The sequence below is a fragment of the Citrus sinensis genome, chromosome 6, assembly GCF_022201045.2.
Source record: "Citrus sinensis cultivar Valencia sweet orange chromosome 6, DVS_A1.0, whole genome shotgun sequence".
Classification (NCBI taxonomy): domain Eukaryota; kingdom Viridiplantae; phylum Streptophyta; class Magnoliopsida; order Sapindales; family Rutaceae; genus Citrus; species Citrus sinensis.
In genome coordinates, this window is record NC_068561.1 from 9,604,180 (window position 1) to 9,666,983 (window position 62,804).

General features: G+C 33.0%; 1 protein-coding gene, 1 long non-coding RNA gene and 1 other non-coding gene across 4 annotated transcripts; 2 read left to right on the forward strand and 1 right to left on the reverse strand.

Moving 5' to 3' along the window:
• Nucleotides 1-312: 312 nt before the first annotated feature.
• Nucleotides 313-419, forward strand: LOC112496159 (small nucleolar RNA R71). The gene has a single exon (XR_003062641.1). It is a non-coding gene; the product is annotated as a small nucleolar RNA R71 (small nucleolar RNA).
• Nucleotides 420-15,597: 15,178 nt separating this feature from the next.
• Nucleotides 15,598-20,552, reverse strand: LOC112496150 (uncharacterized). Of its 2 annotated transcripts, XR_008055605.1 has the most exons (3): nucleotides 20,185-20,536; nucleotides 18,927-19,020; nucleotides 15,598-15,803 (listed from the first exon to the last, which is right to left on the reverse strand). It is a non-coding gene; the product is annotated as an uncharacterized LOC112496150 (long non-coding RNA). The 2 variants fall into 2 exon arrangements; XR_008055604.1 differs by lacking the exon at nucleotides 18,927-19,020 and having other exon boundaries at nucleotides 20,185-20,552.
• A 6,801-nt stretch (nucleotides 20,553-27,353) lies between these two features.
• LOC102629546 (UDP-glycosyltransferase 86A1) lies at nucleotides 27,354-29,684 on the forward strand. Its single transcript, XM_006492963.4, has 2 exons — nucleotides 27,354-27,940; nucleotides 28,657-29,684. The coding sequence occupies exons 1-2, from the start codon at nucleotides 27,415-27,417 to the stop codon at nucleotides 29,607-29,609; spliced, it is 1,479 nt and encodes a 492-aa protein (XP_006493026.1). The 5' UTR covers nucleotides 27,354-27,414; the 3' UTR covers nucleotides 29,610-29,684.
• Nucleotides 29,685-62,804: the final 33,120 nt, after the last annotated feature.

Consider the following 62,804-nt stretch of genomic DNA (forward strand, 5'->3'; position numbering starts at 1 on the left):
ACACAAGAAAGTTCAGTAACTTGCTTTACTGTTGCTAGAGCAGCTGTCATGGCTTTTACCATGTTAGTCAATGAAGTTACTTGAGCTGATAAGTCTGTAATTGCATCAATGCTATATACTCCTGCTGATCCTCTTGCTACTGGTTGCCTAGCTGAAGGCCACTGGTAGTTATTATTGGCAATTCTATCCAAAATCTCATAAGCTTTAGTGTAGGATTTGGATAGCAGAGATCCATTTGTTGAAGCATCCACCATTAACCTTGTACTCGGATTCAACCCATTGTACAAAGTTTCCAATTGAATGCAACAAGGAATACCATGATGAGGACACCTTATAAGTAATTCCTTGAACCTTTCCCAAGCCTCGTACAAACTTTCATCATCAATTTGATGAAAGGAGGTAATCCCATTCCGTAATTTCGCATTCTTTGTAGGTGGGAAATATTTCATTAGGAATTTATCAGCCAATTTATTCCATGTAGTGATGGAACCAGATGGTAATGAATTTAACCATGCTCTTGCTCGATCCTTTAAGGAATAAGGAAAAAGCCTCAGCCTTAAGGCATCTTACATTGCTCCAGCAATTTTGAAAGCATCACTTACTTGCAAGCACAATTTAAGATGGAGATGAGGATCTTCATTTGGCAGTCCATTGAATTGCCCAACTGTTTGCAATATTTGAAACATCACTGGTTTTAACTCAAAGTTGGCAGCGTCTACTTCGGGTCTGATGATGCCAGGATGGACAACTTGAGGAGTTAGCACAGCATAATCTCGTATAGCTCGGTCCCTGTCATCTGCCATGTAAATAATATTGTTATTTCCTGGCTGTCTCCCGTTAGCATATTCATTATGCTCTTCTTGAATGTTTGCTGGTTGCAAAGGTCCATGAGGGTTCAAATTTCCCTCATCTTGCAAGTTATTCATGCCTGAAGCAGTCTTTGAATTTCTTTGTTCTCTCCGCAATCTCCTGATAGTCCTTTCAATCTCAGGATTGAATTGGAATACCTCAGATTTATTTTTGTGCATGCACGTACTGATCTGCCAATCAATAGAATGAATTGAGTTAAGTTTGGTGCTATCGCAATTTACTTCACACTCCAAAAATAAACAATCAATCCCCGGCAACGGCGCCAAAAACTTGTTGGTTGATTTATATAATCAATTATTATCAATGCCAATGTGCAAGTATATACAAAAAGTAATAAAGTGATGAGTGTTTAAGATCGTCTCCACAAGGATTGATGTTACTCAAAATGCTAAAGCAATCACAATAATGCATGTTAACTAAAGACCGAAACAAACAATTGTCGAATAATTCTATCGTAAATAATAATTGTGAGAAATGGGAATTAAAGCAATATCGAAATAAAATAAACTTAATTAAATGTGTCCAAGGTTCAATTGAGAATATAGTAGTTGAATGATCAAACTCTCCTAATGGGGTGACTGTTGATTACCGAATTAGCACTGGTTGTTATGATAAGTGCTGCAGCACTGGGTAGAACAAATCTGCATCTGCAGCTATCGCATGTTGGAAATCTCATACCTTTAAATCTACTAACAATGACCAGTTGCTCATAAATTTAATGTATGGCTTTATGATCTTTAATCTCTCTACCCTACAAGGTGAACACCTATGTCTAGGATATCACAAATCTTAATTTCAAGCATTGCCCTTATGGGATTTAAGATAACCTAATCCACGAAACTTAATTTAAGAACAAGTAATGCTAACACATGCCTTTTTGCTGCTCTATCTTAACTGAAACTATTAAATGGGTGGTCAACCGAAATAACAATTATATCATAAAAACTATTAGAGTATAATGCTACAGCATTATCATAACATCATATAAGAACAGTCAAGAACCCATTGGATTATTTGTCACTCAACTACAACTAAATTCAGTTCATATTCTGAATGAGAAAAATAAACATAAATATATTGATCGCAGAATACATCCAATCAATCAAAGGAAGAAAGATAATATGAGTTGAGCACGATGAAAGTCTAAGGATCCTCATCGGTGCTTCAATGATACCGAATAGCCCTCCTTAACCTTGATCTTCTTCTTGCCTTTTTAATTGTTTTTTAATATTAATTCCATCGTCGCTTCTATGTGGTACATGTCTTCTTTATATATTTGCAAATTAGGTTTTCCAACCCAACGCCCATGTGCGTGCCTGTGTTTTAATTAGGAAACATGCAGATTGTAATTTAATTGCTGACCTGCACCTATATTTTCTCCCGCATTTCTCCCAGATTGCTGTAGCATTGGTTGCTCTAACATCCGCAACAGCACTTGTGTCATTTCCGATTGTGCTTTCCTTCTTTTGTGATCATCTTCTTTCCTCCTCTTTCTCATCTAATGTCTCCGCATCCTTTTATGAATTTAAAACCTACAAATTAAAACCTGTTTTTAGCACAAATTACTATGCTTCAAGCAAAACTTATTAAGACTCAACTAAATTGAATGTTTATGCAAAAGTTCACCAAAATGTAATCAAAATAAATTATTTGCTTTCTAAATGGCTTTTATTCAAGTCTAGAATAGATGTAATAACTCTCATTTCCTAGAGTTATCAACTACATCCCTAATAAAACTAATGAGCAACGTGTCGTACGGAGTGATCCGTGATGATTCAATCAACAACTAATCCAAGGTGCTTTAAAGATGATGTCTGCGGAGTTGTCTATTTTTACAAGCATTATTGCCATTTTACCAATAACAAATTTCCAATGTGAGTACCAGGGATCGGTGACCTACCATAACGCTTGATGGCTTTCCTAAAGTCTCCAGCGAGGGTAAGTTCATCATCTATCATTCAAATGAAAATTCCTTTCTTAGATCCTTGAGATGCTTCCTAGTCAGAACTTGCGTCAACGATCTGCTCACCCTTGTCCTTCTTCAGAGACTTCCTGACTAGTAGTATATTGGTCACAAACTCCTTAAGGTACCCACTCAGAATTAAAAACTCAATTTCCTCCTACAAACTGAAGAATTCGGTAGTGCTATAGTTGAAATCCTTATGGAACTTGCAGCATTTTAAACTACGTTTCATATTAGGGTACTTTCGTATTAGCTTGGATGGGCAGAGAATGCCACTTCTCTAATTTAGTAGAAGATCTATTCTGGAGACTGATTTAAAAGAAGAAAAGATTATATCAGAGTTTCTGTAGCGGTTCCCTTTGTTCTAGTGGCAGTGGCTTGACAAATGGTGGTGCCCAAGGTATACCAAATACGTTGAATCCTCGCCTGCGAGTAAAAAGAGGTGGTGTGCTGCTTGCCTAGGAAACCTTATATTTCTTTAGTTTCAAAGCTTATGAGTAGGCTTCCCTATATGAGAGAGAGAGGTACTTTTGGAACGATCGCCACAACTTTCCTAAATGTAAATTCTTCTCAAAATGAATGAGTGTTTGTTGGTGGCTAAATGCACTGATATATTACATCTCTTGGTAGAAACAGTTTACATAATTAGCTAATGATTCTGGTTATCTTTGCTTAATAAAAGTAAGCTTGAAAGTTACCTTATCTTAGGACAAAGCGTAACAAAGCTCATGAACAAAATTTGTCAATAACTGGTCTAGGGAGGATATGCTACATGTCTTCAATTATCAGAACCACGATTTGGCAGGATGAGTGAAGGTGTGCGGGAGCATTCGACACATAGTGTTGTCATGTGCACCTTTAATCAGCATCTAATAACACATAGCTTGGCATGCTCTGCAGGATCTTACGTACCCCAGTATTGAGGTATTTGGGGCATGGTGAATGTTTTTGGGAGAGCTATTGTTTAAATCTCCAAAGTGAATGGCAAGTTATACGCTACTAGCACTGGAGTACTAGTGCCATTATTCTTTTTAGAAAAGAGCTTCACTTGAGCTTCAAGATACTCTATTTTGCCAAGAACTCCTAGGTTACCCTAGGTGCACCTGAAGATGCCACTGTCATTTAGGAAGCTCTTTCGGCATTCAACTTATGCTGAAGATCTTCCTGAGCTCTTTATTTGGGCTTACTATGGCTACTGCAGGAGTAATAAGACATAGTGGAGCATTCCTCTCAAGAGCCCTCAGTTTAGAACTTTGAATCGGTACCCGATGGCCTGTGCTTTAGTTTACTGCCCTTAGGTATCTTCATTGTGGTATGATCTGCTACTACTTTGCAATAGTGGAGTATTCTAAATCATAGGGGAAACAATTGGTTTAAGTAACTGAGATCCTACTACACTAAGGATCGCGGGGCTAAATTCTCAAAGTGCTTATAATAAATGAGTTTTTCGTCCAGATGAGTACCAGTTGACTGCTTGACAGGTTTGCCTTTGTCGAGATAGGTACTCTCCTTGTTGAGTCACCTCTCTCATCACTATTGCGGTCTCCCAGTTTATCATGATCTAGCATTATATCGTCGGGTCCCATGGTTGTGTGAGCAGACATATCGACAAGCTCAGTAATGGTGAGGCTTTTTATGTGCTCCCTACCTAGATGACACTAATTGTTTTTAGTAGATTTTGGGTGTGTAAGTGGAAAGTGCAAAATTGAATTAAGAATAATGAATTTATTTTTGATGGGATATAGGTTGTCTCGCTTTATTAGGATGCACGGGTTGTTTTGGTCTTTATGGAGATGAAAGAAAAGTGAGAGGATGGTGGAAATCGTAGGAGGTTCTAATCTAGACTCAGAGAGCTCAAAACGGCACCTTCAACTTATAAAACAACGAAAAAAAGGTCAGAGATGGAGCTTAGGGTGGTCAGCGACCACATTCCAATGCTTCAATAAGAGTTGGGTTATTTTATGTTCGAGAGCTAGCAAGCTCTCGGTAATGGTGACTGGAGGTTGAAGAAAATTTCAGGCTTTGTGGTGTGTGTAGGTTGTATTCATAAAAATAAAACATGAGTATCTTTATAAGGAGCACCTTAGTTGTCCTACCACCTGGGTTATTTTATTAGCATTCTTTGTTATCGTGGCAAAGATATTTTTTTCCTTCATTCATGAGACCGATTAGGTATTTTAAAATTTGCATGGAGAACAAGTTTGGGGCGCATACATGTGTTGGGCATGGGGGATGGTCTCACGTACTTCTACTAAGCTTGTTGGGGATTTACAAGCTTGGTAAGTAAAGACAAGTGGTGCCAACTATCTTAGTAACTATGTTTGCAGGTGTGACAGGCCGTTATCCTCTCTTTTTCATCACTATTTCATGATTTTTTATTAGAGAATCAACCAATTTTTTGGGATAATGCCTCGTTTGTCACCCGATACCCTTTTGAATATTTTCCTGACCTTCCTACCTTTGTGCAGCGTACCCCATGTACCATTTGGAGACCTGGGGTACCCGACATGAGTTAATATCCTTTTGATGACTTTTATTCCGTTATCAAAATTTATATTAACACGTAACACTTTATTACTTGGTTTTCCACTTCTTTCCCAAACACTTTTAAATAAAGGGTAATTATCCACCGACCACTTATTTTTTCTAGTTTTTTAAAAAATACACAAGATTTTTTTTGGGCAGCGCTCCATCTGAAGTTAATATTTTTTTCACTAGTCCACTCCCATTATAACTTTGCTGACATCGTAAGGGTAAATTTGTCATTTCACAACGACATTGTTTGAAGACGGAGGTGAACAGGTGCAGAACAATATAAGTTTAAGTGGAGTTCAGCAAAAAAAAAAATAATTAAGAATTGTGTATTTTTCAAAAAATGTGAAAAAAGGTGGTTGGTGGATAATTGCTCTTTTACATGTGGGGATAAAAAAGTCATTTACACATATTCCATTAGTTCTCTTAACAGTTTGAAGACAAAAGTGGACAAGTACAAAATAATATAACTTCGAGTGGAGTTCAGCAAAAAAAATTAAGAATTGTGTATTTTTGAAAAAGTGCGAAAAATAGGTGGTCGGTGGATAATTATCCTTAAATAAAAATAGGAGTAAGTTAAGGTTTACAATAATTTTAGAGTTATTTTGAAGATCGTTATTTCAAGAAAGGAGCAATATGAGATTTGCCCAAAAACACTTGTATGTATGATTTTGAATAATGCTAATTTGACACCAGAAAAAAAAAATTGGGCTACAAAATTTTGAAAAAAAATGAAAAGACTAAAATATCTTGATAAAAAGTAGTTTGTTACAAACTACCTTGATATTTTAGATTTATGCCTTTTGTCAAAATTTTGTAATATATTTTTCAAAAATAGAACATAAGACTTGTAAATAGAAAATAAAACAAATAAATTAATACAAAATTGATAAATTTCTGTATTATTAGAAAACAAAATAAAAACTTACAAATATTAAATACAACGAGTAAATCGACGTTAACTATAAAATAGAACACAAATTATGGAAATGGAACAACTGACTTATAAATGGAAGGTAAAACAAAATCAATATAAAACTAGCAAACTGATGTGTTATTGGCAAATAAAATAAAAACTTATAGATATAACATAAAACTACCAAATCAATATTAACTATAAAATAAAAGATGAATTTTAGAAATAGAACATAAAATTCGTAAATGAAATATGTAACAAGTAAATTAATATAAGCTGGCAAATTTATGTATTACTGGTAAACAGAATAAAAATTTACAAATATAACATAAAACTAATAGATTGACATTAATTGTAAAATAAAATATAAATTTTAAAAATGGAACATAAGACTTATAAATGAAAGGGAAATAAGTAAATTGATATAAAATTAACAAATTAATGTATAATTGGTAAACAAAATAAAAACTTACAAATATAAGAGCATCACCAAAAGACTCTTCAAATAAGATTTTATTACTTATTTGAAGAGTCACATCAGTATTTAAGGCTCCAAAAGGCATTCCAATTAAAATTCTTCAAATAAGAAATGATCATCTATCTTTAAATTTAAAGAGTTAATTTCTCCCTCTTCAATTTATATTTTATTACTTTTTGTTGGAGAAAGAGAGAGGTGCTTTAATTACTATTGACTTTCCCTTTAAAAAAATAGTTATTTAATTAAGGGAAAATATCCACCGTCCACCTGATTTTATCAACTTTTTTAAAAATACACAAATCTTAATTTTTTTTGCTACGCTACACTTAAACTTATATTTTTTTTCACATTTCCACCTCCGTTTGCAAACCGTCAAGACGTCGCTGACGTCATAAGGATAAAATAATAATTTCACTTGGGCTTCAAAAACAACGTCGTTTAAGATCTGTAATTTAACCTTTTCGTTTGATTCTGGAGTAAGTTTGGCCCTACAAACCGGGCATGTCATGTGAGAGGCTAACCGGACATCGATGCAATGAGGATGGAACACGTGATCACATTTTGGAAGTAAACGCAGCGTTTCGTCATCCTCAAACTCGCTTAACCACATGGCACATTCCAAAGCACCTTTCCCGATTTTCAGATCCTTCACCGCAGAGTAGACGAGATAGGGAACGACTCGATGACGGAAGGATCGAGGCCGCGGTTTTTGGAGACAATTTAACGGCGGTTTAACATTGAGAGAGATGTCAACGTTAACGTACTGTGTTCGCTGAAGTAGGGAGAGCTTTGCGAGTTACGGACGTCTTGAGAGATGCAGGTGCGGCAAACTGAATGAGCGTTTGCTGCTGTACTGAAGGCACAAGCAATGGAAGGCGGCAGTTCGAGGACGCGACACATGCGTTCACAAGTGGGGTTCGTTAAAGTTGGTGGTGAGGGTATGGGATTGGGCGATGGTTGGAATTCGAACGGAAGGAACCTGCTGACAGCAGTTAAATCGCCGTTAAATTGTTTTGATTTCACCGTCTAGTTCGCGACCCACCTCGATATCTCCGCTTTAGTTTGTGGGTGGTGGACAATCTTGCCGTTTGTTTATTTGCGCTAACTGTTCATCTTGCCGTTTGTTTTCTTTCTCATTTTAAAATTTCATTTTCTCTGTTGTTATTGAGACAAAAATGTAGGAGGATTTGGAGAACATATGCATAATTCAGGGAGGGGCAGTGTCGTAGTTACAGAACAAATTCGAGGCCAATTAATGCCGGAGGAATTGGATGTGCCGCGCACTGCGAATCAATGCCGGAGGAAATGGGATTCATTGCTTGATGAGTACAAAAAGATAATTGTGCTCTCAAGGACTTTTCCTAATTCCCAAACTCAAACTCATACTGATTTCTTTCCACCCAATTTTGACCGTGAGCACTTTAAAGCCATTCATGATTTCGTTCTGTCTAAGGATAACCGATTTGATGATACTGACCCAGATTCAGATACCGATCCTGAAGCTGACTTCTCTGAAGCAATTTCTCAAGCACAACTAGGTAACTTTTAACTTCTCTCTCTTGTCTTGGATTGGGAGGACTTCTCATCCACCTCTATAACAAGAACATACACACATACTCTTTATTTTTATCTCCACCCACAAACGGCAACGGCTACAATACTCATAAAGTTAATATTTTGGCGTTTATTTAGGGTAAATATGTAATTTTTTATTTTCGGGGTTAAAAAGTAATTTAGATAAAATTCTGTTAGTTTTATTGACGGTTTGCAGACGGAGGTGGAAATGTGAAAAAAATTATAAGTTCAGGTGGAGCACAGCTAAAAAAATTAAGATTTGTGTATTTTTGAAAAAGTGGACAAAATCAGGTGGACGGTGGATATTTTTTCTTTAATTAAAATAATATTAGCTCATTTCTATTTGAAGAGTCTTTTGGAGAATAATATATTTTTTCACTCTTCTATTTGCTATATAAGTAAGTAAATATTTGAAGAGTAAAATTATAAAGTCTTTTGGAGATGCTCTAATATAAAACTAATAAATCAACATTAAGTGTTAAAAAGAAAACATAAACTTTAAAAATGAAACACAAGACTTGTAAGTGGAAGTTATAATAAGTAAATTAATATAAGAGTGGTAAATTAGTGTCGTATAAGTGAACAAAATAAAAACTTATAAATGTCATATAAAACTTATAAATCAAAATGAAGTATAAAATTAAAAATATTTTTTGTAGATTTTGCCTAAAACGAATGAATAAAAGGTAAAATAAATAAACTAACATAAAAATTACAAAAAAAAACTTACAAATATAAAATAAAAAACTCATTATAATGTTGATTTTGTATTTAAATTGAATAATGCTAGTTTTAAATTTATGTAAAATATGTAATGTTTTATTGAGGATGAAATTTATTTTCAAAATCAGATTTTGAAAAACTTTTTAGTTTAATGTTTTCCAAGGCTATGGTCAGATGCAACTATTTTGCATCCTTCTACACTTTCTCAACAATGACCCCAAATGATTTCTAAGTACAAGTAAGGAGCAAGTTTAAAACTACAATAAGACTCAAAATTAAAAATAATTTTATTAATATATCATATATGTATCTAGTAATATAAGAATATTTTTTTATCTTATTTTGGGAAAAGGACAACTACACTTTCATAATTTATGGAAGTGGTCATTGAGAACCTCAATTTTTTCATAAGGGACACCAAAACCCTCTTCCATTAACTTTTACTGTTAGTTTGAATGTAAAATATTAAATTTACTATTATACCCTTATGATGCACTTACTTTTTTTCACATGGAATTCTAAATTGAATAAAGAAATATTTGACAAATGTGGCTCAATACAATAACATTGATTTACAATTTTGTCCTTGTATAGATTACAAAATTAAAAAAAAATGTCTTATAGAATCATTGTCAATGAAATTTTAAATGGCATTTATCCCCTTGCAAATAATTTTAATCACACAAATATCGTTAAATTATAATCAATTTTTACAAATTTGATGCCAACTGTAATATTTTAAAATATAGTCCATTTGTACTAGTTATGTGATTGTAATTTCTCATGAAAAATCAATTTTAATTCAATCAAGTTCCATTGTTCATTAATCCATCCAGTTTATTTCATGGAAATAAAATTCGTCAGGCTCACTCATGCAAAAGTGAATGGAGGCATGATATTCAAGAACAAGTCATGGTGTTCCAATAGTTGAGTTGTGACAAGCAAAATGACTTTGATATATATATGCTATCAGCTCAATTCAAATGCACCACAAAGTCTGATTAAAAACTATGTCTATGATCCAAATGCGTCATATCTAAATCTATTATAAAATTAATATGATTTCCTACTCTTTGCCACTTTGGCTGTTATTGTCTTTCAGATTGAATTGCATTTAGTTAAGTTGCTACCAACAAATTACCATACAATAGGAAGATAATAAAGTAACTTATTGCTGCTAATACAATAAATAATTTGAAATTTCAAGTTAACAGCACGCAAAGTAGAGAATGTAGCTTTGATGAACTTTTGTAGGAGTCTTACAAGACTTTTTGTTGTACCCTATATCGTTGTAGTTAGCGCACTTGATAGTTTGCTTATCTTTCTTTTCCTAAGCAGTTCATTTGGTTCCTTCTTTGTTGCATGTTTTTTAGGCTTGCTAACTTGCACTAGCATTTTAGGTGGCTCAATTTCAGGTCCTTGAACACTAGGCCATATTGCTTGATCTGGCAAAAGCTTTATTTACTCTGACTAAGTAATAATATAAGCTTGAACTGTTAGATGTGGATCTACATAATTAGCAACACGTTCACGCCTTATTGTAATACATGGCATTGCATGCTTACAAGGATGCCACTAATTTGATATGCCTTATAACCACATGTTCTTTTATCTAGATCAACTATAAAATATTCATGTGTGACGTTGCACTAGTAGAAAAATGGCCTTCTTTGATGTTATTTTGGTATCAGTAACGGTTTTTACTGACACCGAGTTTAGTGTCACTGATCACAGTGCAAGAAATTTACTGACACATTTTTTGTATCGGCGATTCTGTGACAGCTTAGTATCAGAGAAATGCTAATAATTAAAACATCACATAGGTTTTGATGTTACGGTGTTAGACAATTTGTGATCCCATAATATCAAAATAATTGTGATTTTATACAGTCATGCAAATAATGATTATATGGTAATAAAGCATGTTTTGGTGCGCTAGTATCATATATGTTGTGATTGAAGAATATTAATATTTATAGATACTAAATTGATGTCAATAGATTTTTGAAGATTTAAAAAAAAATCATTATTACAATTACCAGTAGTTTAAAATTAAAACCTAGTAAACAACAATTTTCAACAATGATTATAGAACAAATGTTGGAAGCAAAATCCAATAATCTGCATTTAATAAATACCATCAAGCTGCATTCAATATTTAACACCCAACATTCAATAACCAAATTTTGTTCAACAACCAAATTCATCAACTACAGGTTCAATAGCACAATATTGCCAAAAACCACAACTAATTTCCAAAGTTTATCATAACAACAACTTGAGTATGAATCCAGAAAAGAACCAATGTAACACAAGAACTGAGAGAGCAGAAAAGAAAAGAAGCAAACACAGACAACACAAGAATCAATTATGTGGTTCAGTTGCACCAAGTGGCACAACCTACATCCACGGGAGAAGCTTTCTTCAGAGCTTTTATTACTCAACAATGAAGGATCCCAATTTACAGAGATTGTTTACAAGATATCAGAGAACTCTTATCACACATCCCCTGATCTCTCTCTCTCTCTCAATACGGATACACACGCTGACTAACAACTGTTACACTAGCCTGTTCTTAAAGCTAACAGAGCAACCACCCAGGTAAACCCAGATCGAACAGCCTGTTTACACGTAGCATAACAAACTTAATGAACTGAATAAAGTTGCTTCACATGGCTATCACGTGCATCACTTAAAAGCCTTCTCTTAAACGACACAATTGAACTGCCGTTTCAAGCTCCAAACATAAGTGACCACACACGTGCTTTTCCCGTGAGTTTTAAGTGCTCTTCTATTTGCCAAAACGCCACCATTTAGAGCTGATGAGTTTGATTCACCAGCAAACCTCACAGTTCAATAGCACAATATTGCCAAAAACCATAACTAATTTCCAAAGTCTATCAGAACAACAACTTGAGTAGTTGTTAATAAGGCAAATGGTCTAGAATAAAAAGCAACCCCAGCATTGTTCAATCACCTCATTTCTCAAACAACAAAAATCAATGATCACTTGACAGACAGCCTTGTTCAACAATGATTTTTATGTGTAACCAAAAATTGATTCATCATGTTCGATCAATAACTCTTATCAAGAAAACTATCCACTATTAAAGAAAATATATTAATGCTTTGACTGGTGTTCTTTTTCTAATGTGCAACTAACCTAATGTTTTTCCTCAATATCATTCATTGGAGGAAAATGCTTAAGTCCAATATGGATAATACAAGGGTCTACCTATAGTCTCTTTCAGTCTAGGAGACCATCTTGGAGACTTTATTGGAGTCTTCTTTGAAGACTTTTTCACTTGTTCTACCTCAGTTTCAATTGGAACTGGAGGAGTTGGCATGCTGCCACCATCATTCTCCATGATCACCTTGCTCAATGATGTCAATAACTCTTATCAAGAAAACTGTCCACTATTAAAGAAAATATATTAATGCTTTGACTGGTGTTCTTTCTCTAATCTGCAGCTAACCTAATGTTTTTCCTCAATATCATTCATTGGAGGAAAATACTTAAGCCCAACATGGATAATACAAGGGTCTACCTGTAGTCTCTTTCAGTCTAGGAGACCATCTTAGAGACTTTATTGGAGTCTTCTTTGAAGACTTTTTCACTTGTTCTACCTCAGTTTCAATTGGAATTGGAGGAGTTGGTATGCTGCCACCATCATTCTCCATGATCACCTTGCTCAATGATGTCAATTTTGGAGATAGTTTATTCATAAAATCCATAACTCATTCGACAAGTAAACATGACACATCAATTAGTTAAATAAATTAAATATAAATGAAAAAATTGACAAAGATAATAACGTTTGTCTTTAGCTTTGATTGAGCTTTCAAGTCAGCATTGCGACTAATGGGCGATTTTGTATTGACTGCACTACAACTACCAACCTCTATTTGACTATAAACATTTAGTTTTGCATTCATCATATCCAATCAAGTCATCATCATCCGATACCTTTCCTCAAAAACCCTTGTTTCAATGACCATTCTTTCCATATCCAAGTTTAAAGCAGTTAGCACATGAAAATACATAGTTGGGGTTATTAACTACCCTAGACCTTGGACTCTACAACTGTTTTTCAAGAGTTGTAGTTAGAATGTCATTAACCCCATGATAGTGAAAGGAGTCTTGCTTTACTTGACTCTTTAAATCCTCCTATAATGACATGGATAAAAAATATAACCTCAATGACATATAAGGACTTGAATTAAAAAAAAAAATCAAACCATTGCAAACCAAGTAATAGAAAAGTAACACTTACGATCTTTTTTACCACTTACTGTACATCAGCTTCATATCCACCACTGCTATCTTTCGAGCCATTAGCCACAATTAACTATAGTCGATCTCTTTAATAGAAACTCCAAGCTCATCTTTCCATTTTATGTTAACAATAACAAAATATATCTAAAGTTTCCTTAAGTATGCAAAACCAAAAATAGAAGTTTCTACACATTTGAAGTGCATATATTTAAATTAAAAGATGTTGTAATAACATACCTTTCGATATAGTAGGCCACAGTATCCTGAACTACCTAAACGATGGTTTTATTTAATCTTTGCACGTAATTGCTTCTCTTTCTGGCTTTTTTCCTTAGAGCAAACATTTGAAATTAATTAATCATTTTCATTCACAAAATAAGTGTAACAAAATAACTAATTACTGTTGCAATATGACCTACTTGAAATTCAACCCCAAGCATCCTATTAACAAACTTTACACTCCGACTTTGTAATTCTAGGATACTCTCTAGGTGGCAACTTTAACTTATTACGGTGATCCTTGTTTAGTTGGATAAATTCAATGTTTAAAGCCAATCTAAATTTCCTCAAAGAAGTTTCCATTGACATCAACACATAATTTGTGCTCCTCATGTCCAATACAAACTTAGTCTGCTCCACCATATGAATAAGAAATAAAATAAATTTATTTTCAAAAACCAAACTATAAAATTACTAAAATAAATAAGAAATTATATATTACCAATATATGGACCAAAAATTTTTTTTAATCTCCAGGGGAGAATGCATATTTATAAAGGATAAAATTGTCATTTTGTAAGTCTCACTAACATTTCTACTTTTTTGTGTTTAAATCCTCTAAACTTTAATTGTGTATGTTTTATTATAATTTAAGTAGTATTTTATGTATTTTAGGAATATTTTGGCCATTTCAGGATTTAGAAAGAGTCGGACAGCTAAACAGATGGCATTTTCTAACTCGAAACGGTTGAAAACCTTGGGAGAAGCATAAAGGGGTATGCGGTACTATTCACATATATGAAACTATTCATATATACAGTATTGTTTACATATACGGCATTGTTCACATGTACGGTATGATGACTTGGCATCGACTGATGATGTGGCATTAACTGATGACATGGCAACATCCTATTAGACCAATGATGTGGCGTCGACTGATTATGTGACGTTGATTGATGTTATGGCGTTGACCAATGATGTGGCAGAATTCTATTGGACCAAACTAATGATGTGGCATTAACCAATGATATAGCAGTATATGATTGGACCAAAATATTGATGTGGTGTTGAGTGATGATGGGTTTTAACCAATTAAAGCTTGCCACGTGGCACAATGCTAAACGTCCGAATTGTTTTATCTGATGGACATGATTTACTTATTGTATCTATAAATAGGGGGCTCTCCCCTAATTTGACACCCCTAAATCTATTTTTTAGGTTTATTTTATTTTACATAAAATTACTATTTTACCCCCAGTTCAATTATAAATTGCTAGCTTAGTTTTTAAGCTTGGGTTGAAAGTAAAGCCTCAATATGAACAATGGGCTTAATTTGGTAAATTTTTTTTCTTCTCTGATTTATGTGGTTGTTTTAACTCATTGTCGACATACAGTGTATCTTAACTAGATTTTACACGGTATACCAGTTTCTTAGTGAAAGATCATTACTATTTGGCACAATGAGCACTTCACATCATATTTATTAGAGAGACAATTACGCTCTAGTATTTTGTGGGTCGTCTTGACCCAGTGTCGACAGAGAGTGCATCTAAGCTATTTAGTGGACGGTCTTGCCATGTTATTGACAAAATGATTATTATTGTCTGGCAGAATGTGTTCTTGACACCAAAATTAGTGGAAGATCATTACCCTTTGGCATACTGAACGTTTGATACCACATTTATTAGAGTGAGGATTATGAGAAGTAAAAATACTCCTTATGAATCAATTGGAAATAAAAGGAAATATTGAGCCCATGGTGAAATATTGAGAGTGAATTCAGAGACTCAAGCACCTCATTGGCATATTTTAATATTTAATTCATTCCCGCCATTTTATTTTAAATCTTAAGATAAAGAAATCACTTGCAACTAACTCATATACACACTTAGAAAATTAACCCCACATATAATTAAATCTACCTCTTAATGGGATCGACACTAATCATTATAAATCTATTCTACAATATATTTGTGTGCCTTCGAGTACAATAAAATTTTCACAACAGAGCACGTCACTAATCATCATACAAGATTGAAACATTTTCTCTTACCACAACACCAATATAAGATCTCAATTCAATTGCTCGTTCTTCAATAGGAATTCCATAATCATTATATTCGACTATGATTTTGTTGTTAGGTGTTAATTTCATCAAATGCTTATTCTTTGTTTTTTTTTTCTTGTCGGTCTCCCATCACATTCAAGAACACTTATTTCTTCATTTTCTTCTTCATCAGACATGTTACTGAAATTTCAAAGCAATGCACAAATTATTAATCAAAATAAATTACAATAAACAAAACAAGTGATAGCAAATATTTATGTAATAAGCAAAACAAAGCCAAGAAACTTGAAAAATAAACTACCTTTCATTCCTCTACTGAGTCATTATCTCCAGGGACATCATCACAATCAGGTCTATCATAAATTCCAACATCATCTTTATCCATATCCATGTTTGGAGATGGATATTTTTTAGATAAAGGTTCATGTATCACCATGTCAATACTCCCATCATAACCTACTGATTTATTGACTCTTTGACCTACTGAACAAACAATTGAATTTTTTAGATCTACTTGATCTTTCACATAAAATACTTGCTCTGCATGTGAAGCTAAAATGAAACAATCAGACTTATGACCAACCTGATTAAGATCAATTACAATGAACTCTAAATCATTAATCTTAACCCACCTACTTTCTACCCAGTCACACTTAAAAATAACTCTCTTATTCATGAGATATTGAAGCTCCTAAATCTCAACAAGGACCCTATAATACTCCATCACGCCAGTGTGCATATTTTTATCCTTTGAGCTTGAAACTTGTAATGTTGTTGGTGAAACATTAACTCCACTATTTTTTGTAACACGATTATTATCGTGATCTTTAGTTGCAAATTTGAAACCATTGATAAAGTACCTTGTATATGCTATGACAGTAGATCTACGTTTGCTTGTTGTAACAGTAAAGCATCAACCATCGTAGTCTCTCTACCTCTTAAAGGTTTTTCAATTGTATATCTACCATGTAACTTGGTGTCAGTCTAATAAAATCATGATTAGACAAATATTTAGCATAAAATTCAAGTGCTTCCTTTGCCATATATCATTTATCAATGCATCCTTCAGGGCAACAATGGTTATGAACATAACCTTTTTGCAATTTCATATTTCTCTCAAATAGATACATCCAGCAAAGTTGAACAGGTCCACATAATTGGACTTGGTCGACAAGACGCACCATCAAGTGGACCATTATGTCAAAAAAAAAAAGATTGGAAGAATTGCTCAAACAAGCGCATAGTGACGTAATGTTGTTTTTCCAATTTGTCAAGAGATTCTGTTTCTAGCACATTACTACACAATGCATTGAAGTAAAAGCACATCCTTATGATGGCTTTTCTAATATTTTCTGGCAAATAACCATGAATTACTAAGGGTAGTAACTGTTGCATCGAAGTATGGCAGTCATGAGACTTAAAACCTTGAAGCCGACAATCATCCAAGTTTTCAAGATTCCTGAAGTTAAAAGAATAATCTTCCAGAACTTTGATTTCAAATAAAGTTTGACATAACATCTTTTTTCTCTTTTTTTCTTAAGGTGTAAGGTGCTGCAGGTATAAAATTTTTATCATTTTCATTAGGAATTAATTTGCCTCTAATTTGTAATTCAATGAGATCTTTTCTATCCTTGACCTCATCCTTCGTCTTTCCAGGTTGATGAAGTAGTGTGCCATAGATGCTCTCATACACATTTTTCTCAATGTTCATCACATCTAACACATGGCTAACTAACAAATGTTCCCACTACTTCAAAATATCTTGACCAGAAAAAGTTTTTGGAGGCTCATCCCATTCTGCCTTATTATTTAGAACTTTCTTAAATGATCTAAATGAGTAGTCATGTGGCAAAAATCGACGGTGCCCTGAAAATATGCATTTTTTACTGTGTAAACCACTGTGACTTTTTGTCTAAGCCACAAACTGGACAAACATAGTAGCCTTTAACAGTACACCCTGAAAGATTCCCATATGTGGAAAAATCACTAATAGTCCACATCAAGACAGCACGCAAATTGAAGGTTTGCTTTTTAAAAGCATCATATTTCTACACCAATATTCCAAAAGGTTTTTAAATCACCAATTAAGAGTGCTAAATGTACATCTGGATCATTCATAGGTTGTTTAGGCCCATATATCAATAAAGGCAACATAATGAATTTTCTCTTCATGCATATCCATGGAGGAAGATTATAAATAACCAACATAAGTAGCCAGCAACTGTAGGTAGAAACAAAGAGTGTTGTGTGGATTAACCCCATCAATTAAGAGAGTTAGACAAAGATTTCTAGGTTCTTGGCCAAAGTCATTTTACTTAGAGTCAACTAAATGCCATGCTAGTAAATATGCTAGATGGCGAAGTTTGTCATCTTTAATTCAATGATTAGCATGCCAAGTCAAGTTCTCGACAGCTTAGGGCTATTGAAACATACGTTTGACCTAGGAATAGGAGGAAACTACCACAATACCTTTGCAAGCACCTGGTTACTACTTGTTTTAACTCTCTTTTTTTCCCTTAAACTCTCCACATGTAGGACATTATTCATATTTTCATACTCTTTTCGGAAGAGAATGCAATCATTCTTGCATGCATGTATTTTCTCATAATCAAATCCTAATACTTTCATTATTTTTTTGGCCTCATACATTGACTTCGGAACGTTCTTATTTTCTAGAAACACATGAAAAAGAACTTCTAATAAAGCAGTAAACCTTCCTTTTCATAGTCTACAATTTCATTAACGCTGACAATTTAGAATACTTTGAACCTAAATACCAAGGCTTCTAAGCATCCTCAATTATATCCCTAAAACACATAGGATTTTGATCACATTGTTCATACACATCATGGATCATGTCCTCGACATTACTATGATCTTAGAACCTAAATTCGTGATATTCAAAATACTTTGGCCAAATCACAAAGGCTGCATTTGAATTAACCTTTCCATGTTTATGCCAACTTGTTGGTAGAAACCAATTTGAAACAAATGATTCTTTTATTCGTTCAGGAGTATGGAACTCTAGGTTGCAACACTCAGAACAAGGACATCTAACTGATCTACGATTTCAGAATTAAGCGTAGCAAAATTCACAAACTCCTCAGCTTTATCTTCATATTCTTTGGACACTCTTGTAGACCATATCCAAGATTTATCCATTTCAACAATGATGCTTGTTAATGTAAAATTTTATTTAAATAAAACAATAATGAAAAGCAGCTATGCATGCATTCCTCACAAATAAAGTAACAAAGGTATAGCTAAAGTGAAAATGTATTTATGTTAAACATTTATTCGTACCTTCAATAATCAAACACCTTCTCATTATTTTGTAAAAGATTTTAGCACAACAGCAGAACAACAATTTGTAAAATTGAATCAGCCAAAGAACAATCTACAAACCACATGTAAATTATAACAATATTAATACTTTTATCAATAAATATATCGAGCATGGTCAAAAAGGTAAATAAAACTTCTGAATCTTACAGCCAATATTAAAGAATCATTAAAAATTCAAAGCAGATTGTATTCTTATAATACCAATTGCAAATGAAATGTTGATAAGTATATAACATAAATTTGAAAGAAACAATTGAAACACCTTAGCTAATAGATACAATTTTAATAGTATATCCGGGATGATTAGGAAAATGAACTAAAATTCTGCATATTATAGTCAAATTCAAGAAATCATCAAAAATTCAATACCAATGCTATCCATATGATTCCAATTGCAAATGAAAGATTGATAAGTACATAATGTGATGTGTAAAGAAAGTACAAAAAAATCACAGCCAATAGATACAGTTTTAGAAATTCATCCAGCATGGTGAGAAAGGGAAATTAAATTTCTACCTCTTACAACTAATTTCAAAAAATCATTACAAATTCAATACAAATGATATACATATGGTACCAGTTACAAAAGAAAGCTTAATTAATGTATAATTTGAAATTAAGAGAAAATAAACAAATACCTTATCTTTCAAACAATTATCATTCACTCATATATTTTCCTAAATACCTGTGGGCACAATTTTGTATCATCTTCTTTTGACAAATCTTATTTCAAATTCTACCAACACAAATACAGTACCCAACAACAGAAAAACATGCAAATGTAAGAATTAATTAAAGATTATAACCAACAATAAACAAAAGTTATAATATACTAGTTCACTCCATTCATGCAATTCCAGTAGAAAACTTTATCATTTCAACTACACAAGCACAACAAATGTTATCCAAAAATGAAAAACGAACTCATCATCAAGTTGCTGCATCTAACTCTTTAGACAACCGGCCACAAATAAAGAAACTAATATCAGAGCCAGCCCAAATTGGATAAAATAAAAGACAGAACTAGCCCCAATTGTTTCAAATTGGCATTTTCCATTATTGGGCATTGTTAGTTTGATGAAAGATTGAAGAATAAAGTAGCAGATAATATGAGATTTAAAAAATTAAATGAAATTAGCCCCGAATTGTTTTAAAAATGGGGATTTCTACTATTTCTCTTATTATAGTCAAAATTGAAGAAACTATGATGGCTTACTTCTTTTTACAAGTTCAATGATTCTTAAATCCTCTTCTGAATCTTCTTCTTCAGAATCACTAGGTGCTATTGCTCAACAACTTCTACTTGCATCTTCAAATAAAAGCATACTTGTTAATTAGTACATATCTGGCCGCGAAGATTGATTGAAGGGAAAAAAAACTAACGAGAGGGGTTTAGGGAAATTGAAAGGGATTTCGATTTAAGTGGGTGAAAAAAGGGGTTTGAAATTTGAGTTAGAAGACTTTCATTGATTTTGTTTTAAGGTTCTTGTAGAAAGTGAGGAGGGAATCGATTTTAAAGGGAAAGGGAAATGAAGAGCCAAAAAATTCTAACTGTTCAATTTATATCGATAACATTTTAGCAATAAGAACGATGCCGGTTAGATTTAGGGAAAATGAAAAATTAAAATTACTTCACCAATTAGTATCAATAGTTGGTTATGATACTATAGTATCAATGATCACTGACACTTATATGTAAAAGGTGCTAAAAACCACTTAGGTTAGCAAATGCTGATACTTTTTTTATTTCATATCTGAAACTTAATATCAGTATTTCTCATTTTTCTAGAAGTGTTGTCAATGATTTCAAAATCATAATCATCGGGGTCTAAGACCTTGCATGGCCTTCTTTCTTCCCTATTCACATCTAGTTTCTTTCCACCCTACCATGTCCTAGCCTCTTTCATTCTCTTGCACAATCTCTTTATTACTTTCCTTTCAATGTAATCCATGAGAGTTAGCACTAGACCACCCTTATGTTTCTTTAACCAACCATTCCATGACTCTGTTTTGCAAGATGATTAAAAGCACGGCTGGCCCATTGAGTTTCTTCAATCTTGGTCAAATATGTGTATGCTTCCACTTTTTCCTTTTTAATCTTTTCCATGTAATTATTAAAATCATTTTCATATGTTGTTCTTGCTGCTGACTAAAACAAAGTTCTAAACACTTGTTCAGGCCATTTACTCCTCATATAGGCCAAAACTCTGCCAAACTAGCTAATAAGCCCTTCTACTTATTAGTCATAAAGGTAATAAGATTTTCATCTTCAATTTTAAGCCATTCCCTCAAAATGCTAAGGAACCACTTCCAAGTCTCTGAACTTTCTGTCTCATAAATGCACAAAGCAATATGGAAAATGCCATTATTTGCATATAAGGAAATTGTTGTCAACATGATTCCACCATAAGGCACCTTCAAATAACACCCATCAAAACCAACAAACCACCTACAATTCTTGATAAACCCATTCTTCAAAACTGGAAAACTAAGCATGAACCTTTGGACCTTAACTTTGTTACATCTACTTTCAACCATACATTGTAGCCTGACAAGTACTCCTGGGTTTGTTTGTTTCAAGATTGCTTCATATTTCCTTAACAACTAATAAGACTCTGAATGATTTCCACTATTTCTAATCTTACAATCTTTTATCTCTGTAAATCTTCTTGATAATACAATGTAATCCATACTTCTATCTCGTCTCTTTATCATTGCATTTGGGGGCATTGTAGGGTTATTCTTCAATGAGGTCTAAAAATAATTGGCAATCCAGTACATAGAAGCATTTTTTGTCTTAGTGTTTCTGTCATGTGTGTACTTCTTGTTGAATTGTTGAATTTGAAAAACAGTTTCAAACTTTATCCTAGCTGCAAAAATGCACCATGTACATGAAACTCCTTTTTCAGTCTCGCCTATACATCTAGCATTAAATCTCCTCTTTTCATTCTTAAGTTTAACAATATCAAATCCTTTTTCAATTAGATAAGTTTTTAATACTCCTTTAAACTCAACCACAATATCAGCTTACCATCTAGACCAACCTTACTTTTTGTGTTTCTAGAGATTTCATAACTAAATAAATGGCATATCTTCATCTGATTCAAATGTAAAGCCTTGATCTCTATCATCAGACTTACAATTAGACAAAATTACATCTTTCTCACTAACTTTAGTTTCATTTTCACCTCGATCATCTATATTTTCTCTACCTTTTTTAACATTATGCCTATCCTCTTCAATGAATATATCATCAACATTGTCATCATTTTCCCAAAATGCTTCATCTCCTCTAAATTCAACATCATCTTCTTCAGCATACAATTGTGTTTGATACGCTGATCCTTCGTTTTGAATTTCTGCTGGCTCATCTACTTGCATTAGCTCACGGTTGATGGTTCAAAAGGGTTGTTGTTGTTGGTTGACATGTTCATTTGGTGGAATTGAGTTCGTTGGTGGGCTTTGAAATCTTAGGTCAGTTGGTGGGCTTACAAACCTTGGATTGTTGGTGGGTTGTTGCTGTTGTGTAGTTTCAGTGGATTTCATATGCGTAGGACAACATTTGCAATCAATATTTCATACACACATCAAACGATTATCTTAAGCAACAATGCACCAAGGAAATAACATGACATTAATTAATTCCATACATTTTTAAACCCAAAAAATAAAGAATACTTACAACCCACTCAATATATAATTCAAACCTCCTTCAAAATTAACAAGCAATACAACTGTAACAACCAGCAAACAAAATAAATGATTGGCTTTATGCACATTAATATTTAAAATTATTTCATATAAAAAATATATTTAAAGGAAAGTGAAATTTTTCTACTTCAGAATATTTTTAATTTCCTTTAATTTGATTCATTGTTGCCACTGAATCCTAACATCAAACCATAATACATTTTTCAATATAGGCACAAATCAATCGAAGCATGCAAAGTCAATGGACAAAATTGATCATGAACAATGAAAAAAAAAACACAAAACAAAACCCACAAACATTTGCCAAAGCCCCTGAAAACTTGCAACCAATTGATCATGAATTTTTAAGCCATGTGCTTGCAAATTAGTGTGCTATCATTTACTTGGTTCAAATAAACCAAATAAGCAAAAGCAAATAAAGAGAAAGTTCATTACTAGACAAGTATTTTGTAAACTTCAATAGTACACTGGTGACTATGAAATCCTCCTCCAAAACCACGGATTATTCATATTCCATATATACAAGTTTGGCAAGGATAAAAAAATAATCTAATAAAATGGGTTAGGTTTTTTTTGTTTTGTAGAAGTGTGTTACAGAAGATGATGAATTGTGAAATACGTTTTAATTGGCATAAGAGCATATAAATGTTTGTCCAATTAAGTTATGACATGTACCATTGATTGGATGCTTACATGTATCTCAAGTCGGCATTTTTAAAATTATAAGTTAATTCAAAGTCAAAGTATCGAAATATCCTTTTTTTTTCCATCCAAACTAACAATAAAACTTAACAAAAGGGGGTTTTGGTGCCCCTTATTGAAAACTTGTGGGTCTCCATGACTATTTCCACAAATTAGGGGGGTCCACCTGTCCTTTTCCCTTTAATTTTGGCTTGATCCACATCAAGATAAATAATTTTACTTAATTAACATGTGTAGTAAATAAATACTATTATAGAAAATTAGAAAAAAAATTATAAATGTCATAGATTGAATATAGAATTTATGGTTAAATCAATTCAATAAAACTTGTTCCACTAGTTTTCAGTACAATTGTTTTTTTAGTTGATGAGCAATTTTTTTCTTTGTTCTATTAAATTAAGTGAATAAAATATCTTTCACTAAAATCCTATAGAAACCATGTTGATTTTTTTTATCATTAATAGTTGTGTATAAATTTACTTATTTTATCTTTCATTTACTAGTTTTATATGTAATTTACAAAATTTATGCCTATTACAGTATTGATATTATAATTTTAATCACGATATTATAGAATTTTTTTGAATTAGTAGAAGATCTTAGCCATACTTTAAATTAAATTCATTCACTTTCTAAATTAATAAGTCAGCTCTTCTAAATTCAACATTTCATTTATTTTTATTTCTCTATTTTCTTCATATATTTTCAAAATATGGGAACTTTTATAAAGTATGTAACTCAGTTTTAGAAGGAAAACGAGATATAACATATAATTCTTGTCAATGAAAATCTTTGTGGCCATGGAAGAGCATTGATATATGCATAGAAGAATTTTAGTAAACAACAGCAGAATCAATGCTAAATTTGGGGTGAGATTATCGTTATTTAAAAGAATAATAAAAAAATAGTACATTAATTTTGACTAAGTGTACCATTATTTTTGTAACTTTTCTGTAACCCTTCGGAATGTTTATTATTTTTTCTTATATGAAAGGGCACAATTGTAAGTTTAATGGATAAAAGCTTGTTTAGTTCTTATATTTTGAGATTAATACTCATTTAATTCCTATATTTTTAAAAATATCTCAAGACATCCCTGCTTTTAAACTATTGACACCCTGTCATTAGTTTTTGTTTCTTTTGGCTTATTCTACAATATTACCCTCTTACAATAATATTTTTTTTTACATTAATAGAAAGGAAAAACTAAATTACCAATGTAATCTTAAAATAAAATAAAAATATAAAGAATATATTTTTATTTTTGTAGAGGCTCACATATGTCAAAAAAATTAAATTACTAATTTTTTAGACATTAATAAAAAAGCTAATATATTAACTCTTCAGCAGAATGTTCCATAAAAATTTATATATATATTGGGGTTAAATTAGTAACTTAATGTCAAAAAAAAATATTATTGTAAAAGAGTAATATTATAAGACAAGTCCAAAGAAATAAAAAGTAACAACAGTGGTGTCAATAGTTTAACGATAAATATATTTTAAAGTATTTTAAAAAATAAAAAACTAAAAGAGCACTAACCTCAAAATATAGAGATTAAACAGACTTATGTCTTCCACCCTAGGTTTAATACAACTTTAGATAAACCACGACTAAATTCATCAATTCGGCATCGATTATTGAAGCTAATAATATCTAAATTAATAATTCCCCTCAAATGCTAAGTGGAAGACAATTTTCTTTTCATCACAAGTGGCCCAAGTTTCCTTAAAACTAGAGGTGGCCAATGGGCCGGATGGCATGAGACACGGCACGGCACGTGTCCGTGCAACACAGCACATCACGATCACATTTCGGTAGAGCACGTGGCACAGCATGACACGCACGTGGGCTGGGCCAGGCTTAGATTTTAGGCACGTGGGCCTTAAAAGTACGGCACGATTAGAGATAGGCCAAAACACGGCACGCGAAAAAATACGCAATAAGCACGTTTCATTTTTTAATGAAAAAGTTTATAATTTTATAAATAATTTGAAATTGAATCTTTTAATATATTTTATTGGCTCAAGTTTTTTAAATTTATTTAATTCTTAGTTTTAAAAAATTGATTTATGTTTATAATTTATTAAATAAATAATTGATATCATGATTTTATAAATGTGTATTAATATCATTATAAACTATAATATATGACTCTATGTAATTCCACGTTAACAATTAAGTTAACCCTTAAAAAAATTATTATTATTGTTGTTGTTAAGTACTAAAAAAGAATTCTAATATATAGTCAAACTTAGTAATTAATATTACATTCTCTTATTATTATTAATTTATTATTATTGAATATGAACTTGAGTTTTGAATTTTTTATTCTATTAAATTTGAATAAAGGCACATGGATCAAAAAAGTACAAAGACTTAAAAAAATAAAACAATAACTTGGCATGCGCTCTTTAAAAAAATAAAAAAGGAAAAAAAAACTTGGTAGGCTTTTTTTTATACGCACGATATGACCCACGGCACGACACATGTGGTGGGCCAGACCTAAGTAAAAAAAATTAAGTACAGTACAGCATGATACGAAATACATAATAGACACAGCACGAACACGAGCACGCTTAAATTTTCTTTCATAGGTCTGGACCGACACGGCACCGCCGGTTGGCCACCTCCACTTAAAACTCTGTGTGTATTAATTATGGCCTGTAAAAGTCGTGCCGGCATACAAATACAAACATCTAATGTAGTGTCGGAATCTTCTTCTTGGCAATAAATACATGTACAAAAACCAACTTCTTTGCGTATGCAATTTGTCCTATTGATTTGACGGTAACTCATGGGCCATGATTTGTTTCTCAATGATTAATTATCTGTTGTCTCTAGATGTTCCCCACCTTCTTCATCATCTTATTTTTCAAAGTAAAGGTGATGGCCGCCAATTTATTGACTGAACACGTACATTATTGTCAAGCTAACAATAATGATGGAGTAATAAAAAATTTTATATAAATTAATATGAGTAAATTAACATGACATAAAGAGATTGATTAGAATAACAATTATTTTTTTATGTGATTCATCATAATTTTACATAATTAATCTCTTCATTCCATGATAATTTATACACATTTATTTATCAATTTCTTTACATATTTAATTGTCCTCTTGCTCTGATGATAACTCGTGGGCCATGATTTGTTTCTCAATGATTAATTATTTGTTGTCTCTACATCTTCTCTACCTTCTTCATCCTCTTATTGTTTATGTGAAGATGGTGGCCGCCAATTTACTGATTGAACACCATCCTTTTACATATCTGTAGCTTACAATATTATAAAGCTAAACATACAAGAACGTCAAGTATTTTCGACTGGTATCTAATTAATTAATTACGGAAATTAATTTGAGATCATATGAATTGACTATCTCATTATAGCAAACACTTGTAAGTGACCTTTAGGTCTGATTTTTCTACCGGTTAAAAATAGTTTTTTTTTTAATTTTATTTTGACGTAAAAAATTCATTAAAAGGTTTTTTTTTAACCGCTTTTGAGAGTAACAAGTAGTTTGTCTCTATTGAAAAGAGATTCAAATCTTAAACTTTTGGAAGCGGAAATTAATTTTTAAATTTTTTTAAAGAATTAAATTATCTATTAAAATAATTTTATTATTTTTAATTAAAAATCTCATTAGCAACCAAAACACTGAAGATATATTTGTTAAAATAAGTTTTATTAATAAAAAAATCTACTTGTTTAAGTTCTATTCGAAAATTGATAAGAAATAGATTCTAACTCTCTCATTTTAATCTTGAGTTACAAACTCTTACACAAACTTAATTTATAAAAATTGATGTGGCCTAAATTTATTGGTTAGATACCTAGAGCTATTTATTCCAATTAATTCAATTATACTATATCAATTTGTACATAGAGTTTATAACTTTATCTTAATTACAAAATGTTAATTTACATATAGCTGTAAAGTTTCTGCATAAATATATTGAAAAAGCACATTTGCACTACAAAATAGCCCACCAAAATTTGTCATTCCCATCATAAAAAGCTAGAGATGGAGAACAATCACAAAAAACCTAAGCCTCATGCAATTGCGATCTGCTACCCTCTCCAAGGTCACGTTATTCCTTTTGTGAATCTAGCCCTGAAGCTCGCCTCCAGTGGCTTTACTATCACCTTTGTCAACACTCATTCAATCCATCACCAAATAACCAAGGCTCAATCCAACGGTGACGAGGACGACATCTTTGCCGGCGCACGTAAAGCCGGTCTAGATATACGTTACGCAACGGTCAGTGATGGGCTTCCTTTAAATTTTGACCGATCACTCAACCATGACCAGTTCATGGAATGTCTTTTACATGTGTTCTCTGCACATGTTGATGAACTTGTTGGAAATTTAATCCAATTGAACCCCGAAATGAATTGCTTAGTTACCGACACTTTTTTTGTTTGGTCCTCAATGATTGCCAAGAAATATAACCTTGTTAATATCTCGTTTTGGACTGAACCAGCTCTGGTTATAACTCTTTATTATCACATGGATCTCCTAAGAAGTCATGGCCACTTTGCTTCTACTGGTATGTAATATCTTCTTTGTCTTTAAGGTTGCTTGCTTGGTACTACTACTATATGTTCGGCGAAGAAATTTTTCTAGTTGCCCCAATTTTTGCAATAATATCCGAAAAGTGTTTTAAGATAAATATTAGGTGCTTCAGTAGTTTCAGGGATCCTAATAGTTAGGTTTTAACTGAAGTGGGCTTATTAGTAACTGTGGCATCATGTTAGTTATTAACTATGTCAGGTTAGTTATTAATTTTTAACATGATATAACAGTTATATACAGGTTGCAATATTAGTTGAGACTATATATAGGAATACCTCTAATATTATAAAATATTCAGATATCTTTTTTAATCAGAATATGCTTTCTAATCAATCATGTCTTGTGGATATGTACTCTCACTATATATTATATAATCAAATCTGATAGAATCTTACCATATCTACCTCTTAAAATATATGCATGCTCAGTAAGAATCCAATTAACAAAATATATAGTATACATCAGAAGCACATAAGACTATACATTAGATGCCTTGACTAATCATGTAAGTACGCATGTATTAAGAATCCAATAAACTAGATATTATATACTAGGAGCACAACAAGATATTATATACTAGGAGCACCTTTTTTTTATTGTTTACTATAGTAAATTATTACCAGATGCAAATGGATAATTTTTTTTTTAAATATAAGTAATTATGCCTTTTTTTTGGGATACGGTTATTAGATAATCGTGAGGACACCATTGACTATATACCGGGAGTTCGGGCAATAGAACGAAAGGACTTGATGTCATATCTTCAAGCTACAGACACATCAACTGTGGTTCACCGTATAATACAAAAGGCCTTTGAGGACGTAAAGAGAGTTGATTTTATCCTCTGCAACACAGTGCATGAGCTTGAATCAGAAACAATCTCAGCCCTACACCAAAAGCAGCCAACATATGCCATTGGTCCCATTTTCCCAGCAGGGTTCACCAAAAGTTTAGTTCCTACGAGCCTGTGGTCCGAGTCTGAGTGCACCCAATGGCTCAACACAAAGCCTCGTGGGTCAGTTTTGTATGTGTCATTCGGTAGCTATGCTCACGCAAGTAAGAATGATATTGTGGAGATTGCACTAGGGCTTTTGCTTAGTGAAGTGAGCTTTGTTTGGGTGCTTCGCCCTGATATTGTTAGTTCTGATGAAACCGACTTTTTACCCGTTGGATTTGAAGAAAAGATAAAGATCAGCGGTAGAGGATTGATTGTTCCGTGGTGCAGCCAGATTGATGTGATCTCACATTCGGCTATCGGAGGTTTCTTAACTCATTGTGGGTGGAATTCAATACAGGAAAGTATATGGTGTAGTGTCCCATTGTTGTGTTTCCCTCTGTTGACTGATCAATTCACTAATAGAAAATTAGTGGTTGATGATTGGAAGATTGGGCTCAATCTTTGTGATCAAAAGAAATCATCAATCACAAAGGAGGAAGTCTCTGAGAAAATCAACAGTTTGATGAGTGGAAAATCAAGTGCTGAATTAAGGAAGAATATCAAGGAGGTAAGAAAGAAACTAGAGAATGCATTATCCGCCGATGGATCATCACAAAAGAACTTTAATCAATTCATCAATGATGTGCAGTTTTTGACTCCTAAGAAATGTGGGTCAGCCACTTCAAGTCATGCTTTACTTCCTTGAGTGTTCTTTTTGATTTTATCAAATGTACACGCTTTTTGCAAGTTGCTAAATGCTATTATCTTTGGGACCCGTAAACAGTTTTATTTGATTAGTCAATAAATTTAAATTCCAAATCAGATAAAACTGATTAAAAATAAATTGATTCAAACCTTCTATCTTAGTAAATTAATAAACAAAATAAACTAACTAGTTGCTACCAAATATGTGTAATCAAGGAAAAAAAAATTGCATGCACTCCTTTTCATTGTTTTTAATTACTTTTAGGATTGGATGTTGTGTCCCATGTAATTATTGCCTAATTTCATGCTGTGAGAACACTTTGCATAAGACGTTTTGTCCTTTCACGTCAACAACAAGATAAAGAAGAATAATGAAAAAGAAGACAAAAAAAAAAGTAGAAGATGATGAGGAGAGATAAAAGGAAAAGAAAAACGAAAAAAAAAATTGAATGAGAAAAAAAAATAATAATATCTTCTATTTTATTAGATACTTATTTCAAACTGAACTTAACAACAAAGTGAACAGAAGTGGGGCCGCAATGATCGTTGTCGAAAGTAATGGGTGCATAGTGATATATGTCGAATCATTTGGGCGTCCGGCAAAATTAACCCTTGATTGCTAGAATTTACGCCAGCAATAGCAATTGGGTGGGGATATTCCCCCATCCCGTTAATTTTTTTTTTCATAATTACTATTTTATCCTCAAAATCTGAATGAAGTGCTGCCCTCTAGTTTGTATCTACAGAATCAAGTTCAACGAATGAAAATGAACTGTGAAACTACATGCTTCTCTTCTTGTTTCCCAAAAGCTTTTAGAGGATGTCTCTCTACTCTATTAAAAAAAGAAAAAAAAAAGAGCTTGAGGTGTTTGCTGAAACTTTTTAATCTTCCTTTTTTCCTTTTTTAATAGAGCTTCTTAATCTTCTTTGCTTATCTTTACAAATCAGATATTACAACATAACAAAACTCAAGTTCAGGAAGATTTAACTGTTGGGAAAATATGCTCTTTAAAAGCATATGTGTTTATTTAATTGTAATAAATAATTTTTCTGATTAATAAAATAAATGAGGTATTTTAGTCAAATATCTTAATTGGATTAATATTTTGATTAAAGTCTATTTAATCATATTATATGTATTTATGTGATCAACATGTGGATTCACAGAAGATATAAATACAAATTATCTTATGATTAAATAAATTTAGTTCGCAATTGATAAATAAAGTTGGACACTTTATTTAGGTATAGACTGTAATGAATTCATTGAATGGTTTGTCTTAATCATATATGAATTTATTGATGTAGTACGACTACATTGAACATGATCACATATGAGATTTAATTAACCTTGAAATGACTGTCAGACTTATTAAATCTCATAGGTATTGATTTTATTGTAATCTTAATCTTGAGTTAATTATAATTTCATGATTGTAATTGTTATTCCATTTGAGTTACCAATGGACACGACACATACTTGTAGTCAAGATTACCCGGTATCTTGGTGGAAGCAATTATAAGTATTGGAGTTATAGATTAATAATATAGAATTTGTACAACATATCTCTTGATGAGTTTTCGGCACTTGATCATAAAATTCTATGACCAGAGTGTGTCAACATATTTAGCATGTTGAAAATGATCATTAGAGAAAATCAGTAAGTATCAAGGAACAAGATGTTACTAAATTAATTGGACAGTTGATATATCAATTTAATTAACGATGTGGTACAAATGATTATGCAGTAAAGAAATCAATGTTACTTGAGACGAATTATTATTCGAGCATACAATTATGGAGGTCAATTCCAATTTTTTAATGGAGTAGATTTGGAATTAAATAAGGGTAATTTTGACATTCAAAGGGTTTACTTACAAAAGCATTTGAAACTGGGGTGGTATTACACTATTACGTAAACAAATATGATTGGGGGTGGGGGAACATCACCCCCAACTTGAGTACTAACATCTAACATTTAGTAGTGTTGTTATCTTGGCAATAAATACGAAACTAACACTACAGAAAAATTATACTCACCCCACCAATAAATCTCAATAAAGTAAATTTTTGAGACAATTTTATTATTAATTTAAACTTTAAGTGGGTGTTAGGGAAAAACAAAAACTTCCCAAAAATTGCACCAGCCTGAATACTAGCATCTTATGGAGTAGTTATCTTGACAATAAATACAGAACCAACCTTGTAAAAGAATGATATGATTCCACTAATAAACACCTTAATCCCATTAAAGTAAAATTTTGGAACAACTTCATCATTGATTCAAACTTTAAGTGCATCTATTATAATATATTTTTATTTTATTTTCTCTTATGTGAAATTAAGGTTGGGTTGAAATTGACTCACTATCATGACTCAACCCCGCATAATAATTAAATTATTTATTCATGACCATATGATTAGTTTCTCAATTATTAATTTAAAAAAATGATATGCACTCATCAATGAACTCCACCTTAACTCTATAAAAGTAAATTTTCGGAGTAAATTCTATTGAAATTCTAAACAAATCCATTTATAGTATGATATAAAAACCAACCAAACATTAGCTCGGAAATTTATTCTTATATATAATATAATCGGAGAGAAATCAATCTTAATTTATATTTTAAGAATAGGCCCATAAGAGGAAATTAAAATTATTGAGGCTAGAACGGCCCTCAAGTATTTTGAGGGCATGAGTCACTAGAGGCGGATGTAATGTAGGACTAGTGGGGGCTTGAGCCCCCACTGAAAAAAAAAAATACCCCTTTTTATTTAAAAGAAAAATTAATAAATTTTTAAATAATCTCTGTTAAATTATCAAATAGTTATGTTTTTTTTCAGTTTTTACAGTCACAGTAGAAAGAACATTTTCAGTAATGAAATTTGTAAAAAATGAACTTTGGAATAAGATAGTAGATGAATGGATAAATGATAATTTGATCGTTTATGTAGAAAAAAAATATATTTAATAGTGTTGATAATGAGTCAGAATATGAAATCGTGTAGAGAACAATTATAAATGTGTTATCAAAAAATTTATATACTCAAGTTTCAATTTTTATATTTTATTTTTACTTAATTTAGTCTCCAGTAAATTATTTTTTTAGATTCGCCACTATGAATCACCACTTGGAAAATTGGCCCAATGGCCGCGGCCATCAATTTATTGAACAGTGAACACGCATGCTCATCCTCATATATATCTCTAGCTTTCTAGTAAAGCCAAATTGACTAGTCTGCGAAGTATAAGAGTTATTAAAATTCCTTACCTGTGTAACGGAGATTCGTTTGAGATAATTTGAATTGACGCAAAGGACAAGTCCATCCATAAGCAGCTCCCACAATCCACATGGAGGATCATCAATGGACCGGTTATTTAGACTTGAGAGATCATGCATGGACCACCTGTTTAGTCAAGGAGTCATGCTTCAAGTAATTATCTCCAATTTGTCATCTTTTGACATAAGAAGCTTTTGAAAGTTTTGCTGAAATGAATTTGAGGTTTATGCCCTTATCTTATATTTTTAAGTAAACACGTGTATTGGGTAAAAATTTGAGATTTATCTTGATTAACCATGAATTTGAGTTTGTGTGCTTGTTATGGAACTTCTGCAGGTTGCCACAAACTGAATCCAAGCACTGCAACTTGTTGCATTTCCTTAACTTAGATTTGTACAATCACAGCACGCACGCACACAAGCACAATCGATGGAGAAGGAGAGAGTGTCTAAGTTGTATGAATAATAAAGTCCCAATTACTTAAATACTGCAGCTGAGTATAGGAACCTCTCATGTATTAGTACAAAATTATTTATCTTATTATAAGTTAAAATAACACAACTAAATGTTATACTTGTCCATAATATACTACTATGTAAAATGTGACAAAATCAGACTCATTAACATAATATTTGATCGCTTAATGAATGAGTCTATCAAAATTGCTTCTTAATATTTAACATTAGTCATATATTAGTTTGGTAAAATATAAACCAATTAGAATGATTTATGTTAGTTCACAATATGTGAAAAATAAATTCAATATGTGTAATTTCTTGAAATACTTCTAGATTTTATTTTATGTATGCTCTCTCAATTACTAGGTACTATTCTTGTTACGGGTAGTCGATCAAATAATTTTTAAGCAATTTTATTCGGTTAATTACCCAAATTCAAATCATATAAATAATTAAAAATAATTGTCTAATTCTCTACCTTGTAATAAATAAATAAAGGGAGTTGCTAGTTGCCATAGAAATTGCGCAATCAAGTGCATGGTGAACCATTGAGTATATTTTGCCATTTCCATGTGATTGGCATAATTGCAAGTCAACATTGAATTTTTTTTTTAATTTATATTTTTAATTCGATGTTATGTCCCATGTTCATAATTGCATGCTATAAGGACACTTTCATTGGGTTTTAATTTGTCACCACAATTACAATGTAAAAACACCTCGAGTAATCGAGTTCTTTCATATACAGTCAACGGAATCGCCGCCACCGTTAAGTAATTCGCCTCAATGATTATCCTAACTCATAATAAATAGGAAAACTAATAAAAGATAGCGATACTTAGGTTTGTGTGTGGACTGTGGAGTGTAGTATTGTTCGTCAAATGAGTGTTTTTGTAACTATCTTAAAATATGAAATAATTAGTTTTTGATAGATTTATAAACTTATTTTGTTCACAAAATATAATAATAAAAATAATAAAATTATATTTAACAAATTGTTATGAAAAATGATCAATGATATTTGAACAACAAGAAATACCGCCACGACAAAAATACTACTACAACAAAAGTGAACTTACTATTATATATAATATTATTGTAGAGCTTAAAAGAATGATACTGTCATGCTACACTATCTTTTTATACATCCTTCTTACCATTTGTCCACATGGCAGCATCAAGCTAATTTTATTAGAAGGATGATATTTAAAGCTAATTTTATTAGAAAGATGTTATTTAGACTCCTAAGTTTCAAATTTCAAAGGTTGCTTTTTTGTCCCTTTATAGAGTGCCACATCAATTAGTGGGGACTATAAAGGGGATCAAAGCTAGATATTATAACAGTGTGTTTGGATCATAGGATAATAGGATATTAAAATACGGCTCATAATGACTTAATACCAAGAGTGTTTAATAAAATTAATGAGCTCATTGTGGTGCATTGTTTAGGCGCATTACACAAGGCCGAGGTTCTCTCGGGTTTGTTTAATGAGGTGGCTTTTGCCACAGTTGAGGCAAAAGTTAATGGCTCAATTGAGGCAAATGTATTTTATTATAATATTATAAGAATAAATTATTTCATTTAAATAAATTATTTTATTATTAAATATTAAAGCTAATAAATAAAATATAAAGATAAATTATATGACAATATTATTTTGTTTAATAATACTATATTTTATTATATTATTATATAGTATTTTACTTATATATTAATAATTAATATAAAAATAATTATTCAATATTTATGTAACACCAAGTACTGTACAATATTATTGTAATACAATATTAATATAATACAACATAATAGAATATTAGTAATACAATACAGTATACCAAACGCACCCTAAAGATATGTTTGACACTCTTCAATGTACGGTGTTAGAACCCCTTATAATATTAAAATATTAAAATATTATGTTTGATAATTACTTTTCATTGTATTTTAATGTGGTTAGAACATGTCCTTAATGCAGTCAAACCCGCATAAACTAAACCTGTGTGAGAGTCGGTGTTATGCGGGTTTGCAATTATTTTGAGAGGGGGGAAAAATCACTCTTGTTCTCTTGTTCTCAGATCAAGTCTCCCTGCCATCTCCACACCATCGCTTCATACTGCCATTGATGTGCCTCAACAAACGATACCAACTCCACACCGCCACAATTGTGCCTTAACTCCACAATGCCACTATCGCGAGACACCAACTCCACCACCCTGCAATTTGCCTTCGCCATGTGATCTATGTTGGCCCCACGACACCTCTGTACGACAGCAACTCTACTGCCACCCTGTACCACGCAACACCAACACTACCCCACCATGTGATCTCGTTTGATATTGTTCTTTATGCATATATTATGGTGAGATTTTCATCCAGAATTCCAATAATTCTGTTATTTACTTTTTCATAAATTGTTTTTCAACAAAAACTACTTGTGTATTTTCTGGAGCTACTAAGAAAAGTTTAAACTTTTTTTCTGTGGTTAAGGATGATTAAAGGGTGAAAAACCAAGAAAAGAAAGGAATTGTATCCAGCTGCTAGATTATTGGAATTGACCATATGATGTCACTTTGATTGTGAAGTTGAAGATTCCTGGTGTTTTTTGCACCTACTACATAACTGTTTAAGAAAAATCCTAACTGGAGAATTGTCCTTGAATCTACATGATTTTTTTAATGAAATTGGTGCTTGCATTGAATGAGATTTCATATGAAACTGGTTGTTCGAGTTGGCAACATTTGTTCATGACTTGCCAATTAAGTGATGTGTAAGTCAAGTCATTGATCTAATTTTTGCAAAAACTAAAGATGATGTTGGTACGTGGCTAATTACAACACTAGTAGAAAAATGGCATTCTCTGATACTATTTCAGTATCAGTAATGGTTTTTAGTGACATTGAGTTTAGTGTCACTGATCACGGTTCAAGAAATTTGTTGACACATATTGTTTGTATCAACAATTCCATGTCACCTTAGTATCAAAGAAATGCTTACAGTTAAAGCATTACCTACGCTTTGATGTTACAGTGTCAACCAATTTGTGATTCGATAATATCAAAATAATTGTGATTCTATACAGTCACGCAGATAGTGATTCTATGGTATGAAACATATTTTGATGCGCTAGTATCATTTGTGTTGTGATTTATAACTATTAATATTTGTAGATGCTAAATTAGTGTCAATAGATTTTGAAATTCTTTTAAAAAAAATAAAATTTTCATTATTACAATTACCAATAGCCTAAAATTAAAGCCATTAAACAACAATTTTCAACAATAGTTATGGAACAAATATTGGATTAAAAACCCAATACTCTTCATTTAACAAATGACATCAAGCTCCATTCTACATTTAACAATCAACATACAATTCACCAAATTGGTTCAACAACCGAATTCATGAAATATAGCTTGATTGGCATAATATTAGCAAAAACCACAATTAATTTGGAAACAAAGAAAACATTTTTTTTGGCAACAACGTTAGTAGCAGTTAATAAGGAAAATTGACTAGAATAAGAAGCAGCAGCAAAAACATTGGTCTATACCTCGGCCTGAGTAGCGGCAAAACATTGGAGGCAAATGCAGCAAAAGAAAAGGTAGCAGCAGCATTGCTATCTATAATTGCCTGAGTAGCAGTAGCAATAAGAAGCAATCAGACTTATGATTAATCCCAACAAAATCAAACCAACACAGGCACATTGCAGCACATTAATCATGAACCTTTAATTATAAAACACAAACAAACAAGTGATATTTACCTATTTTCTTAAACTAGTGATTAATTTAGCCACATATTCAGCCCACTCATTACGAACCTTTAAATATCCTCATCTGTGTACTCCGTTATCCCCTTGAACTTCAATTACAGAAAAATGAGAAAGAAAATTATTTTATAAACAAAATGTTCATAATTAAAATAACTAATGAAGCATAGGTTTGAAACTTACATTTTGCTTTAATATGTTCGGATTTTGCACAATGTCTTACATGTACTTCATAACAAAATACCCACATTCAAAATCACTTAATTGTTGAGGGCACTATAAATTTATGAAATTAGTTTTAGTATCAATTATATTATACTAAAAGCTACTTAGTCAAAATGAACATATCACTTATATCATTACTTGGACTAACATCCATTTCAAATTCAGCCTTGTTTTTTGTTTTGTTGCATGATACATCCTAACTCCTCTGAATATGAAAGCATACAGTGAATATAACACTCAATATACTAAAATTTAACCATATAAAACATTAAAATATAAGTATGGAAACTTAACTGCTCTATTATTCACTCCAAATGACAGTTCACTTTATGGGTAAATACTGAATCCAAATAATACACAGTGGAGGCCAACATATCGATTGCAACCAACACCCAATGATTGCTACAACAGCAAGACCATTATATGTAGCTATATCGATATATGAAATAACTATATATTCTATAATTTCTGAATTGTGGATGTTAATATATTGAACATATGAAGATAGAAGTCCTTGCCCTGGGTTGTATGGGATTAATACCAACTGTCCAATTAGAGCCGCTTTCAACAGTTCAAATACACAGCGAGACTTTGTTGTTATAGCCTCCTCTATTGGATTGAGCGAACTGATCATAACTTGGCTAAATCCCACTAGAAACGACTCCCCATCATTTTCCATAACCTCATGTAAATGCCTATGTGACAATACATCCAAGATCTATAAAATTATTATTAGTGTTCTTAGTGTAATGGCTTACTTAAAAAAGTTAAATAAAACATTAATAATTTAAAAATAATGACTTACTTTGCCCATAGCTCGATCACCTCATTTCTCAAACAACTAAAATCAATGATCACTTGACAAACAACCTTGTTCAACATTGTTTTCGATGCATAACCAAAAACTGACTCATCATTTTCGATCAATAACTCTTCGTCAAGAAAACTGTCAACTATTAAGGAAAACATGTTAATGCTTTGACTAGTGTTCTTTCTATGTTGTGCAATTGACCTAGTGTTCTTCCTCAAAACCAGCTTCCTATTGGCATTTGGTTTCATCACCTTTGCCTTCATTGGATGAGGAGGCTTAACTCCAACTTCGATAACACAAGGGTCTACTGCTTTGCTTTGTCAGGCTGTAATCTCTTTCAGTCTAGGAGACTTTCTTGAGGTCTTTATTGAAGTCTTCTTCGGAGTCCTTTTTGGAGTCTTTTTGGCTTGTTCTGCCTCAGTTTCAATTGGAATTGGAGGAGTTCGTGTGCTGGCACCATCATTCTCCATGTTTACCTTGTTCAATCATGTCAATTTTGGAGATGGTTCATTCACAAAATTCGTAACCTATTCAATAAGTAAACATTAAATATCAATTAATTAAATAAATTAAATATCAAATGAAAAAATTACAAAGATAATAACCTTTGTCTTTAGCTTTGATTGAGCTTTCATGCCAGCATCACAACTAATGGGCGATTTGGTATTGACTGCATTGTAACTACCAACCTCTGTTCGACTATAAGCATTCAGTTTTGCATCCATCATATCTAGCCGAGTCATCATCATCTGATACCTTTCCTCAAAAACCTTTCTTTCCATATTCATTCTGTCCATATCTGAGTTTGATGTAGTTGGCACATGAAAATACATATTTGGGGTTATTGACACCCCCAGACCTTGGACTCTACTACCATTTGGCTGCTTTTCAAGAGCTGTAGTTAGAATGTCATTGACCCATGACAGTGAAAGGAGCCTTGCTCTACCTGACTTTTTAAATCCTCCTATAATAACATTAGTATAAAATATAACCTCAATAACTTACAAGGCATTGAATTAAAAAAAAATTAAATGAAATCATTGCAAACCAAGTAACAAAAAAGTAACTCTTACAATCTTCTCTGCCACTTGCTGTATATCATCTTCATAACCACCATTGCTGTTCTTTCGAGCCATCAACCACAATTGACTACGATCGATCTCTTTAATAGACACTCCAAGCTCTGCCTTCTATTTTATGTTAACAAAAAAAATATATAACTAAATTTTTCTTAAATTTACAAAGCCAACAAAAAGTTTCTACACATCTGAAGTGTATGGAATTAAAAGTAGAAGAGGTTGTAATAAGATACCTGTTAGGTCCCAGTCAGAATTAGTGGAAACAACAAGCAAATAATTTGTTCTTCTTAGGGTGAGAACTACCACAATTGCTAATTGAATTAGGTAAAAGTCTGATACATTTTTATTGAAATATTCGAGTCTATTTATAGAACAAAATTAATGAAATAAAGTATTTAAAATCAATTAAACCACTTAGCTATAATTTCGAAGTAAATAATAATCTTAAAGGAAACATGATTAAATTTGAATTCTTCATCAATACGGCTTGACGTAGTAAGCTTTCCGTTGATTTTTTGAAGAGTCCTTGAAGGAACGTGATGCCCACCTCATGCATGGCTTGCATGATTACTTGCATGTGCCCATGCATTTTCGTTATTGGCTTGCATGGTTGCTTGCATGTGCCCATGCATATTCGTCATATTTGCTGTTGGGTTTTGCTTCTCATTCGAACTTGCGTATGCTCTTATCATTACCCCCTCCTCAAAGAGAACCCTTGTCCCCAAGGGTTAGTGAAGGAAACCGCTGATGGATCATTGTTGTGTCTTCCCCTGTTTCACTCTCAAGTTTTGTCGTTGCTGCAGATTTTTCATGTATGTTCTCTTCGTCTTCGGCTTCAAGGATTAACAACTGTGGTTTTGTGCACTTATGACCTGCAGTGAATTTATCATTACAATTAAAGCACAAGCCTTGAGCTCTTCGCCTTTGCATCTCCTCCCAAGAAAGCTTTTTAATTGGTACTGTTGGTGAAGCGCGGTTGTTGAAGATTTGTGGTGGCGGTGAACGGCTGAAATCCGGTGATCTCACCAGCCTCTTCTGTCACTGCAATTGTTCATCTCTCATTCTTGCCAAACTGATCGCTTCCTTAAGAGTTCTCGGTCTGAACAGCCGGATTTCCTCAGATATCTTGGGTTTCAATCCTCCCATGAATGTGCCGACAAGAGCCTTTTGAGTCCACCCTTGAACCCGATTGCCAAGCCTCTTAAATTCTTTCTGGTAATCTCGAAGAGTACCGGTTTGCTTGACCCTAGATAGCGCCTCGTCGAAGTCCTCGCAATCGGTTGGCCCAAACCTCGCCCATAGCTCCTCCATGAAGATTTTCCAAGTAACGTCTCGTCCTTCCTCTTGATAAGATTTCCTAAGACACTGCCGCCATTGGTTAGCTTCTCCCTCCAAGTGGAATGAAGCCAAGACAACTTTTTGGTCTTCTGTTGACCCTTGGTATTCGAAGAATTGATCGACGCGGTTGAACCACTCGGTGGGGTCGTTGCCGGCATAACGTGGGAACTACAGTTTTGCCACTCTTGATTGAAAATGTTGCCGTCTGCCATCCTTGTCTTCTCGGTTTAGTTGTGATGTTGCTATGTTGTTGTTGATGCTAGGTGCGTCTTTGGATGTATGGAAAGACTCTGCAAGTTTGCTCATGGTTTCTTCAATGTGAGCCAACTTGTCGTTAACTCCTAACTCCATGCGCTGCATCTTATCTTGCATCTCCCCGAGCTCCGTTTCTATCCGTTCGATGCGTTCCTTGTTGGTTGTCACCTTGCCTAGCTTTGATACCAATGTTAGGTCCCAGTCAGAATTAGCGGAAACAACAAGCAAATAATTTGTTCTTCTTAGGGTGAGAACTACCGCAATTACTAATTGAATTATATAAAAGTCTGATACCTTTTTATTGAAATATTCGAGTTTATTTATAGAACAAAATTAATGAAATAAAAATAAAGTAGTTAAAATCAATTAAACCATTTAGCTATAATTTCGAAGTAAATAATAATCTTAAAGGAAACATGATTAAATTTGAATTCTTCATCAATACGGCTTGACGTAGTAAGCTTTCCGTTGATTTTTTGAAGAGTCCTTGAAGGAACCTGATGCCCACCTAATGCATGGCTTGCATGGTTACTTGCATGTGCCCATGCATTTTCGTTATTGGCTTGCATGGTTGCTTGCATGTGCCCATGCATATTCGTCATATTTGCTGTTGGGTTTTGCTTCTCATTCGGACTTGCGTATGCTCTTATCAATACCTTTCGATATAGTAGGCCACCATATCCTGAACTACCTAAGCGATGGTTGTATTTAATCTTTGCACGTAATTGCTTCCATTTTTGGCTTATTTCCTTAGAGAAAACATTTGAAATTCATTAATCATTTCCATTCACAAAGTAAGAGTAACAAAAGAATTAATCACTACTGTAATATAGCTTACTTGAAATTCAGTACCAAGCATCCTATCAATAAACTCTTTCCACTCTGACTTTGTAATTCTAGGATACTCTCTAGGTGGCAACTTTAACTTATTTTGGTGATCCTTGTTTGGTTAGATAAATTCAGTGTTTAAGGCTGATCTAAAGTTCCTTAAAGAAATTTTCATTGTCCCTAGCACATACTTTTTGCTTCTCATGTCCAATACAAACTTACTCTGTTCCAACATATGCGTAAGAAATAAAATAAATTTATTTCCAAAAACTAAACTATAGAATTACTGAAATAAATAAGAAATCATATATTACCAGCACATGGTCCCAAAGTATTTCTTTAATCTCTAGGGGAACACGTCGCCAATAATCGTACAAGATTGAAATATTATCTCTGACCACAACACCAATGTATGATCTCAATTCAGTGCCACCTTCTCCAACAGGAATTCTATAGTCATTATACTCGACTATGATTTTGTTGTCAAGTGTTAATTTCATCAAATTCTTCTTCTTTGTTTTTTTCCACCTCGTCGGTCTCTCATCACATTCGAGCACACTCATCTCTTTATTTTCTTCTTTGTCAGACATCTCATTAAAATTTAAAACCAATGCACAAATTATTAATCAAAACAGATTGCAGAAAACACAAGTAGTCAACGTAAACATATATGTAGAAAGCAGAACAAAGTTAAGAAACTTGCAGAATAAACTACTTTTCATTCCTCTGCTGGGTCATTATCAATAAGGACATCATCACAATCAGGTCTATTATAAATCCCAACATCATCTCAATCCATATCCATGTTCGAAGATGGATATTCTTTAGATAAAGGTTCATGTATGACCATGTCAACATTCCCATCATAACCTACTAAATTTGAAGGTCCATCTTTTATGAAACAATGAATGGAATAATTATCAAGGCTTTTGTTTATTAAAGAATAGCTCCAATAATTTTATCAAAATACATTTAAAATTTGTTATCATCAAAATCAATATTATTAACATATTTATGTTAACAATCTCCCCCTTTTTGATGATGACAAATTCTAATCAATGTTTAGCTCCCCCTTAATATGTGCTCCCCCTAAATGTATGGCCAAATTGAGAAATGTTCAATAAAAAGATTTTTGCTAAAAAAAATTCTTAAATCTCCCCATTTTAAATCCATCTTAAAAACTTAAATCTCCCCATTTTAAATCCATCTTAAAAACCATAATTATCTCCCTCTTCATCATAAAAAAAAAAAGAAAAGAGAATAAGAAATACGCAAATCCGTTAAAGAAGTTACCCGGTTTTGGCGAGCGAAAATTTTGGCAGAGTTTCACCTTAAAAATGATCAAAACCACTTATACAAAATGAGATAGAACACTTCCAAAAATAGATTGACACCAACTTCTTCTTTCAACAAGCCAACAACTCCATGAACAAAACAAAACAACACTCCAATATCCACAAACATACCAACATTACAATATCCACAAATAAACCAATACTTCAATGACCAACAATCAGTAATCAACAATCATCAATCATCTAATCATCAAGAACATCACACACATATGCATCAAAGTCCAATATATATATATATATATATATATAAATGCGAACAACCAAAATATAAAATGTATGTGCGAAAACAGAACTCAGAAACTACGGAGGCGGAGAAGATGTGCTCCCTGGATCATAGCCGAAATAGCTGAGAAGAGTGCGCTGTCCGGCGATAAGCTCGAGCTGCTGGTGATCACGGGAAATGATGTCCAACCGATCAAGAATCAACTGCTGTCGCTCCGAAATCCGCTGAACATCAGTAATTAGCTGCTGCACCGCGTCTGAAGCAGGCTGAACTATTGCTGGAGGCGGCATAGAGGCAGATGGCTGCTCGGGAACAGCAGAAGGCTCAGGAGCAGGAGGCGGCTCGGAAGAGGAGGGGATGTCAGTATCTATCGCATGCTCCTCAGGGTCAGAGTCAGCTGGAGGCCGAGGGACAAAGTGGTGACGCGGAGGATGAGGAAGCGCTCCAAATCTAAAGTCAGGAAGCTGATCGAGAGGATGTATATCATTGAGCATCCGATCGTCCTCTGGAGCAATCAAGGTATCCTGGTTTTTGGAGTTGATTGTCTTTATCCACACTCCATTCTTCCTAGAGAAACCGATACTAGTCATGGCCTCGGGACCAATCCGTCGAGTCTCCATATGTCCAGTATCAAAAAGTGGAATCTCAAAGCGTCGCAGTATCTTAGTGATGATACTGCCATAAGGAAGCAAGCGGTGATTGACTGCATGAGTACTCAACATATGTCGCACAATAATATACCCGAGGTTAATGGGACGGTCTGTAAAAAGGCTATCTAATAGGGCAACGTCCAACCTCGTAACCTCATCCGAGTGACCCTTCCTAGGTGTCACTATGTGCTGTAAAATAGTGTGAAGAATACGAACTTGGAGAGGTAAAAGTTGAGACCGAAACGGAAGCAAACAAATCTCATCCGATAAGTCTCGACGACGACATATATTACGGACACCATCAGTATGACGAAAAGTGTCAAAGGAAAGGGCTTTCCTAGAGGTTTAAATATCAAGCCCCTCACAAGGGATACCAAGAAAGTCAGCTAAGTCCGCATCATCAAATTCTATTGGCACACGGCCAACTTGAGTAACTATCCTATTTGGGCGAGTATCGGAGATTTCCATGTTGGAGTAAAAGACTCGCACTAAATTTGGATAAACCCGGTCATCAAGGTCAATGGCAGCCTCCCAAGGCTGAAGCATATCCCGAATGCTTCTACCACAAACAACTAAATTGCGAAAATCATCAATGTCAACAAAAAAAGAGTCAAGTACCTTTCGACCATCGAAGCGATCTTCGAACCGCTTGGCCAAGGAAGGTGTGGGGAAGTGAATCCTTACAAATTCAGAGACTTCTTGAGGAGGTATAGGATTCCTTGGAGGCACAGATTTACGCCTGGGGTTTCTCCGAGAGGGTTCAGCCATGGAAAATGCAGAGAAAAGAAAATGAATTGATGAGGAGCTTATGGATGAATAGGGGATGAGAGTTGGGTGCTCAATTTAGTTGAAGAAAGGGAAGAATCGGATCAAAAACGAAGAAATCCGACCCGCGACAGTTAGGGTTTCGATTTGGGATTTTTTAATTTTGGGCTTGATTTGTCGTTTTGGATCGGTGAAATTGTTCTAAAGGTGATAAGAAATGATGTTGAAGGTTTGATTTGGCAAGAAAAGCAAGAAAAATGAGGGTTTGAGGGTAGAGAGACCTTCGGCTGCGCAACAATGGCTGAAACGGTGAAGGGATAACTGGAGAAGGAGAAGAAAACCTTTGAACAATTTTTATACTCATGAAAACGGTTAACCGTTTATTTAAACGGTTAAGGGGTAACTTCCAGAGGCTAAAGAAAGGGCAACGGTGAAAGCCTATGTGCTTAACGGCTAAGGAGTAACTGTTAGAAGACTCTCTGTATACAAACGGTTCATCGATTGTAGCAAACGGTGAAAGGGTAAACGAACAGACACATTATATCATTTCTGGAACAAAACGGTTCACCGTTTATTAGAAACGGTTATCCATTTATTAGAAACGGTTATCCGTTTATTTTATATGTAATTTCGCACATTTGATTTAATTTTTGGCCATCAAATAATATATTCCAAGATCATTTTATTGATCTGGAAATATTTTATGAGCCATTTTAATGCATGATTCATGAACATGTTTTCAACCAATTAATTCATATAATCAAGAGTTATCAAGGCAAATTCATCATTTGACTATCAAGCTCAAGCATTTCATAAATAATAGTTAATCAATTCAGTACACTCAATAACATGAATAGAGACATTAATGCGAAAATTTCATCATCCCAAGTTCATGCCGAATTTTTGAAAATTGTTCTTCACTAAGTGGTTTTGTGAAAATATCGGCAAGTTGTTTTTTCGTAGAAATAAACTCTAATGTAATATCTCCCTTTTGAACATGATCTCTCAAGAAATGATGTCTAATTTCTATATGCTTGATTCTAGAGTGTTGAATGGGATTCTTTGAAAAATTTATAGCACTAGTATTATCACACTTAATAGGAATTTGTTCAAGATTAATGTCGTAATGTAACACCCCAAATCTAACACGTGCGGAGCACGTGAAGAAGGAGGTTACTCACAAATCATAATCTTTACTCATAAGTTTCAAACTGAAATTCCTCAAATTCTTATTCAAATAAATCCATAAATCCAAACGTCAAATACTAAATAATCTCTCTCGAGGACATATAAAAATAATAACAAAAGTCTCAAACTCCAAATTACACGTTCATAATAAAAGTAACTAAATAGAAACACAAGTTTATTCCTCTTCTTATTCAATAGCAAACGGAAACTGGAAATCACTAACTCCAAAGCTAAGTGCACCTCTCAAAAGAAACTTAATCTGCAAAAAAAGTAATGACGAGGGGTGAGCCGTCAACTCGGTAAGTAAAACCATTCCTAACACACTAGGCCTATCGATACCAAAAATATTGCAAGCCTTCTTTTGTTTAAAGCATATATCATAATCCATAATTTTCATAAAACGATATATCACAATAACATAAGATAAATTCTTAATAATTCAGAATATTCAAAAGCATATTTACTTACGAAGCAAATCATGTAATACGTATACAGAAAACAAACAGGTTAGCTCATGTCACATAGTGTCACCTATAGTCCCGGTGACCCGGCCAGAAACATAATCAGAATATCGTGTGCACATTCAGAACAGAAACCCAGTACTGGTCCAGACAGATATATCGTATATTACGATCAGAATTAGAATCAGAATCAGAATAACTATGGACAATGAGCCAAAACATTAAGAATCTCATACAATCATCAATAATTGAAATCAAACATAGGTACAAAACATTCGTATCAGTTTCATAAAAGTTCATATCAATAATTTAGGCTTGCATAACATTTTATAAATAAAATCATAAAAGTAGGCATGTAACAAAATAACTTACATATTCAAAAGCATTTATAAAATACTTTGTTAAAAAGAATTTAGCTTTAAAACATTTACATAAAACTAATTTTATTATCAAAATCAATTAATCCTTTAAGTAGTATAAAAACATTTATACTTATAACAATAATATCAAAATACTTATACATATCCAGTATACTAGGAATGAAGTTACTTACCTCGACAAATGAACTTGGATTAACACACCTCTAAGCTTCTAAGAGCCTCAAACACCTTCAAAACCTTAAACAAATACAAGATATGACAATCAATAACTTATTCTAAGAATTTGATTTTCTAATTCATACCCGTACAGGTCTGATTCTCGGAATTTTAACTCTTAATCCAAGTCTCAGAATGATATAAAATCCTATGGAACCATTCTGGACATCCATGAGTACCCCATGTAAAATTTACAAGAGAATCCGATATCAAAAACATTTTAAAAACTATTTACTTCTCAGCAAATTCGAAACTGTTTTCACATAATCTAAACCAAACAGAACGGGTTCCGTGATTTTTATAAAATAAAATACTAATCAGAAAATTATGAAATTAAAACTGCGAATCCTAGACACATATATTAACATACATATAAACTTGCAGAATTTTTTGAGTTCATTTGGTGGTACAAATAGTCTTGTGAATCTGATCACAATACTGGAATCGTGGATTTCCAGTGCAGTGGTTTCTATTTCCAAAATACGTATAAAATTGAAAACGAAGTTGAATTTAATGAAATAAAATTTAATCAAGAAAGCCTACATGTCTAGTTTCCAGAAATATAAATTTTATAAGAAAATTCGTTCAGAAAATATAGCTTTAAAAATTCGAGATACTCATGCTGTTCAGAATAAACGTTGTGAACTTACCCGTCGCTTTGAGTCTCTCCTAAACAAAGGTTTGAATCCTAAGATTTGGGTAGGAGCGTAAAGAGCAGCAGAGAAGAAGGATAAACGTTGTGAACTTAGGGTTATGGAAGGGGGAAAAGTATGTATTTATAGGGGATCTTAAGAAACCCTATTCAATAAGGAAAAATAGCCCTTTTCCAAAATGATCTCATAAATAACCTCTATTTAATTAGTACCCCTTTCTAAATAAGGGTTATAGGCCACCCATAATTCTCAATGAAAGCCCAATTTCCATAATTTAATATGTATGGGAATTTGTGGCGTTACACGTAATCTCTAAGTGTTTGTTTCATCCAAAGTGCTTGTGCACAACAACTTCCGACAGCTATATATTCAGCCTCGATAGTTGAAAGTGCAACAGAATTTTGTTTCTTGCTAAACCATAAAACAAGAGAGTGTCATAGAATATAGCAAGTTCCACTAGTGTTCTTCCTATCCACTTTATAACCAGCAAAATTCGCATCCGAAAAACATGTTAAATCTATATGAGTTCCCCTAGGATACCAAAGGCCAATATCTATGGTTCCACTCAAATAACGGAAAATTCTTTTAACAGCGAGTAAATGAGATTCCTTGGGACATGACTGAAATCTTGCACACAAACATACACTAAACATGATATCGGGTCTACTTGCAGTCAAATAAAGTAGGGATCCAATCATACCTCGATACATTTTGATATCCATTTCTTTACCTTTTTCATCTTTGTCCAGCTTGGTTGTTGTGCTCATTGGTGTATTCTTGGTCTTTAAATCATCAATGCCGAATCGTTTGAGTAGATCTTTACGTACTTGGCTAGATTTATGAAAATTCCTTCCTCGTTTTGTTTGATTTGAAGTCCAAGGAAGTATTTCAACTCTCCCATCATACTCATCTCAATTCTTTGCTCATACACGATGAAAATTCTTTACACAACAACTCATTAGTAGAACCAAAAATAATATCATCAACATAAATTTGAACAATAAGTATGTCTTGGTTCTTATGCTTAACAAATAGAGTAGTATCCGCTTTACCCATAGAAAAGTCATTTTCTAGCAAGAAATTTTTAAGTCTATCATACCAAGCTCTAGGTGCTTGTTTTAATTCATACAAGGCTTTAAGCAACTTATAAACATGATTTGGAAATTTTTCATTTTCAAAACCAGGAGGTTGTTTCACATAAACTTCCTCCAAAATATAACCATTTAAGAAAGCACTCTTGACATCCATTTGATGTAAAATAAAATCCTTACGACATGCATATGCTAACAACATCCTAATGGATTCTAACCTTGCTACAGGTGCAAAGGTTTCATCAAAATCAATTCCTTCTTCTTGGTTATAACATTGAGCCACTAATCTAGCTTTATTTCTTACAACCACACCGGATTCATCCATCTTATTTCTAAACACCCATTTAGTACCTATTATAGATTGATGTTCTGGTTTAGGAACTAATTCTCATACATTGTTTCTTTCAAATTGATTTAACTCTTCTTGCATTGCCATAATCCAAGATTCATCATTTTCTGCATCCTCAAAGGATTTTGGTTCAATTTGAGAGATGAATGCATTATGCTCACAAGTATTTCTAAGTGATGATCTAGTTGTAATACCTCGTGAGGGATCTCCTAAAATTACATCTTTAGGGTGAAAAGAGACATACCTCCACTCCTTGGGGAGTGTTTGAGAAGTACCTTCATTTTGCTCCACATTTGGTTCTTCATGATGTTCCTCTTGAATTCCATGTGGTGCGTCTTCTTGGTTGTCATTTGATGCTTCTTCTTGTTGTTCTTCTTCTGCATTATCATCAACAACGACTTTCTCCGTAGAGGAGGGGTTAGACTCATCAAATGTGACATGCATAGATTCTTCCACAACTAAAGTGAAATATGAGTATGCAACCCAAGAGGGGGGGTGAATTGGAATCTTAAAAATTATCCTAGCAAATCCACACAACAAGCAATCTAATGCCTTAATAAATTTGAAAGCAATAAATTCAATCAAAGCACAATAATTAAAGAGCAAGGGAAGAGAGAGCAAACTCAAGGATTTTTACGTGGTTCGGCAATCCCCGCCTACGTCCACGCCTCCAAGCACACCGGGCTTGAGGATTTCACTATCCAAGCCTTTCCAAGGCTTCAACGATTACAATTGACTTCGAGGTGTCAATAAACCTTTACAACAAAGAGATTATCTCCCAATCTCTTCACTCAAGTGTCTCACACACTCAAACTCTTACAAATGAAATGAAGAAATGAAAGTTACAATCAAACTCACTCAATGAGTAGATATTCAAAGATGAAGAACAATGATTTTGTGTTTTGCAAGTTGTAAGCTCAAGATATCACGTGTGCCTTTTGTTTTTGCTTGTTGGAGAGATTCAAAAAGAGTTGGATTTGAGTTCTTATAGCTTGAGCTCGAAAACTAGCCGTTACTCACATTCTGGGCTATCCGGTTTGCCGTTTAATGGAATCCGGTAAGCCGGATTTATGTTACCGTTAAGGCAAAATTTAAAATTTTGCCTAACCGGCTTGCCGGATTCGGAATCCGGTAAGCCGTTTTCGTTCTGGATGCTTGCTGCCCAAATTCGGTTTGCCGTTTATCAGTATCCGGTAAGCCGCTTGCTACAGTAACCTGCTACAGTAAATTTTTTCCCATATTTTCATTTTAACCCCAAAACTTTATAAAAACTATAGTATGGCCCAAAACGTTATGAAACTTTGCAAATAGGTCCAATTTCAAAATTTTTAAGTAAAGCTTCATTAATCCCAAAACTTTCTGAAATTATGACTTTGCCCAAACTTTGTGAAATTATATAATAACCTCAAAAACATTTAAATAATTTCAAATAAGTCTAAATCCGAAACTTTAAAAACATTATCAAAGCTTTTAAAATACATGTGGTTTGTTATCATCAAAATCAATATTTATAGCCATATAGGCTAACATAAAGTTCTTTTGTTATAGACTCTATAAGCTTTGCTTGAATTTGAGTAACCAAGAAAAATACCAACATCAGATTTTGGATCAAATTTACCAAGATTATCTTTTGTGTTCAAAACAAAACATTTGCATCCAAAAACTTTAAAATAGCCAATGTTGGGTTTTCTATCTTTCCAAAGCTCATATGGAGTTTTATTAAGATTAGGTCTAATCAACACCCGATTTAAAACATAACAAGCGGTGTTGACGGCTTCGGCCCAAAAATATTTTGGTAATGCATTTTCATTTAACATGGTCCTAGCCATTTCTTGAATAGACCTATTCTTTCTCTCAACAACTCCATTTTGTTGTGGAGTTCTAGGTGATGAAAATTGATGCTCAATGCCTAGATTATTGCAAAAACTCTCAAATGCATGATTTTCAAATTCTCCTCCATGATCACTCCTAATGCATACAATACCATGCCCTTTTTCATTTTGTAATTTCTTACAAAGCACTTTAAAAGCATCAAGAGCATCATCCTTATTGGCTAAGAATAATACCCATGTATATCTAGAATAATCATCCACTATCACAAATGCATAATATTTGCCATTTAGACTTGCATATCTAGATGGCCTAAAAAGATCTATGTGAAGAAGTTCAAGTGGTTTTGAAGTAGAAATATGGTTTTTATTCTTGAAAGAAGTTTTAATTTGTTTTCCAAATTGACAAGTTTCACAAACCTTATCCTTTTGAAAACCCATGTTCGGAAGACCTTTAACTAAATCATCTTTCGAAAGTTTTGAAATCAAATCCATACTTGCATGTCCTAACCTTCTATGCTATAACCAACAATCATCATGCAATACCGAAAAACATTTATCAAGAGTAGATGTACATTCTATGTCAATGATATAAACATTACCACATCTATTTCCAACAAATAAGGTTTTGCCATCACATGAGTTCTCAATAACACAACTAAATTTATCAAAGATAACTTTATAACCTTTGTCACATAATTGACTAAAGCTAATTAAGTTGTGCTTCAAGTTTTCAACCAAACATACATTCTCAATTAGAGTTGAAGAGACTTTACCAACATTTCCAATTCCAAGAAATTTTCCTTTTGAGTTGTCTCCAAAAAATACGTCTCCACCATTTTCAATTTTGGTGAAGCTTGAGAACCATGCATAGTTTCCGGTCATGTGCGTTGAACAACCGCTGTCCAAGTACCATTTATTTTTCTTCTTCTTCAAGCCCTACAAGAAAAAGTCTCAAGTTTTAGGTACCCAAAGCTTTTTGGGTCCTTGAGAGTTAGCAACGGTTCCTTTTGGAAGCCAAATGCATTTGACACCATAATATGCATTCCTTTTCACGGGACATCTAAATTTCATGTGACCATTTTGATTGCAATAATGACATACAATCTTATGATCATTTGTGGAGGTAGCTTTAACAAAATAATTCTTATAATACTTTTGCTTCAAGTTAGGCTTATATCCAAGTCCTCCTTTATCAAAAACACATTTTTGTGATTTAAGCATATTATCCAACATCTTTTGCCCATTTGTAAATTTCAAAACAATTTCATTCAAATCATTACTCTTTTTTGTGAGCAATTCCTTCTCATTTTTCAACTTATATATGTGTGATTTCAAATGTTCATGTAAGATGCTAGGTTTCTCATTTGATAACGCAATTTCATCATGCAATGTTTTGTTTCCTACTTCTAGGCATACAATTCTTGCATTTAGAGATTCATTTTCATTTTTAAGCTTTGCCATTTCCTTTTTAAGACATACATTCTTTTTACCAATTTTCATCAACTCATTATGTAAATCTTGAAAAGCATCATACAATTCATCATAGGTAGGATCACTTACCTCATTGAGATCATCATCCCCTCCTATTGCCATGAGTGCTAGGTTTGATACTTCTTGAGATCCTTCTTCATCATTTGATTCTTCCTCACTATCATCCCAAGTTGCAACCATTGCTTTCTTCTTGAGTTTGTTGATAAGTGGGCACTCCGATCTTATATGTCCAGGCTTCTTGCATTCATAGCAAGTGATTGCCTCCTTCTTCTCCTTATGGTTCTTGAAGTTTCTGAAATTTCTTCGCTCTCCGGTTTTCTTGAAGAATTTTCTTAACCTCCTTGCTAGCATGGCTAGCTCTTCATCATCCGGTTCACTCTCCCCATCACTCTCATATTTTGAAGCTTTGAGAGCAATGCTTTTCTTCTTCTCCTCATGTCCGTTTTCTTCAGCTAAATCCTCTTCATACGAAATAAGAGAACCAATTAAATCATCAAGAGGTAAAGTATTTAAATCTTTGGCCTCTTCAATGGCGGTTCTTTTAGGTCTCCATTCTTTTGGAAGTGACCTAATGATTTTCTTAACTTTCTCACTATTTGAGAAGGTTTTCCCTAAGGCACCTAGGGTGTTCACTATGTCCGTGAATCTAGTGTACATAGAATACACATTTTCATTTTGTTCCATTTGGAACAACTCATATTGATGAGTGTATCTACTGATTTTAGACTCTTTCACTTGATTTGTCCCTTCATAGACAACTTCAAGTTTGTTCCATATCTCTTGTGCACTTTCACAACTGGATACTCTATGGAATTCTTTCTTATCAAGGGCACAAAACAAAGCATTCATAGCCTTGGAGTTTAGAGACATCTTTCTCTTTTCTAACTCACTCCATTGACTCGATGGTTTAGGAATATCATCTCCTACTTCATCTTTAAACGTAGGCATGAATGGACCATCACAAACAACTTCCCAAATTTCATAATCTAAGGCTTGCAAATAGATTCTCATTCTAGTTTTCCAATAAGCATAGTCATTACCATCGAAAAATGGTGGTCTAGTTGTGGATTGCCCTTCTCTAAAGGTTGAGTCATTTAGGGTTGCCATGGATCTTTTACTCTAGACGATTAAGTCTTAACAAGAGAACGAGGCTCTGATACCAATTGAAATACAAGTATGCAACCCAAGAGGGGGGGTGAATTGGGATTCTAAAAAATTATTCAATTTATAAAGAAAAACTTAATGCAAATATAATCCAAATTCAAAGCAATAACAATTAAGTTGATCACAATATAAAAAGATAAGGTAAGAGAGATTCAAACACAGAGATTTTTACGTGGTTCGGCCAACCTCGCCTATGTCCACGCCTCCAAGCTTCCGGGTTTGAGGATTCCACTAAGCAAGCCTCCAAGGCTTCAAATGCTTACACTTGACTTCCAATGTGTCAATAAACCTTTACAACAAGAGATGATCCCCAATCTCTTAACCCAAGTGTATCCCAACACTTACAATCACTCAAAGTAAAAGATTACAAACTGTTTTGCCTCTCACAATATATAAGATTACACAATAATGCTTAATATGTGAATAAATGAAGCAAGAATGTGTTCTAAGCTCTATGAAGATTGTATTCTCGAATATTAGCTTAAATGGTCGTGTTGTGATCAACCTTCTTTGAATTTGAATGAGCTTATTTATATTTGGAGCTGAAAATCTAGCCGTTACAAACTGTCAGACAGAAAATGGTTCGCCGTTAACCCTAAACGGTTAACCGTTTCAGTTGGTCAAAGTTACCATTGGGCCAGATTTCAAATAAACGGTTTGCCGTTTGGGATTAGCCTTTCGCCGTTAACTTCCAGAGACCTACAAGATGAGCATTAGATATCTGTTTACACAAAACGGTTAAGGACTTGCGTGAAGTAACTTTTCTGGATATTACCGGTTAACCATTGGTAATAAACGGTTAGTCGTTTGGCTCCAGTAACCTGCAAAACAATTTAACCTTATCAGTTTTTGTTAATCAGTGCCAGAGGAGGATAACCTTCAATTCTGGACGTTATCGGTTAACCGTTTAAAATAAACGGTTCACCATTAAGTTCCAGTAGCCTTTCCATTCTTGGTGATTTCCGTTTTTCATAAACGGTTAGAGCTTTAGGCAATATGTTGCTCTCTGGTGTTAATCGGTTAACCGTTTAAATAAACGGTTCACCGTTAAGTTCCAGTAACCTTCCCATCTTTTGTGTTTTTTGTTTTTCATAAACGGTTAGAGGTTTAGGAAATATGTTGCTCCCTGGCATTAAACGGTTAGCCGTTTGATGGAAAACAGTTTACCGTTTATTTCCAGAATCACACTTTAAAACAGATTTTACAGAGAATCATTTTTGAATTTGAAGGTCCATCTTTTATAAAACAATGAATGGAATAATTATCAAGGCTTTTGTTTATTAAAGAATAACTCCAATAATTTTATCAAAATACATTTAAAATTTGTTATCATTAAAATCAATATTATTAACATATTTATGTTAACAGTTGCTAAAATGTTGACTCCACTATTTTGTGTAACACGGTTATTATCATGGTCCTTAGTTGTAAATTTGAAACCATTGATAAAATACCCTAAATATGCTATAACAGTAGAGCTAGGTTTGTTGGCCAACCACTTTACTATTTCTGGTATATGTATACCAACTGTAATATCATTTGCTACCTACAATTAAATAAACACTTATAAATTTTAAAAATCAATGAAACAATGTTAGTTCAAACTAGTTATATATTCAAACTTTATGTTGTAACCAATCAGTAAAGGTATGAGCATACTTAATTTCTAACCAGTGGCCACGTTTTGATTGCTTTGGGTATTTTATTTGCAAGTACAATTTATGCTCCTTACAATATGATTATGAAAATATCAGTTGTTTTAAATTTGTTATAACTTAAATTAGTTTTCAACAAGAATAGTCACCGATTACAATAAACTTACTTGATATAAGTTTCACACTCAATGGTGTTTTCCAAAACACAAAGATGTGCTTGCTACAACAATGAGGCATCAACCACCATAGCCTCTCCGCGTCCTAAGGGCTTTTCAATTGTATAATCTACCAAGCAACTAGGTGGTAGCCCAATGAAATCATGATTGGACAAATATTCAGCACAAAATTCAAGTGCTTCCTCTGCCACATAACACTCGGCAACGCATCCCTTAGGGCGACAATGGTTACGAACATTGCCCTTTAGCAATTTCATGTTTCTCTCAAACGGATACATCCAACAAAGGTGAACCGATCCACATAATCGGACTTGGTCAACAAGATACACCGTCAAATGGACCATTATGTCAAAAAAAAAAGAAGGTTGGAAGAATTGCTCAAACAAGCACATAGTGACATAATGTTGTTTTTCCAGTTTGTCAAGAGATTCTGTTTTTTTGCACCTTACTATACAATGCATTGAAGTAAAAGCACATCCTAATGATAGCTTTTCTAACATTTTCTGGCAAACAACCATAGATTACTAAGGGCAGCAATTATTGCATCAAAGTGTGGCAGTCATGAGACTTAAGACCTTGAAGCCGACAATCATCCAAGTTTACAAGACTTCTGAAGTTGGAAGAATAACCTTCTGGAACTTTGGTTTCAAACAAAATTTGACAGAAAATTTTTTTCTCTTTTTTACTCAAGGTGTAAGGTGCTCAGGTATGGAATTTTTATCATTTTCACTAGGAATTAATTTGCCCCTAATCTGTAATTCAATTAGATCTCTTCTAGCCTTGACCCCATCTTTCGTCTTTCCACGTTGATGAAGTAATGTGCCATAGATGCTCTCACAAACATTTTTCTCAATGTGCATCACATCTAACACATGGCGAACTAATAAATGTTGCCCATACTCTAAATAAAAAAAAAATTGATTTTCTTCTGAATAATTTGTCAATATCATCATCACAATCATCACGCTTTCACTTACTGCCTCTATGCTTACCACTCTTATAGTTAATACCATTTACCAGTTTCAAAATTTCTTGACCAGACAAAGTTTTTGGATGTTCATCCCATTCTGCCTTATTATTGAAAACCTTCTTCAGTGATCTAAATGAGTGGTCAGGTGGCAAAAATCGATGGTGCCCTAAAAATACACACTTTTTACTATGTGTAAGCCATTGTGACTTTTTGTCTAGGCCACAGACTAGAGAAGCATAGTAATCTTTAATAGTACAACCTGAAAGATTCCTAAATGCGAGAAAGTCACTAATAAGCCACATCAAGACAACCCGCAAATTGAAGGCTTACTTTTTAAAAGCATCATAAGTTTCTACACCAACATTCCAAAGGGTTTTCAAATCATCAATTAAGGGTGCTAGGTAGACATCTAGATCATTCTCTGGTTGTTTAGGCCCAGATATCAATAAAGACAACATAATGAATTTTCTCTTTGTGCACATCCATGGAGGAAGATTGTAAATGACCAACATAACTGGCCAGCAACTGTAGGTAGAACTAAGAGTGCTGTGTGGATTAACCCCATCAGTTGAGAGAGCTAGACGAAGATTTCTAGGTTTTTGGCCAAAATCAGGCCACTTAGAGTCAACTAAATGCCATGCTGGTGAATCTGTTGAATGACGAAGTTTGCCATCTCTAGTTCGGTGAATAGCATGCTAAGTCAAGTTCTCAGCAATTTGAGGCAATTAAAACATACGTTTGAACCTAGGAATATGAGGAAAATACCACAATACCTTTGCAAGCGCCTGGTTACTACTTGTTTTGACATTTTTTTTTGTTTTTCCACTTAAACTCTCCATAAGTAAGACACTTATTCAAATCTGCATACTCTTTACGGAATATAATGCAATCATTCTTGCATGCATGTATTTTCTCATTATCTAATCTTAACACTCTCATTTTTTTTTTAGCCTCATACATAGACTTTGGAACATTATTCTTTTCTAAATATATGTCAGAAAGTACTTCTAACAAAGCACTAAACCCTTGGTCAGACCACTCATACTTCCCTTTCACATAATACAATTTCATTAATCCTGACAACTTTGAATACTTTGAACCTAAATACAAAGGCTTCTCAGCATCCTCAAGTATATCCCTAAAAAACTTAGGATTTTGATCACATTGTTCATATGCATCATGGATCATGTCCTCGACATTACTGTGATCTTGAAACCTAAATTCATGATTTTCATAATACTTTGGGCAACTTGCAAGGGCTGCATTTGAATCAACCTCTCCATGTTTATCCCAAACTATGTATGTTGGCAAAAACCCATTTTGAAATAAATGACCCTTTATTCATTCAGGAGTATGGAACTCTAGGTTGCAACACTCATTACAAAGACATTTAACTAATCTACGATTTTCAGAATTAAGCGTAGCAAAATTCACAAACCCCTCCACTCTATCTTCATATTGTTTGGACACTCTTGCTGACCATATCCAAGATTTATCCATTTCAACAATGATGCTTGTTAATGTAAAATTTTATTTAAATGAAACAAATAGTGAAATTAAGTTGCCATGCATCATTCCCAACATACACCAAATTATTAAATTAAGCAATCATGCATCATTCCCAACATACACCAAATTGTTAAATTAAGCAATCATGCATGCCTTTCTCACAAGTAAAGCAACAGATGACAAAATAAGACATTTGATGTCAATGAACCCATTATCATAAGTCACCAATGTATAGCTAAAGTGAAAATGTATTTATGTTAAACATGTATTCATACCTTCAGCAATGAAACACCTTCTCGTAATTTTGTAGAAGATTTTAGCACAGCAGCAGAACAACAATTTGTAAAATTGAATTAGTCGAAGAAACAATCTGCCAACCACGTGCAAACTATAACAATATCAGTACTTTTATCAGTAAATATATTAACCATGGTCAGAAAGGTAAATTAAAATTCTGTATCTTAGAACCAATATTAAAAACATCTTTAAAAAATCAATGTAGATTGTATTCATATAATACCAATTTCAAATGATAGATTGATAAGTATATAACATAATTTGGAAAGAAACAGTGATAACACCTCAACCAATAGATACAGTTTTCATAGTTTATCCAGGATGACCAGGAAGATGAACTAAATTTCTGCATATTATAGTCAAATTCACAAAATCTTTAAAAATTCAATACCAAAGCTATTCATATGATTCCAATTACAAATGAAAGACTGATAAGTATATAATGTGATTTGGAAACAAAGTATGAAAAAATCACAACCAATAGATACAGTTTTAGAAGCTTATCCAACATGGTGAGAAAGGTGGATTAAATTTCAACCTCTTATAAGTAATTTCATAAAATCATTACGAATTCAAAATGATATACATATAATACCAGCTACAAAAGAAAGCTTAATTAATGTATAATTTGAAATAAAAATAAAATAGGCAAATAGCTTATCCTTACTACAATAATCAATAACTCATACATTTTGTCAAATACTTTATAGGCACAATTTTGTATCATCTTCTTTTGACAAATCTTGTTATAAATTCTACCCGCAATAATACAATACCCAACAACAGAAAAACATGCAAATGTAAAAAAAAAATACCCAGCCCAAATTGGATAAAATAAAAAATAGAACTAGCTCCAAGTGTTTCAAATTGATGTTTTCCATTATTGGGCATGGTTATTTTGACGAGAGATTGAAGCATAAGGTAACAAATAATATGACATTTCAGAAATTAAATGAAATTAGCCCCTAATTGTTTCTAACAACAGGGATTTCTATTATTGCTCTGATTATAATCAAAACTGAAGAAACTATAATGGCTTACTTTTTTAATAGGTTCGATGGGCTTGTTACTTGAATCCTCTTTTAAATCTTCTTCTTCAAAATCATTAGGTGCTGTGGCTTATCAATTTCTACTTGCATGTTCAAAGAAATGCATGCTTGTTAATTAGCATGAATCTGGCCGAAGAGTGATTGAAGTGAAAAAGCTAGCAAAAGGGGTTTAAGGAAATTGAAGGGGATTTCGATTTGAGTGGAACAAACAAGAGGCCTCAAATTTGAGTTAGAAGAATAAAGATTTCAAGGTCACAAGTTTCATAGATTTTGTTTTAGGGTTCATGTAGAAAGCGAGGGGGGAAATCGATTTTGGAGGGAGGGCGAAACGAGGAGCCAAAACACTACAACTGTTCAATTTATATAGATAGCTTTTTAGCAATTAGAACGATGTCATTTAGATTTAGGAAAATTAAAATAATTAAAATAAAATGAAAATTACTTCTCCAATTAGCATCAATGCTTGGTTCTGATACTAAAGTATCAATGATCACTGACACTTAATATGTAAAAGGCGCTAAAATCTGCTTAGGTCATCAAATGCTGATACTTTTTAATTTAGTATCAGAAACTAAGTATCAGTGTTTCCCATTTTTCTAGTAGTGCAAATAATTGTTTTAATATGACTCAATGGTAAAACTAGTTGATTAAACAGTTTTAGTTAATTATTGGGGCTAGTCTTGTTAAGGTGACAAATTTTTTCTAATATTTGTTTCGGTACATTGATTTAATGTGCTCGAAGGCTTGACATTGGCTTAAAGAAAATGTATAAAATATCTAATATAGATCCATCAATGGTGGAAAGTAAACTTCAAGTTTTGGGGATGAAAAACACTTCAAGGAGATGCCAAGAACAAAGGTTCAGAAATGGAGGGCTATGTTAATTAGTTTTTTTTATTAAAATCAATTTGCAACATTTTCTATTATTTGGTCCTCCTCATTATTATATTACCATTATGTTTCTTGACTTGACTTTCACTCTCTGTGGAAATCACAATTAAGTATTATAACTCAAGGATTTTATTTACATGAATTTTTTTATGAAACTATCCTTCCATTGAATGAGATTTCATTGTACTTTTTTTCTTTTGTTATATATAAAATAGTATAGTGGTAGACATAGAATAGGAACACAAAAAAAAAAAAGTGTATTTGTAGTGTTTATTGCGACCCATTTAATTCTTCATTGTTGTTCTTTTTTATAAAATAAACTCGAAGAGAGTGGCCTAGTGGTTGAATAAAAGGTATATTTTGTTGTCATCTTATTGTTTTGATGACATAATGACATTCTTTTAGAACAAAATCCGTTAGAGTTTTTAATCTCAGCTCATGTTAAATTGCATATTTTTTAAAACTTTTAACCTGCTAGAGTAAACTGTTATCGCTACTTTCAAGGAACTTCTGCAACTATGAGTAAAGATGAGCTTGGAAGAGCCACTTGGATGTTTCTTCACATTCTTACTGTTTAGGTCATTTTATTATCACTGCTTTTGTTTCTTTTTTGTTGGTTCTCCTCTTCTTGCTTTTTTTTATATTTCTTTTTTTGGTTTTATATTTCTTTAGTCGTTTCAGCTACTTCAACTTGATTATTTTGTTCTCAACATCTAGAAAATCCAACAAGGCAACAAAATGATAGTGAAAAGTATTATATTTAATAAAGCAAAAAGAAGTGTCCTAGCATTAAACTTTATGGAAATTTATCAATGGCCTACTATCTGTTTTTTTTTTCATTTTACTTGTTATTTAGATATGGACATTGGAAGAAAATATTTTTCGTCATGTGGCAAAGGAAATCAAGGTTCATGTTCATTGTGACATATTTGTTTTTGTTAATGATGTTGATTCGAAGGTATAATCAAAGAAAAATGATTCATACAATTACATTCCAAAACCATAGCACTTGATTATAATACTTAAATAGCATTATAGGTAATAGTAATATACAATGTGTGAATCAACTAAGAATAGATAGAAAAACATTTGGCCTACTGTGTGAGACACTTTAATTGAATGGGGGATTAAATGCTAATGGTTCAATGATGATTAAAGAGCAAGTTTTCATGTTCCTTCAAGAATCGCACAATTGGCAATAGATTTTTCAGATCTGGCAAGACCATTAATAGATACTTTAACTCAGTGTTAAAAAAAGTGTTACGACTACACGATATTTTATCAAGGGCACTAGAACTTGTACTAGAGAATTGCACTAATGAGAGATGGAAGTGCTTTAAGGTATATTGTCAATTATTTTTATTTGACCATAGCAGGTGATAGTCTAATGTTAATAATTTTTCATTTGTTTTATGGATGTAGAATTGCTTGGGGGTATTGGATGGAACTTATATTAATGTTCGTGTGCCAGAAAATAATAAGCGAAGATATTGAACAAGAAAAGGTGAGATTGCTACGAAAGTTTTAGGGGCATGTTTATGAGATATGCGCTTCATTTTTGTGATTCCTAGATAGAAAGGTTTTGCATCTGACTCAAGAATACTTCTTGATGCATTAAATAAGTCGATTGGTCCAAACGTTTTTGTGGGTATCAAATTATATATTCAAACTAAAATTTATATTGATGCTTATATGAAATAAATAGGTTACTACTATCTTGTGGATTCCAGATACACAAATACTGAAGGATTCCTTGCACCAAAATGGGGGAACAAGATATCAAAATGGAGAGATAGGTTCACTTCTCAAAATAAAGAGAATAACATGAAATACTCCTTAGCAAGATATGTAATTAAGCGGTGTTTTGGATTGCTTAAAATGCAAAAGGCCATTCTTCAAAGTCCTTTATTTTATCCAATTAAAGCTCAATATCACATTATTTTTTGCATGTTGTTTACTATATAATCTAAGAAATGTTTGTAGATCCAATGGCGCATGAATTACTTGACATATCTAATAATAAAATACAAGATAATGATAATATAAGTAACCTTGAAGCTTTAGACCAATATATGAGTTGGAGGAATAATTTAGCTACTGAAGAGTATCAATACCATCACATGAATTGTAAATGCATGAATGTGATGTACAAAAAAATCCACGGTTCCTGATGGAATAGGTAACAAAGTAACTTTTCCACCCACTGCCACTAAATCAACACCCCCCCCCCCCAAGTCAATATAGATGTCATTAGTAATTTATTGAGTGTTAGTTATGTGAACTTAACTTGGTTTTATATTTCAATTACTTAGTTTAAAAATTATTATGATATTAATTTTGTAGGCATAGAGATTGGTGTTCAAGTCATACTATTAGAAATAAGACAGGCTCAAGGTGACCATAAATAAAAGATGAAAAAGAAATAATTTTAACATTCTAGACGCAGTAGTTGCAAATGGTAGTTGAGCTAATAAATAGTATCTTCAAATCCAAAAGTTATAAACATATTGAAAATGAATTAAAAGCCTACCACCATGGGGTGATTTGTAGGCTTACCCACATGTTTACTCTAAGATTAAGGATATTGAAGAAAAGTTAAGGAATGTTGTTTGATATATTGAACACTAGTGAGCGATGTGAGAAAATGGAGGTTCAAAGTTAGTATTTTGAATTTAAAATAAGGAAAATAATTTTCTTTTAATGTTATTACTTATATTTGCATGATTGCATGGTTTATATAATTTGTTCCTTACAAATATAATAGAGTTGATTTATTAAATA

Excerpts from the sequence above, each read along its gene's own strand:
- LOC102629546 (XM_006492963.4), top strand. The coding sequence starts at position 27,415 with ATGGAGAACAATCACAAAAAACCTAAGCCTCATGCAATTGCGATCTGC. Across the intron at positions 27,941-28,656 it reads TGGCCACTTTGCTTCTACTG|ATAATCGTGAGGACACCATT; the intron begins GTATGTAATATC and ends TACGGTTATTAG.